The 65,979-nt window shown below is 31.5% G+C and overlaps 4 protein-coding genes and 3 long non-coding RNA genes across 17 annotated transcripts; 4 read left to right on the forward strand and 3 right to left on the reverse strand.

Annotated features, from left to right (window-relative positions):
* Positions 1-2,541: 2,541 nt before the first annotated feature.
* On the reverse strand, positions 2,542-8,916 carry LOC138183181 (claspin). The gene is made up of 9 exons (XM_069119803.1): positions 8,760-8,916; positions 7,792-7,965; positions 6,772-7,625; positions 6,522-6,704; positions 6,214-6,419; positions 3,562-6,125; positions 3,340-3,473; positions 3,052-3,264; positions 2,542-2,977 (listed from the first exon to the last, which is right to left on the reverse strand). Exons 3-9 carry the CDS (start codon positions 7,462-7,464, stop codon positions 2,816-2,818), a joined length of 4,155 nt encoding a protein of 1,384 aa, XP_068975904.1. The 5' UTR covers positions 7,465-7,625; positions 7,792-7,965; positions 8,760-8,916; the 3' UTR covers positions 2,542-2,815.
* veli (L27 and PDZ_signaling domain-containing protein veli) lies at positions 8,118-9,870 on the forward strand. Of its 3 annotated transcripts, none has more exons than XM_069119817.1 (6): positions 8,118-8,263; positions 8,340-8,396; positions 8,640-8,681; positions 8,919-9,031; positions 9,123-9,368; positions 9,460-9,870. In XM_069119817.1, exons 2-6 carry the CDS (start codon positions 8,360-8,362, stop codon positions 9,616-9,618), a joined length of 597 nt encoding a protein of 198 aa, XP_068975918.1. In that variant the 5' UTR covers positions 8,118-8,263; positions 8,340-8,359; the 3' UTR covers positions 9,619-9,870. The 3 variants fall into 3 exon arrangements, with proteins under 3 accessions (XP_068975918.1, XP_068975917.1, XP_068975915.1); XM_069119816.1 differs by having other exon boundaries at positions 8,119-8,263; positions 8,358-8,396; XM_069119814.1 differs by having other exon boundaries at positions 8,135-8,267; positions 8,358-8,396.
* A 686-nt stretch (positions 9,871-10,556) lies between these two features.
* Positions 10,557-10,850, reverse strand: LOC138183192 (uncharacterized). Its single transcript, XR_011174018.1, has 2 exons — positions 10,727-10,850; positions 10,557-10,657 (listed from the first exon to the last, which is right to left on the reverse strand). It is a non-coding gene; the product is annotated as an uncharacterized LOC138183192 (long non-coding RNA).
* On the forward strand, positions 10,727-15,136 carry Mfe2 (peroxisomal multifunctional enzyme type 2). The gene is made up of 16 exons (XM_069119810.1): positions 10,727-10,865; positions 10,940-11,077; positions 11,591-11,743; positions 11,820-12,092; positions 12,168-12,284; positions 12,569-12,699; positions 12,781-12,852; positions 12,924-12,984; positions 13,090-13,253; positions 13,317-13,440; positions 13,521-13,696; positions 13,765-13,941; positions 14,078-14,195; positions 14,298-14,495; positions 14,567-14,664; positions 14,771-15,136. The coding sequence occupies exons 1-16, from the start codon at positions 10,802-10,804 to the stop codon at positions 14,888-14,890; spliced, it is 2,184 nt and encodes a 727-aa protein (XP_068975911.1). The 5' UTR covers positions 10,727-10,801; the 3' UTR covers positions 14,891-15,136.
* On the reverse strand, positions 14,677-17,015 carry LOC138183186 (G/T mismatch-specific thymine DNA glycosylase). The gene has a single exon (XM_069119813.1). It carries the CDS (start codon positions 16,668-16,670, stop codon positions 15,453-15,455), a length of 1,218 nt encoding a protein of 405 aa, XP_068975914.1. The 5' UTR covers positions 16,671-17,015; the 3' UTR covers positions 14,677-15,452.
* A 19,304-nt stretch (positions 17,016-36,319) lies between these two features.
* LOC138183190 (uncharacterized) lies at positions 36,320-60,615 on the forward strand. Of its 9 annotated transcripts, none has more exons than XR_011174011.1 (5): positions 40,770-40,795; positions 43,109-43,323; positions 54,842-55,208; positions 55,342-56,148; positions 59,979-60,615. It is a non-coding gene; the product is annotated as an uncharacterized LOC138183190 (long non-coding RNA). The 9 variants fall into 9 exon arrangements; XR_011174013.1 differs by having other exon boundaries at positions 54,842-55,171; positions 59,979-60,614; XR_011174009.1 differs by lacking the exon at positions 54,842-55,208 and having other exon boundaries at positions 59,979-60,614.
* LOC138183193 (uncharacterized) lies at positions 57,460-59,191 on the forward strand. Its single transcript, XR_011174019.1, has 2 exons — positions 57,460-57,764; positions 57,826-59,191. It is a non-coding gene; the product is annotated as an uncharacterized LOC138183193 (long non-coding RNA).
* Positions 60,616-65,979: the final 5,364 nt, after the last annotated feature.

Below are 65,979 nucleotides of genomic sequence, written 5' to 3' on the forward strand. Positions count from 1 at the left end.
ACCTTTTTAATGAAGCGTTCATAAATTTCTGTTTATCTAATATTCTTTTCTTATTTTTACTTATACATGAGGGAAAAGAGCAAAATATCTTGTATAATCATATTTCCCCTTACGCTCGATCTTCTTTTAATGTACATTAACCCTATATAAATCTCTGACTCAACCAACTGTGTAATTAATCCAAGTCTATACAAAAAAACACTTTCATGTTCATATTCAATAAACCACTTTCCAAAGATCTTCATACTTCGTACTTTTAGAACGATTAGTATATAATATAAAATATTATGTTTTACGCGTTAGGAACCGATAGAATGCAATAAAATACAATACCAATTCCAGTTCGACGTATTACCATAAAGAATTAATATCACATTAACCAACCAATTCTTCCTACCTACAAAATCATCCAAATCTAATATGTAACCAGTTTCTACAGCCTCTTAAAACATTGACCTGCACTTCATAAAATATACATCCAATCCTCTTTATATTAACAAAAACTTCAAACCCCTCAAAAGAAAATTTTCGAAATCTTTTCTGAAGTATTTTCTTCCATAAATTCATATACTGTATTCCTAACCTAATATACGAGTGTCCTCAAAACACGTGTAGAGTAAAGTGTAGGAGGGACGAAGAAGGAGAAGAGGAGCCGAAGGAGGAAAGGAGAGGAAAGGAGAGTAATGCGACTTCTAGGACAGGCAACCTTTTTGCCTGCACGGATGTCGACGAGTGGCTCCCGCATCCGCCGGTATGGAAGGGGCGAGAGGACGGCTCTACATATTTGATGCGATTTTAATGTCTCTGCCCGGCATATCCGCGTTCTGTGCACCAATAGCAACATGAACAGCAGGCCGCCGCACGAGGCACCACTGACTGCCGTGATGCTGTAATCGGCTTACGCAACAAGCCACCCTTATCCCGAGTTCTCAGCGCAGCGCTCTTGCCTCGCCTCGAACTACGTCCTCCAGCCTCTTGCTTCGACGCTCAGTACCCGTTACTCTGCGGTTCGGCTCTATATGTGATCTTCTTCCCTGCTTACTTTATACCACGCTTAAAATATATATAAGTATCTTTGTTTCCCTTTTTGGAAAAAGTCCACCTGCCATTTCAGCGCAGTCACTCGTGCATTTTCCTTTTCATTCGTTTTTCATTTGCGTTTAGTTTTCTTCCACCGTTTATTTAGCTGTTTTTTACGGCCCCTTTTTAAAGAGAGAAGAGCGGAAATATTAAGTAGCTGCTCGGTAAGTACAGAAGTGGAGAATTTTCAGGATTACGAATGCGAGGATTTTTCGCGTTCAAGAAATTACTGGTTTTCTCAGATGCTAATGATTGCTCTGTAATATTTTGTTTGTAAGAAAAGTAGTAGTTGAAAAGGTAGTTTTGAGGATTACAAATGGTTTTCCATTTCAGCGGTTTAGTAGTTTTCTCTGATGATAATATAATTGTTCTATAATTTTTTATTTGTAAGAAAATATGTATTATATTGGAATGTTTTGTTATTTAAAATATTTGTAATGTTTATAATCTTGATAGAAAAGATTGATAAATAAAACTGTGAATTCGGACAATTAATATTAAGCTATTGTAATTTGTAAAGATCATACAGAAATGAATTCCTATGTTACCGATTTATAGATTTATGTTCATGATTATTATATTGCGAAGCAAATGATAATGGCGATATGAAATATTACGTGTTAATTATTCAATTAGGTATTTTAGTTTTGATAGAAAATTATGATAAATGATTCTGTGAATTTAATATTACCTACTAAGTTGTTTACGATTTGTATTTTATCATTTTATGCTGTGATCAATTATGCTTTCTATTTTCAATTTATTTCTACATAATTATTTACAGGATTGTATTACTGAACATTAGGATTTTATTTCGGATTTTTAGGACTTTTGATCGATTTATGTCTCTTTTACATCAAATACTTTTTATATTTAAACAAAATATTGGAACAAAAATACGGCAAAATGAAGAAATATACACATAGATCAAAATTCTTTGGTAAAAAATCAAATTAAATAGATGTCATCGATATATCGTCGATACAGAAATTGGGAAATAAAATAAATGTCAATGATATCAACTAAATATCCCTTTGAAACGAAACGATTTAGATGAACAGACTGTATGTTTCATACTGTATGAGAAAGTTGCCCTAGGCATGGACGCACATTATTGGCTTGAATTACATTAAACAAACATTTGATATATTGTTCTATCTCTTTTTAGCAATGTTTTTTTTAAATACATATATAGACATGTGCAATTTTAACGTCAAACTTTTTCACTTTTATATATTTCTTTTCCGACGTAGTAAGCAACTAAAATATCAAATTAAACAATTATGCTTTAATTAAACAAATTAAACAAATTCTCTTAACGAAAGTATTTGTCCTGTATCGAGAACTAGTTAATGGGTTTACTGTAAAAATTGTATATTTGTATAATATTTGTATATTAATTGTATATTGTATAATATAATTGTATATTTGCTCGTTTGTAATTGTTTATTTATCAAAAATATTATCGAAATTCCATCACATTTATCAGTCTTCAGTTAATCTTATTTCTATTACCCTGTCTGCTATTACGTAACATAATTAATACTTTAGTTTCGTAACAAGTATTTCTTTATTTCTAAAAATATGTCTATACATATAGAAAAAAAACAAATATATAATAAAATTATACAAATCTTTATAACAGTCTGCATATTACTTAGCTATTAGTTACATATATGTGTATATATAAAAATAAACATTAAGTTAATAAACTATTAATTCTATTTTTACGATTTCATTTGTTTGAGGCATTATCATTTATCGAATCAATATTCGTAAACACAAAATTTTTTGCCTTTATTGATGAGAGTGGTCCTTTATTTCGTTTAGCTAAAGTAGCTAAACGCGTTAACGCTTCTTCTCCCCTGGCAAGAAACGAACGTTTTTGCATGACATTCTAGAAAATTTATATAAATTATAATCAGCTCTATGTATTCCAGTTGTCAGTGAACATGTTTTTAAAAAACTTACATATATCGTACGCGATGTTCCATCCAATCTTGAAGTGTTTAACATTTCCGCAACAGTATGAGATACTTTTGGTTCCGTTTTGGAATCAAGTGCTTCTACCAACGTATTTTCTTTTTCTAATTCGTTAATTCGTCTTTTCTTTAAAATCTTCAAGCCAAATTTAAATATTTGACTGCTATTTAATTCATTTTCGATTTCGGTGTCTATATTTTTCTGCAAATTGACAATATATCAAATAAGAAGATACGATTCTAAATGATCACAAATTTTCTAATTTGATTATCTTACTGCGTTTGCTGCCAAAAATGCCTCTCTTTCGAATCTTAACTTACGCCACTTTTCTTGATCTTCGTCATCAGATACGTCTACCCAACCGTCTTTACCTTCTAATAGTTGAACGTCATTGTTATCATCTTGCTTGCCTGAAGGAAAGAATATAAGGCTAATAATTACTATCATTGATGTAAATTGATGCAAAGAAATAAAGATGGATTTAGATTTTTTAGATACCTATATTTCTCCATCTGAATTTCCTCTCGCGTGTGCTTTCACTGAACAGATCTCCATCCTCGAATAGCATCTCTTGAAGCATTCTTACTTCTTTTTTATCTTCATCTAACATCTGTTTCATATGAAGTTTTCCTAATTGATTCTTAACTTGTGTTTCATCAATTTCTTCATTGTCTCCATCTTCTAATTCCAATTTATCCAGATCTTGTTCATCTTCGTCCGCAGATACATCACAATCACTTTCACTAAGTTCGGCTTCTTCTTCCAAGAATTTAGCTGCATATTGTCTTATTTCTTTCTTTGGAACAACGACTTCGTTTTCCTCTGAGTCATAATCTACAAATTTTTCATCCTCATCATCTTCTTCTTCTTCTTCTTCATTATTACTGCTTACTGCAGAATTGTTTTCATCTTCGTCGTCAGATACATTTAACTTCCTAACTTTTCTCAATCGCATCTTCATTTCTTCTTCAACTGAATCATCTTCATCAGAAGATAAAATGCGTAACTTGTTCCAAGATGCTGTTTCCTTCCTTAAGTGTTGACTATTTTTTTCCTCTGTTTCAGTGGTTGATGAATCTTTCTCATTAGGTGCTTGTATACTCTGAAGTATTCTGTGTGTGATATCAATTGACTCTTTATCATTATTTGATTGAGAACTAAATGTTCCCGAACATAATTCTAATAATTGTGATTCGCTTACATTAGGTTCTTTTGCAAAATTCAATTGAATCTTATCTTCTGGAAATTTACCTGAAGAGATTTCCATGAGTTCTTCATCCAGTACATCACCTTGAACGGTAAATAACTTCTTTTGTGACACGCCTCGTTTTATTTGAGGCGATTCTGGAGTTTGTATAACTTCTGTCAAAGTAGGATCAATAAACAACAATTTCTCTTCTGTTGTTAACTCTTTATCTTCCTCCAAGTGTACATTTAACGCAGTTAATTGTGTTATAGGAGAAATGAAATCAAAGGAGTTGCTTTTAGATTGTGGTGTTTGGTTTATTTGATATTTTGGATCACTTCCTACATGTACTTGAGATACTGGAATACTTTCATTATTGCTTAACTCATTTTCTTTAATGCTTTTACCAAACATATCATCTAATTTAATTTGAGAAAAAGAAGTTGGCTGTCCTTTACTATTTTTATCATTTTCAATAAGCAAAGATTTTGAATCATCTTCTACTGGTTTTACAATCCTCTTAAATGTTTTACATTTTGCAGGTACATCATTGCTATCACAAGTACTATTCTCATTTTCATTTTCCGAATCAAGTCTTTCAGATTTTTCATCTTCCTCCGAACTTTCTTGTACTTCATGTTCATCTTCATCCTCATCCTCATCTTCGATTTCATCGCTATCGTTTATTTCATCCTCACTGACTTCAGCTTCATCTTCTATAAAGGCACTTTTTTTCTTTTTCTTTTTTTCTGTTTTTGTATACACATCATCTTCTTCTACGTCATCCTCTTCGCTTATATGAGGTTCTATATTTGGGGAACATGGTTCATTAAAAGTATCTTCTTCATTTATAGATTCATTCCACTCTATTTCTTGTTCTTTCATTTCTTGTTCTCTCTGTTTCCACTCTTCGTTGCGTTTTATTGCCATTCTACGTTTCAACTCTTCTTTTAAGCGTATTAATTTTGCACCAGGTTTCTCTAATTTAGGATCTTTATTTTCTATGTATGGTAATCTATATGGGAGCGTTTCTTTAATGATTGATAGTCCACCATTTGGAGTTTCTTTTATTTGTGTTGTTGTAATTTTAGATATGTTTTTAACAGGTCGATCGGGTTTAGAATGCTTTTTTACAAATCGATTTATCAAACCATGTATTCCTTTCTTAGATGATGTAATATCATCTGCCAAGTCGATAATCTGCCCCGGAATACCTCGTAATTTAGGTTTTAAACTTCTTATATTCTGTAAATGTTTTATTCTATTTGGTGAATCCAGGTCATCTAAGTCATCCAAGTTAAGCGGTGGAAAATCATATTCATCATATTCATCAGATTCATTCGTAGTTATTCCAAAAGGATCTTTTGCAATTTTCGCATTATCATTTAGAATTTCTAAACTATGTTCATCATTATCAATGCATATGCTTTTTCCCTTGTGCTCATTTTGACTTATATCTTTTTGTAATAAACCATCTATTTTTTCATTTGCAACTGTTTCTGAAATTTTTGCTTCAGTCTTATCTTCTATACTAGATTTACAATGTGTTTCTATTGTTTGTACTGAATTACTTGCATTATTTTCTGTTCCATTACTTGCTATTATCTTATTATATTCAATGTCTTCTGCTTCTGCTAAGTTTTCATTCTCTACTTCCATTGTGTTTCTATTATCTTCTTCTTCATTATTTTTTGTAGTAGATAAATCATCATCAAATAACTTCCGTGAAACATTATCTTTTTTAACATCTTCTGTACACTGTATGTTTATATCCCCTTTATCTGCATTTTCTTTATTATTTTCTGTACTCTCTTCTTCTGAATCAGAAGATTTATAAAATATTTCTGCTTCTTTCTCTTTTTCCTTCAAAATTTCACTGTTTGATAAAAATATTTTCATTATCTTCATTATTATGTTCAATGAAAACATAATAATATTCAACATTAAATTTTAGAAATGCTTACCTAACAATACCAGAAAACTCTTTCAATCTAGATGCCACTGTAGGTACTGGGAAAGATGAAATTACCTTCCTTCTTTCTAAAAATTCTTGTATTGTTCGTTGTTTTGGATTATGATATGGTAATGAAATTTCTGTTTCTCGTACTAAACGTTGAGTTTCACTTTGTATTTGTTTCATAGCTTCTTCTTTAGAAGCTCTTAATGAAACCTGCAATACAATATTATTTTTACTAAGTTTAACTATCTAACATGTGCAGAGTAAGATTTTATATATATACAATTTAATCGCTAAAACCTTTCAACAACTTACTTTCCTCAGTTTAAGTTTAGGATCTTTTTTTTTATGTTTTTCAGTTGTTTTACTTTGTCTTATAGGACTTGATGGTTCGTCTGATTCTTCTTTTTCTTTGCCTGATTCTTCTCGTTCTTCGTCTGATTCTTCTCTTTCTTTATCTGATTCTAAATCTACTAGATCTTGAAGCCTGCTTTTCATCTGTGGAACATGTGATTAAATAATTATTTAATAATTAAATTATATATTTGTTATAATTATTACTCACATTATTTACAACCTTTACCCCATTTGAAGCAGTTTTTTCAGTATCAATAACATGAATAGTATTAGATGTATCATCAGAGTCACTATCAATGAGTTTCATAGTACTGCTTTTATTTAAATTCTTTGTGGACATGTTGTCGTGCTTAGAATTAGAAATTTCATCTTCATCGTCTATAACATTTTTTTTCTTGGATTTAGAGGTAAATATACTTTCTTCTTCTGAGTCACTATCTATTATGCTGAATAATCTACTATGAATATTGTTGTTTTTAAGTTTATCATCTTTTTGGTCAGGTGTTTTATCTTTATCTTTTATGCTTCTATTAAGCATGTCAGTATTGATGTCAGAATTATTATTAACTTGACTTTTGGATTCATCATTTTTTTGCTCTGACTCACAATCTTTTTCTTTTACAAATTTATTTAATATAAAGTCACTATTGTCAACATTACTTTCAGAGTAATTAGTTTCATTTTCATGTTTATCATTTTTATGAGCACGTTCCTGATTTTCTTCTCTTAAAGTTTCATTAAATATATTTTCTTTTTCAATATCAGAACAGTTTTTGATTTCCAAACATTTGTTTTTCTGTTCTTCTGTGTACTGTTCTGATTGTTCGGTAATTTCAGATTCTCTAAATTCAAGTTGTACATGACATTCATTGTTGTTATCCAAATCCTCATTTTCACTCATTGTTCAAATTCCTAATTTCTTATTATATTCTTAAAACTTTTGTACTTTTCTTTACTAGCTTTTACTATAATGACAATTTTGTATTTAACATATGTATTACTATCTATAATAAAATTATTAAATCACAATGTAATAGCTGTCATCCTTTTTAAATTGTTCCCCTAAAAATATAATTGTTTGTTATTATTTAGTTAAGAGAGAGAGAGAGAGAGAGAGAGAAAGAGATTATTTTCCTCATCCTCAAATTTACAAGAACACAATATATTAAAATTATTTACAGCTTATCACAAAAAACAATTACTAACTAGTTCTATTGGTTCTACTTACTATGGTCAACAAATTTGGCGCGAAAGAGCTAAGCTAGATTCGATGTTTCATCTTAAATTACCAGTCCCAGATGGCAGCAATGTTGTTTGTCATTCAGGAATTTTGTTTTTCATACTAGCTCTTTTTATCCTTTTATTCGGATAATATTACACATTACATTGATGTATCTATCATCTTTCGAAATTTATTTAAATAAAATGAGTTATATTCAGTAAATATTTTAATAATAATTAAAATTTAAGGAAATCACAAGATTCATCTACATTCGCGAATTCGCTATTTCTTGGTAGGGAATTATTTTAATGTTGTCAAGTTACTAGATAATCACGAAAAAACATTTAAATACCTTTCAAGATACCGTAGATTCTTGGCTGACTATAGTTGGTCAATAGTCGATAGATCAAATTGTTGACGTATTTTTATGATAGTTTGTGACTACGTTACGATCAGAGTTGAAGCAAATACTGTATCTGTAGGTTGTCTAAATTATTTACAGTATATCTTTCAACAATAATGAAATATAACTATCGTATAAGGTATCTTTTAAGATTTTTATTTATTTTCAGACATGGTTACGATGGGCGAACCCCTCACTTTAGCAAATGGTAAATTTCTTCATGTACAGTTGTTTAAATAAATATATACATTTATTTAAATAATATGTGTAATTTTACAACAGATAGAAACTGGGCTTAGTATATGACGACTATTTCAAATTTAAATAATCTTGATGAAATATACTCGCTTTAGAATATAAAATATAAAATGAAAAATAATAAATATACAGATTAAGATGACAAAACTAGATTACTTTGAACTATAATCAAATATTTTATTTTTATTTACAGATGTTAAAAGATCTATTGAATTACTAGACAAATTACAAAAAGGTAATTGATTAAGTGTATTTTATTAACAAAAAGTAAAGGATAAGACCACTATATGTCAAATATTATTGCAAGAATTACCTTGTTGATGTAGGTCCTCATATTGGTTTCTTCATAATGTTCTTGGTTTAATTTACTTTCTTATATAGATCATGTACGTCATTTTACTTTGTAATAAATGTTCATTTAGTAATTATAATTTTAATATGTATATGTATGTTAATCACACAAATCTTTTAGGCGGCGAGGTACCTGCAACAAAATTAGCTGCCTTACAGAAAGTTTTGCAAAGTGATTTTCTTAGTGCTGTTCGTGAAGTATACGAACATGTATATGAAACAGTGGACATACAGGTACGATATATTTAGTTATTAGTGATTATATAATTAACAATAGATTTTCCTCTGGAAAATTTAAATTTAATGCTAGTATTAATAATTGTAGGGATCTCAAGATGTTCGTGCATCAGCTACAGCAAAAGCAACAGTTGCTGCTTTTGCAGCAAGCGAGGGTCATGCACATCCACGAGTGGTGGAATTACCAAAAACCGAGGAAGGTCTTGGTTTTAATGTAATGGGCGGCAAAGAACAAAATTCGCCAATTTATATTTCACGAATTATCCCTGGTGGTGTTGCTGATCGTCATGGTGGCTTAAAACGCGGTGATCAGCTTCTCTCAGTGAATGGAGTGGTTAGTATCGCTTTTATGATTTGTTTTGTACCATTATATAATTTAATACACAAATAGTTAATTTCCTACATTAAATGTACAACTTTTTCAGTGTGTGGAAGGAGAAAACCATGAAAAAGCAGTAGAATTGTTAAAACAAGCACAGAATTCTGTGAAACTAGTCGTGCGATATACTCCACGTGTTCTGGAGGAAATGGAATTACGATTTGACAAACAAAGGGCTGCACGTAGGCGCCAGCATATGCAATAAAAACAAAAGTTGTTATATTTCATTACTTTTTTTCAATGACCATATACATATTGATATCATTTAAATGTTTACTTCATTATTCGTATGTACACTATGAAGTTATTCAAGCAATGACTTTCATGACATTTATGAGATTTAATTTTAATAATATTTTACGATTACTGCAACTATCGCTGCTTCATATGTTTTAAAAAGATATTGTGTATGAATGTTATATAGTTTTAAGAAATAAACTTGAAAAATAAAGTGAAATCTGTTTTTTTTTTTCATTTATTTGCTATGTAAGTAAAACGACGAGATATAATTCTTTTATTCATAAAATACCCACTTTTTGTATTATAATCTTAAAGGTTCTGAAGAAGTTATATAACTACTACAGAACAAATAAAAAATAAACCTAATAACTTTACATAATATTAGATAATATTTTACATACTATATGCTATTATGAAATATATTAGAAATAATGAATGCTATTAAAAATATTGGAAATATAGGAGTACAATTTTATATTTCACCTTTCTCTTACATTATTGCGTGTTAGATAATATCAATACTAACCTAATCGGATAAATCTTATGCAATTTTTTGTTTTAGTAGTCATAGACATTTAATTAAAAAAATGTTACGTTTAAAAAATTAGATTATATGCATTAAGGCTGAATGCGCACGAACAACATTTTATCACGCGATTCCACGACCATATGTCTTTCTTTGTTTTCCTATTAAGAATAGGGCCCAGTACAGATGAATGACTTTTTGACGTTGCGTTATATATTTTTTGTTGTTTTACAAGTTAAAAGCATCAAAGGCAGACATTATATGACGCAGAACGCAGTGAGAGTGCAGTGTCAAAGTGTCACTCGTGTGTACCGAGTTTTATAAATATATATGTATACTTTCGTAACCATTCACACAACGATAATATGTAGTATGTGTTTTCATATATGTATGTTTTGATAATGCAGAGAAACGAGAGGTTTTAATTACTTGATAATATTGGACTTTATATCTCACGATCTGGAAAACGGTGTGTATACTGTAATGTATGTATATATTTTAAAAAGCACCGAACTTTGAACTACCTTTAATTCTGCTGTTTCATTACGAAGGAAGAAATTTATATATAAAGTCATCAGTTATTAGTTTACTTTAAGCAGTTAAATAATTTTGAGCTAGCATAATGAAAGGACCAGAAGAATTACGTTTTGTTGATCGCGTAGTTATTGTAACCGGAGCTGGAGCAGGTAATTATTCTTGTTTTCAATTTTTAGAGATTAGTTTGCTTATATACAATTTTATTTTGTGATATTGTCCTTAGGTTTGGGCCGTGCATACGCCTTACTTTTTGCTTCAAGGGGTGCGAGTGTCGTCGTAAATGATTTAGGAGGAAGTAGACACGGTGATGGAAAGAGTACAAAAAGTGCAGACTCAGTTGTCAATGAAATTAGAAAGAATGGTAACAATACATTCAGAATTTATTTGAGTACTTTTAATTTTCTATTCATAATTGTATGAGTAGATTGTGGATGAACTAAATGCAGTTTTATATTTCTATGAACGTAATTAAAAAATGGAACCTAAATTTGTTTCATCTACTAATATTATAAATTTTTATGTATTTTTATGTGTTGTATGCATTCTGTAGATTTTAGTATTCTTAAATTAAAATGTATATATTCACAATCTAGTCGCGTGAATATCTATTTCTTGATATAAATTTTTATTATAAATTTTTCAATACAATTTTGTAAATTATTAATATAAATCTGCATATCTTAAAATTGTAATTTTGAAATGAAAGTTTATCCTATTAGGTATTGCTGTGACAGGAAGTATTAATATCTTATAATCTTGTCATTATTCTCCTTATTGTATAATTTCTCTTTTTAATCGCAGTTGATAAAAGATTTCAATATATATTAGATAACTTTGAAGAAGGAACTATTATTTGTGTTTATATTGTAAATAGGTGGAAAAGCAGTGGCCAATTATGATTCTGTTCTTGATGGGGCAAAAATTGTAAAAACAGCTATTGATGCATTTGGACGAATAGATGTAGTTGTTAATAATGCTGGAATTTTAAGGGATAGATCTTTTGCTAAAATGTCAGAGGCTGATTGGGGTATGTGCGATATATATTGTTACTTTAATTTCTACTTCTCCAGATTGCAACTACAATTATTTATATCTAATTTCAGATTTGGTACAAAGTGTTCATCTAAAAGGGGCATTTAAAGTCACTCAAGCTGCTTGGCCTTATTTTGTTAAACAAAATTATGGCAGAGTCATCATGACAGCAAGCAACAGTGGTTTGTATGGAAACTTTGGTCAAGCTAATTATAGTGCAGCAAAAATGGGTCTTATTGGTTTGAGTAATACATTAGCCATTGAAGGCAGAAAGAGAAACATTCATACAAATGTAATAATACCAACAGCTGGTTCTCGTTTAACAGAAGATATTTTACCACCAGGTAAAAACAATACTTGACGTTACATATGTCACATTACATCTGAATGTATTAATATTACTTTTATTTATTTTCTAGAGTTCTTTGAACAATTGAAACCTGAATTAATAGCCCCTGTAGTTGTTTGGCTGTGTCATGAAAAATGTATGGAAAATGGCTCTATTATTGAATCTGCATTAGGTTGGGCAGGAAAATGTAAGTATAGATTTAACTAGTTTTTAATGTATTCACTATTATAGTGATGCCAATGTAGCCTTCGTACTTATTTTTGTGTTTTACGAAAGAAAACTGAAGATGTACAAACAACAGAGTGACTAGTGTGTTAAAATTGAGATATTTAATTTATATGAATATTTTTAATGAAAAAGATATAGAGATTGTGAAAAGAATAAATAATAAAAAATTTGGAGTTACTTTAGTACTCTATTTCAGAACTTTATTAATTATAAATAAGTTGATATATTAATATGTACTTTTAGGCCATGTAATTCGTTCATCAGGATCGACATTAAGGCAAGATTTATCTAGCAATGTCACTCCCGAAGATGTCGAAAAGAAATGGTCGGCTGTTACCGATATGTCAGCTGCTAAACATTTTGATTCTCTTGAAGTACATATTTTTTTCCATTTTATAAAAAGTTTATTTTTTAATGGTTGTTTTGTGATATTTTTACATTGCTACATTTTGCAGGAAGTAACAGGACAATTTATGGTTGCAGTTGATACAATGAAATCTGGAAATTCTGAAAATTCTGGATCAGAGGTAGTTAAAACAATTATCTTGTAACTGGAAGTTAAATATTATTATATTTTATTTTGAATTTTTCTTTTTAGGACAGTGGCGTCCTTAGACATACTTATAATTACCGGGACATTATATTATATGCATTAGGAGGTATAATTATTAATTTTAATTATAATTACATTAATTGTTAATTATCATTAATCATTACTCATTATTTTCTGGCAATTATAATCACAAAATTAAAATATGCTTTAGTTGGTGCCTCTGTTAAGATACCAGCTGACTTTCGTTATTTGTACGAAAATGACAGCAATTTTGCTGTATTTCCTACCTTTTATACTACGTTTGATGCAATGTCCGCCACGGATATCTCCATATTAGAAAAATCTTTACCAAATGTTGAACTAAATCCAATGAAGGTAATTTATTTTATATAATATTTTTGGTATATTAGTATCTTTATGTATTTACTATAATTTCAGTTATTGCATGGGGAGCAATATATCGAAATTCATAAAGAATTACCAACGGAAGCTACGGTCGAAACACGTCTCAAAGTTGTGGATGTATTGGATAAGGGAAAGGGTGCTGTATTTGTGCTGCAAAGTATGCTAATTCGTCATTTTCACAAATAATATTTTGTTCTATGTAAAATGAAATTAACTAAATTTGATTTATTTTTACAGATGAAACATTTGATACTAGCAATGGAGATAAATTATCTACAGGACAAATGATATTATTTATAGCAGGAGCTGGAGGCTTTCAAGGAAAACGATCATCTTCAAAAATTATACCAACTATCGATGCTCCTGATCGAAAACCAGATGCATCGGTTACTCAACAAACAAGTCATGATCAGGTAAAAGGTAATTATAATTTTGATGTATCTACTAATCTTTACTTAAAATATCATGTTCCAATTTACAGGCTGCATTATACAGATTAAGTGGTGACAAAAATTCCTTGCATATCGATTTAAATGTATCAATGATGGCTGGTTTCAAACAACCAATCTTACATGGATTATGTTCTCTTGGATTTTCTGTTCGTCATGTTCTTCAAACTTACGCTAACGGTGATCAAAACTTATTTAAGGCTGTAAAGGTTGGTTGATCAATAGTTATATAATTAATGCTATGATGCACTAAATGTGCAATAACTTACTGGCTCTTTTTGCTTCTTCTTATTGTTAAATAAATAAACATTTTATGTAAATTCATATCCTTGATACACATTGCAGACACGTTTCGTGAAACCAGTAGTTCCTGGACAAACATTGCAAACAAATATGTGGCAAGAAGGAAATAGAATACATTTCCAAACATCTACTGTAGAAGAGAATCTACCCGTTTTAACAGGTAAGTTATATATTTGTATATTTGGTGATATAATTTTTGGAATATAATTATTAAGTATGTATAATTACTATATGTATTAAGCTTTGAATTTTTCGATTGTAGGTGGATATGTTGATTTAAAACGCACGGTATCAATGCAACCAATAATGAATCATTTATCTGGCAGCGAATCTCTTGAAAGTGATGTATTATTTAAAATGATGGATGAATATGCAAAAGCAAATCCAGAACAGGTAAAGAAAATCAATGGAATATTTCTTTATCACATTTTGGTGAAAGGAAAGCCTCAAGCAACATGGAGTAAGTACATTTGTTTGTGTTAATTAATATTTTCTGCACTTTATTTTTAATTCTTCCTCATTGTTCCAAAGCTTTGGATATGAAAAAAGGTGAGGTATATAGAGGAAATCCAAAATCAGGCAAGCCTGATGCAACATTAACTCTTGAGGATGCGGACATGATGCAAATAGTAAATATATGATTCTTTATAATAATATAATATTAATATAATAAATATAATAAACAATTCATGATAATACACTTCAATTACTATGTATGAATTACTTTGTTTACAGGCTTTAGGTAAATTAACTCCACAAATGGCGTTCATGCGAAGGAAGATAAAAATCACTGGAAATATCATGCTCACTCAAAAATTAACATCGCTCATAACAGCTAGTAAATCAAAATTGTAATATTAATATAATTGGTTAATTAGTATTACGATATATTTGTTATTATATTGAGATATATATATATATATAATTGTATTTGTTATTAAGTATTTTTATACCAATTTTTATTCGTTTTAAAACTGAGTTATACATATGGTTTGGGATAAAATACAATATAAATATTAATAAACCTGCTTTATATTGCATATTCTAAAAGGTTATATATATTTGTACATTCAATTTTGAATAAATTAAAATTTCATATTATTCTGAATTTTGATTATTTTCAAGATTAATAATTGAAAAAGAAAAATATTCTGTAAATTTATATGAAGAATAATGTCTTCAATATCTTTATAATGATAAGTTTTATTACCTAAAATTTTATTATTGCCACAATTTCAGTTTTATACAAAACATAATTATAAAAATATAAAATATAAAGATGTCAATCTTCCATGCAAGAGATATTATACATTTGTATCCTATTTCTATTTTTATTGAATTATTCTAATATTAAATTATATTATAATTAAATTGTATGCTACTAATAACAAATGTTACAAGTTAAAACACGTTCAATCTATTCATCAAAATTGTTTAGTTTTCCTATCAGTCTTTGTTTTATCAAATTTATAAAATCATTAGTGTTATTTTCAAGATCTTTACTTCTAACTGGTTTGTTAGGAAATCTTTTAACAATCTTTTTCTCTTTTCTGTTTGTTTGGCGTTTAGATTTTTTTATATCACTGGACATAGCTTGATTGTTGGGTTGTTTGATTTTTACATTCTTTACAGCTAGTGATTGTTCTTTTTGTGAAGATCTATCATTTCCAAAAAATGTTTTTACAATATCTTGAGAAATACATGCCTCAAAATTTTGTGATGAATCAGATTCATCTGTATCAAGTATTTCATCAGTTTTATCACTTTTATCAGGTTCAAGTTTCTTTACAATGAACTCTGTACTATGTGCTATTGCTACATTTTCATCAGATGTATCTAGACATATGGTATCTTTATTAGCAATTCTTCCTCCATGCAGGAATGTAGACATATTTTTTCGCCGCCACATTTTTGATGTTTGTGGAATAAACTGTTTGCATTTTCCTTCAAATAAGAATTCTTTCATATCAATATCTTTGATTTCTCCTTTTAGGAACTGCAAATATTTTTTCAAGGAAGTAAAGAAATGTAATTTGTCTGTCATTCTTGGAAAATTTGCACAACGCGCACTACTTGATGGAGTGACCCAAATTGCAGTTTCATCAACTTTTTCTGGTTGCAATCCAAAATTGAAATTATCTGTTTTATTAGCAAATACTTCATAGATACATTTGCCATTGAAAACAGCAATCTTTGGCTTATAAAGTTTTAATTTTTCTTCTACAAGTTTAGAACCCTCTTTGATCTCTGTACGCTTTAAATCAGCAGAAGACTTTGTAGCTCGAGCTACTATGTTTGTTAAACCAATTCTAAATTGAAGAAGTTTATGATCTTCTTCGTAACTTAAACATCGAGATGTTAGTCTTGATTCATGCAAAAGTTTATAAAAATGGTTACCTGGACCAGCGTAATATCTACCACGATGGGCTGCCATTAAACTTGGGTTTATACCGACGAAAACTATATCTAAATTCATTTCCAAATAATCTGGCAAAGTATACTTTTGCACTTCTTCTTCCGTTAATCCATCAAACCGGTTAATTTTCTTTCGTTGTTTATCAATCTTTCCTATCGGTGCTTTTTTTAATTTACTCAAAGTAAGCGAAGACATCGCTCTGTACAAAATTATCACCATGGATTGAGAAAAAATATTACGTTATTTCCAAAATATCAATTATACACATTTTGCTTGTTGTGACAAAATGTTTTTAAATTAATTGAGAAGACATTTGAGGACATGTTTCTTTTCATTGTTTTGAATAGAGTTATATTAGATATCGTTAGTATTTATGTAGTGCCAACCTTCCCATTCTGCTACCAGAGGTCTATAATACGTCGAAACACATGCTAGTGGTTCAACTCCGAGTAATTCATACAAATACAACTTCTAATACGATTTCTACTATCCCGGCAGTGGCTAGTAGTCTAAAGTTCAAGGCAGGTTATGCTACATAGCAATAAATACTAGTATCTGATAATACATTATTTCGTTGCATGCAAAAGTGCTTACAGATACATATTTAATCAACAAAAGTAGGCAACAATTTGTTATATATGATGCATTATTATCAAATAGATAATATTAGACAATCTTGAATTGATAATGTTGACGTTTAAGCTTGAATAAAACAAGGAAAATATAATATTTATTTTTTAGTTTACCTAAAAATATTGAGGAAAAGAAAGTAGCTTGATTGAGGCACTGAATTTATTAAAATTATAGCTCACAAAAAGTAAGAGCTGTTTCTCCGAACATTTTAAGGAGGAAAATTACAATTTAGGACATTGCCTTTAAAAGTTGAGAAAAGATGCTTTCCATATATATGTATGAAGAATCATGAATTTACAATTAATGCGTTTAGTGCATGATATTCCAGTACCTAATAATTTTTACCTGCTGGAGATATTTGTTGCGTTATCCTTTTAAGTACAGTAGGGTACAGTAAGAATTGAGATTCTTAATTGATACATATTGGTTTCAGAATTATTACGTGATCATACTTTTCTAGCTTTAGCTTAAGACTTTCTTTTTAAGATCATATAACATTGAGGACAAGAAGTCGGTTGAAACGAAGAACGTAGGTACATATATTCACAAATATTATTAGGCACAAAGCAGAAACCGTAAACGTGTTAATTATTATTTGTGTTATTCGCATATAAATCTAGGTTTATTTATATTAACTAATCTTATTTTTTAGTTAGCTGAAGTTAATTTATGAAATGAGTTTGCGTGAAAACTGGAATCATTATATATGAAGAGTTTAATCTGTTCTACTTAAATTATAGAGGCGATTTTTCTAAATTGTAATTGTCAAATGTAAATTGTTATTAAAGTCAAAAAATGAATTGCTACATGTACTTTCTTACATATATTGGTAGGAAATTTACAAAATATATTTAGATATATACTAATATTCATGGTATAGAGAATTTACGAGCATATTCAATCAATGCATTGGTTTATCTAAACTCAGCAACCACTGCATATCCTATATCTGTACATATAATCGGATGTAAGGTATGTGCATAATGCGACATATCTGCAGAGGTACAGATAATATGTATGTAGGTACACACTGCACAGCGACATAATGTATTCTCACGTACAATTTCTTACCGAATCCTGTATACACATAACTAGACCAAGTTATAGCTTTGGAAAGATAGAAGCTAGAAAAAAGTTACTAGAAATTTTATGCCAGAGAAAAGAAGACAAAAGAAGATGGTTTTAAATGATCAGGTGGTGCATATATATATGTGTGTGTACAGAAGTAGAGGTGTTTTATAGAACTGAAGATTAGTTTTAATTTTTTAAATAGAATCATATTTTTTAAAAGATATTTCAAGCTTAAATTTGAAAAATTTTGCATGTTTTATATGTTCATTATCTTCTTTAACGCTGCCTACATTTAAATAAATTTCGATAAAAAGTTCTAATTTGGATATATTTTATGTCGTAGTAATTCTTTTATAGATAGATAGAACATATAAAATTGATTCGAATATATAATCCAATATATACATCCAATATCTCTTTTTAGACAATAATGTTATCAATAATTTCTTATATCCGATTTTTATGAAATTGGATTCACGAGTATTCATTCATTTTATATAGGTCAATATTTTAAAGCGATTAAGTTTATAGCTAAAATTTAAAAGTTTATAATCCGTTTTACAATACCCGTTGTACTATGAATTATGCATGTGTTATTTTGTAAGAAAAGACAATTACAATTTTTATCAGCCATACAAATATAATTGTAAATATCTTTATATTACAAATTAATATATGAATGAATTGAATTATTTTATACTACAAATTGGATTCGATATATATATATATATATCCGATTTTATTGTTAGTAAAATAAAAGAATTATCTGTACCTGTGACCTATAGAAGTATTACACTTTTACTCCACAGTTTAGCTCTCCCCAATTTTGTTCGTTTGTTTAAACCGTAAGCCATGTGCACGAAGAGCGAATGGACACATTTTGCAAGAGGGAAACGAGTACAGTATCGTACGATCATAGTGTAGCACATAATTAGGTGGATATTTGCACAGCATATCTGCTAATCTAGCTGCCAGAATTCGCGATCGTGTCCAAATCGTGTTAGTCTTTCGGTCTAGCGAACATAGTCGATATTTAAACACAACACACCTTATCATTACACCAGCCAAATGATCCGTGCTTTTCTTTCATCGATAAGTAATATTGTATAATTTACCATCATTTAATTTTGGATCATCTTTGTAGCTTAAATCATGTAGTATTTGAATTCTTATGCAAAATATATGCAACTATATAAATATACTATATAATACACTATTATATATATTATATTATTTATATTATATATATTATATATTATATATAATATATTATTATATATTATATAAATATATGCAGCATAAATCCAATAACAAATACAGTGGTATGCAAATATCTTTTTGTATATGTATATAAAGGTTTACATACACGGTGGGGCGGTAATCATAGTACAACCGAACAGGGAATAATTTTACGTGAAAAGATGTGTGGAAAATATGAAATAAAATTTTTCCATGTGACGCTCCGTTTCTGAAAAAATCGAGTTGTCAAGTATACTTTAACTTGACTAAGTACAGGTTATCTATAAATATGCAACAAGCAGTAGGTCATTACACAGAAATGTAAAATAAAATGTTTCCGTTGAAGGCCTCATTTTCAAGAAAATAACGTTTAAACATGTATAATTGAAAACGAATTAGCCTGATGTGTATGCGTGGCGCATTTTTTAAATTTTGTTTCTCGAAAATGAAGCATTACGAAAATATGTATTCTACATTATTATTTTTCAAATGTAGTTACATTTATTTTACATGTAATTATATTTACAATACAATACATTTATTTTCAAATATAGCTTAAACTTTGTCGATTATTCGCCCTTTCTCATTTCGGAATTAACGAAATTTTAGTATACTTATCAAATATTCAAAGTCGATTTACTCGAAAACAAAGCCTCAGATGAAAAAATGTTATAGCAAACCTTTTTCTTATTTTGTATATTTTCCTTATTTTCTAATCACCCTTGCTCGATTGTACTACGATTATCGCCCTACCCTGTGTACGCTTTCACACATCCATTGTTATATATGAAAGGCTTATATACACACACCACCAGTAAGTTTTATTCAGAAAAAGACGTTTACTGGTTTACTAAACTGATACAGGGTGGGACAGAAATTCTTAGATGATTTCTATTGTAATAACGAACTAAGAAGGGAGCGAATTAATAAATTTAAGAAAGAAATTGATTATAGATTAAAATAAATAACTATTATACTCACTATACACTATGTATAGTGACCAACTTTCATATTCTCCATCAGAGTGCGTCGCAGTCTTTTGGTTAAGTTATACACATCATACGCGTTATCATATCTCAAGGATACTTTGGTTAATTTTGAAATATCAATAAATAAGTAGACAAAATATCAAGCACAATCTAATTATTCTTCATTTTCGTCTGATTTTGGCTCATACGAGCTCTATTTAAATTGCCATCATCTATTACTAAACATTCTGTCTAAATCTCCCCACTCTCTTGACGCGTTAGTCAAAATGAAAATTCTGAAAAATTCCTTAATTAACCTACCAGTAATTGTTCACCATGCAGTGAACAACGAATTATGAAGCAACCATCGAAAGTAGCGCTCGATGTTTTCGTTTCTTCCCTTTACAATGATCGCGCAATTAGCACAGTTGGAGAAGTGTGTAACAGATCGCGACCGTTGTTCCACAGATCCGTGCGGAAACTCGAAACTCGATTTGCGAGCTGTTTAATTTTCACCGGTTATTCATTAGCCAGTTACTAACTCGTTATTACGGATCGGTGAATTATTGCACGCGTATACAGGCTCGCAGCGCATACGTGTTCGTCGTGAAACCACGGTTTCCGGTTCTCTTCACGCGCCACACCGCAAACGAGTAGATTCTGGCGCACACTCAACGCTATAAATGCCCGGCGAAGACATAACGACTATGGGAAAAATCGACGAATTTGAGGTTACCTTGGTGAACCCTGGGAAATCCTATTATCGTAACCACTGAATCTGCTCGTATATTACGATTTAAGGGCTCGTAACAAAAATGACCCTTGGTCATATTTTTGTCTTTTTCTAGAACGATGAAAGATTACTCTAGCATCTTTTATTTTTGTTCGATACATTTTCATTTTTTTAACAAAGTATTATTTATTATGTATAAGAATTATTTAATTAAATCACGTTAGTGAGTAAGTTTTGGATGCTCGATAAAGATTGTTTCCGAAAAATCATTACGTTTTTTCCTCAATTAATACTATACTCCGTTCTATTGTATATGTATTATAGCGTAATATGGTGTAATATTTGTCCAGGTTTGACTAATTAATTTTAAGGATACATAATTGTATTCTTGGTATGGTGTTAGTGAAATAAGGTTGTCGATAATAATTGATAATAATTTAATAAATTGTGTAACTGTATACACGTAACCGCGAACGCAGCCAATTAGCTTATATTATTTGTTATGCAATTGATAATTGTATCGTATAACGATGCAATTAATAATTATATATCATATAATACCGATAGCCCAGAATCTCGATGTACCACATGGAAGTTGCAGTAATTGGACATCCACCTTAATTATGTTTTATCTACTCTACTTTTACGCACAAGTTTGATCATTTTCAAATAAATTTTCATTCTAGACCGTGTTTTCAAAATAATCAACCTTTAATCATTGGTTTTATTAAAGAATTGGTAACATTAAAGGGCTTTCGGGAAATATTGATTTTAGGAAATACTGAAAGCTAAACCTGAAAATTAACGAATCGCTATTATTAAATATTATGTATATTTAATTATTTATATATATATATATATATATATATATATATATATATATATTAATAATTGATTAAACAATGAAAGAGGAGTCGATGTCAAAATATTGTTATTGATGCGTATTAATTAATAGATCATCTGACTTGAACAGAATGATTCTGTATTATTTATTGTAAGAAATAAAATTCATTACTTTTGTAACGTATATCTCTTGAACTAATTTCTGGTGATCAAAGTGTCTCTGAATAGCACAAAATTTAATAACGTATACAAGAGAAAATTTTCATTCTAATTCAAAGAAAATTCGCTATTTCTAACGAGCCAAATCCATCGCATTTGTACATTTCTTTCCTTCTTTTATCATCTTCCTTCTCTTTCCTTTTTCCTCTAAATCTACAATTTTTTTCGCGTACCTTTGTTTCTCCTATCCCATTCTTTACTTTTCTCTCTCTCTTTTCTCAAATGCAGTATTTCTATCGTCACATCTTTATTCCTCATTTCGTTCGTTTCTCGCTTTTAGTGTCGTCCTAGCGACACGGTATCAACGTACGTTCGAATGCACGTGACACTGGTAGCTAGCTTTTCGACTAATTAAATCCCCTTCGTTCGCAGGAATGAAGCAGGAACAACAGGAAATTCCCTCCTCGTTTCTCGAACATCGCCGTCAGCCCCGCAATTGCGGTGTCCCGTTCTCCGTCACGAATCTTTCCCGACTCAAATGGAATTATGATCCAAGAATTATCGTCATTGGCCTTCTTCGTCGCTTGGTGAATGTATTCTGCGAATTCTCCCCTGGAATTATCGGGATAAAGAGAAAGGAAGTCGTACTTACGTGGAATGTTTAATATGTATTCATTTAAGAAATAAAGAAATTCACGTTTAAATAGAATTTCCAAGTCGACTTTCTTAAAAAATTTCCAAGTTTTGTGTGTAAAAAATTAATTTCTAAATTTCGACTCGCAAGTAAATTCATTTCTTAAATGCGATAGAACAACGATTTTCAGTCGCGAGAATTTTTAAAATATCTGACTATATTTAGTCAGAGGCACTGATTTCTTTTTCTATAGATTGTCAAATAAAGAAACGGCATAAATCATATGACAGAATATTGTTAGTCTTCGTTAAACAAACGTATAATTATTTAACATTTGTACGTAATTATATTGGAAATTGCACTCTAACGTAAAGAGAGTGTTGTTTATATCTTGTTTCTTTCTACATCAGAATATTTGTATAAAAATAATTATTAGTATTACTTAATAAATAAGATGAATCGTAGAAGTAGAGTAATAGTATTATTTAATATGGGTGATGCAGTGGAAAATACACGGTAGATTGTAGATCTATATACATGGTTGACAGTATGTTAAAAAACATACGTGAAGGAGGCAGAACCGGTGAAACTGAAAGGCGGAATTTCTGGTTGAAGTAAATTTACGAACTGCCTCGCAGTGGTGATGGATGTTATGCACTGACCCTACTCTAGTTCAGTTTGGAGTTACGTCAATTCTGACAACACCAAGTGGAGCAGTAATAAACCCGTGAAAATTAATACAACATGTTAATTGCGATTTACAACATTTTCATAGAATGAAATTTTCCAGAACGATGTAAAAGAATTCACGAAAGAACGATGCAAAACACTCGTACAAAAGGCTAATGTAAAATATTTGAACATGAAAGCAAAGTGGAAAATTCATACGACACAATGGTCGATATTGAGAGAGATCTCCATTTTCGAAAAAATTGCAGTGATTCCCTCGTATATTGAAAGACATTGTTTGATTAATCTCTATTCATTTTTAGTCGGCGAATTTTGGACGAGATAAATGTGTATTACTCTCTTATTACAAAATATAGCGGAGATTTAGTCATGTAGGGAATAAAAATGAAAAGCAATGATTTGAGTATAGCTAAATATATATCGATAATACATATATATAGGTAGATATATTTTTGCTGGGATAAAAGGTTTCCTCCTCTTTGCAAATATAGTATTATTTAATAAAATTTTAAATCAAAATCAGACTTGTGTATGTATATTTCTGAGACTATGGAGTGGATATTTATTGACGTTACGAGAGATATATGGTAAATTGATATAGGTTAATATTATATTACGAAAATACAATCGCTTCATGGAAATGAATTGTGTGTTTGGGTTAATACCCTTTCTAGAAAGGATTAACTCATACCAAATGGCTGCATGCTTTGTGCATCAAGCATATTTGGGATCTGAAATGCTTTCGGGATCAGTCTTTACTCTGATAGAAATCTTAATTCCAATACTTAGTAAGCTTAAGTTTCATTTATACATATACAGTACAATAAATACATAAATGTATGAAAATCGCAAGGAAAAATATATTTTTCTTGACTTTCTTATTTTTATGTCACTTTATAACTGGGAAGGTATATATTTTAATATTGTTCGATCACTCGCGGAGAGACGCGATCGCGAGGAAACACGTCAACGGGAGTCGTAAATTCCCGTTACGATTAGATAATCGACGCCACGAAATGATCGATCCCCTATTTCGGTTAGGATAATAGGGGTGGTTTAATTGAGTAGTTACACTGATTCAACAGGTATAACTTTATATTTATTTCAACAACTTTGTAGAGAAATGATTACACTGATGCGAATGTACAAGTTAAGTAAGTAGTTGACTTGACCCTCCTAGTGTCGTAGGAGAAGTCGTTGACTTGACTTTCCTAATGTCGTAGGAGAAGTGAGTTAAAGTGACGATGCTGTATCGGAGGAAAGCTAGTCGTGGGTGTGTCTAACGCAAGGGATCATCGAATTTGTTGATGACAATTTTGGTTAGGAAGGTGAGGGCAGTAGACATTGCTTCTGATTGGGTAAAAGAAGGTTGGTGGACTAGGAAGGGCCTTAGCCGCCCTCGATAGAAAGTTGCTGGTGGGAAGCATCATACGTGAGAAAAAACTAACTTTCCCGTGTCAAACTGTAGTCGCCAATACTCTTTAGAAGGCGATTTAGAAAAGGGATATTTGTTTGGTCTGAAGGACCTTAGCTAGTAAATTATTGAGATTTATGATGGGTCCTTGAGACTATTGAGAGTAGGCAGTGAGGACGAGCGGACATCTGGTTACCATCTTGCCCGCGGTGTGTGGCTTGGTCTAGGTAGAGTGTCGCCCGACGTAACAAATATAAATTAATAAATTTTAATATAAATTAATAGATTTTCTAAATTAATAAGGAATAGGAAAACAGATATTTAGTTACAAAATCAAATGGAAAGAAATTAGTAACATAGGATCGACTGATAACTGTGAGTTTTCAGATTGCTCCCCTGTAAAAAACGAAAACTGTGGCTTATCGTGTTCTCCTTCTCTCATCAATTCGAGACTTTAATGTCTTGGTAGTTTAATTAGTGGATATTTTACATTGATATACCTATACTATTTAAGATGTGAAGATATCATCGGATTGCAGATTACTAGATCCACAATCCTTTATCCAAATAGCTTTCAATGATCATGTTGCACTAGTTTAGTTTATCCACAGCTTCCTCAGTGGTTGCAATGATGCTCGAGCACCAATTCATCTACGAAAGCTTAGCTTCTGACTCTCAATGATCGTGTGCCATTGATTCGTCTATGTTTGCCTATCTTCTGATTCTAGACGTTAGCGATATATCCGTTCATCTGATCCTTTCGTGAAAATTCGCTAGCTCGCGAAAATTCATTGATTTTTCATTTAAAAATCGACAATTTATTCCATAGAAACGATGCCAAATAACTGCACAAACGAAGGATTTTAATTGCCCCAATTCAAAGAAGTAATTACCAATTTAATTACATAAAAATATCCTCCGATGTTTTAAAATTTATTTTAATGGTTATTCATCTCGTTCCATTGAAAATTATTAAATCGAAAGCACAGCAGGTCATAATAAAGAACAACTGTTAATTTTCAATTGGTTCGATAATTGTACAGACCGATTCCCATTTAATCAAACAGAAAAAACATTTTCTTTTAGATTTCATTCAGTTATTGGGTTTGTCCCGTTTACTCTACCACGAAAATAATCGAAGCTCGTGTCTGTCGTGTAGTAAGGAACCGTGTAAATCACATTAGACGCCATTCTGAAGCTAATGAGCCGAGAAACGAAGCTGAATCGAGAGGCGCAACGGCTTGGATCCTCCTTCGTCGTCTTTTAACCTTTTTCTCTTGTCGTTTACTCCCCCCCCCCCCCCCCCTCAACCTCGACCTTTCATTCTCTTCTTCTTCTTCTCCTTCTGCCTCTTTTATTCGTCGATGGACGAACAAGCGACGAAGCATTCTTCGAGAAACAATAATGCATTCGCCGGTAGAGAGCACAGTAATTAGTCACTCGTCAGAGGCCAGTTGAACAATGGAGCGGACGCATCCTCGCCATTTCCTTGTATTATCTCTGTTATACAGCGCTATCTGAACCAACTGTGCTTGATTAGCACAGCTTACGACAAACGTAATTGATACACGTAATCAGATTACGTTTCAAACGTATCTTCTCCCCAAGGGTCTACGTTCTCATTTAGCCAAATTATCAGTAGCATCATCATTACCGGAACAAGGACTTTCTAAATGTGCGACAAACCCACGCAATATCAAAGAAGATTTCCAAATTTAAATCGTATACTCCTTGGAACTTTTTAAACGAATCTGAATTTTTTTCATTTTGAAATATTTATATAATTGTAAATTTTAATTTGAATATTTTGGAGGACAGTGGTGAGAGAAAGTTTAGTAAGAGAAAGGTGTTCTGTTTTTGTCGCTGCAATGCAAAGATATCTCAGTTCCTATGTGATTTGTTTATAATTTATATTACACTATAGCGATATGCAAACATTTTTGGTCAGATAGGTTGCACACTCTATGTGCCAAAAGCAATATCAAGAAGATTTTTAATTTAATATTAGATATGAGGGCATAATAAGTAAAAAGAAACACTATAAAACATAAACATTGTTATATAATTATGTAATATTAACTGAAATTCTTTGAAATATCGCTTCTGTGATATATAAAGTAAGAAGTTCATCTGGCCAGGAATTTTTTTGTTATTGCATATTTCATATATCGTGTTAATCTCAATTGTGCAATATCAATTAATCTAAAAAATGCATATAAACTCGTTGATGATTCTGTGGCAGTAAGGGATGTGCAAGGGGTCATTAATAAAAAATGCAATTAATTTTCTATGACATTATTATATCAGATGATAATCAATTTAAAAAGTTCGAATTCTTTCTTTCGTTATTATATTGTGACAGTTTCCTAATATTTGTAGATCTTTCGTAACATTTCGTGTGGTTTGTATCAATTCCGAGAAAGAACACGGGAATAGTTCACTTCGCTTATCTTTTCACGGCAGAGGCTTGACAGAGCTAGAAATATAGGTCAGGAAGATCTTTCTTGCTGATGGCGTGTTTCTTCAGTGGAAGCTGTATGCATATATTCAGACGCGACAGTAGTACAATCATACATATATGATACCATGTATCATAAAACGCATTTCCTAGTATAAATTACACAACCTACGATCAAAATTTATTTGCACGACAAGATGAATCGGTGATATAGTAACAAATTTAGTTAATTAAATTATAAATAATAAATTGTACATAAATATATCAAAAGTAAATAAAACTTTTAAAATAGCTTAATTACTTAATTCTCGTATTTTGTTATTCTTATCGATATCGTGCAAATCCCCCCAAATTTTTGTTCGTACAAAGAAAATCCTTTTACAAAGAAAAATTTCTATCTTTCTAATAATAAAAATTTCTCAATTTCTACAGATTTTTACACGGTAAATATCATACCTTTCTCTTTCGTATTGCGATTTCGGCTGCACCTTATACGTAACGGGCTAAAGCTATCGGGATTTGTTGGAGGATTTATATAATTCGTAGTCCGTGATATTCTAAGTCCTGACCACTAACGCTGATCCTCCTATATTTATCGCGTTCCTCAGAGAAATTTGGACAGGGAATTTAAAATAACGAGAAGAACACAGCGAATACGTTCAATGCGCCTTTTTTACCGCATCTTCCCTAATGATCTTATGTCCTGTTCAATTTTCTATATATATATATAGAAGATTAATAGTTAATTAATATTTAAAAGCTCCAATCACTTTAAATATCTTGTTACAAACATAGAAAATTTTATAACTTGAGAAACTTATTTAAGATTCAAAGACTTTCTAAAATTCTAACTTCCTAGTCGAGAAAATGACAAACACACTATTTTTTATTTTATATCTTTACGAACGTAATGTAATACAACGTGCAACAGATTAATTTTATTCTAATTAGAAAAACTTTCCTCCTACAATTATTATAAAGTTCACACCCCATCTAGAGAACTTTTTTTCGCGTGATAACTTTTTTCAAAAGTGTAGCTACTAGCTGGACGCGTACTAGGTGCTCTCTATTGATATCGTCAGGTACGTGGGAGTTTCTAGGAAATTACATGTCAAGCGTCACTCTGTCGATGTGTCTATAAGTTCACGCCCCACGAACGTTTACAACGTGTGTCACGCAATCCTCCTACCGTCATGCTTTTCAAGTGGACACACACGGAGAACAAAAGATACACGGAGGTGCACATTGACGTCAGAGGTGGCTTGAATGACAAGAACATTACCTGGGGAAAATTTCTCCTGCGATGCCAAAATAGATTTAACTATAACTATGTTTTCACTACGTAATTATCGGTAATGTGATTAGCACGACGAAAGTTGTTTATTGAATAGTTCTATCTATCTTTAATAATTAATTCTCTAGGAAATAAAGACTGCTTTGTACGTCTATTATCCTTGCTTAAATATGGCTTGAAATTAACCCAGATGTGTCTGTCATCTTTTCGAAAGAATGATTTTATTAAAATTTGTGATTCTTGCATCATTACTTGATATCCTTCAGAGCTGATGGTTATTTTTCGCTAAAATAAATTTAGTGAAAAATTAATTATCATGTTCGATTAAGAGTGAGCACGATTATATTTCCCTGAAAAATCCAAACGAATTCAATCTATCTACGTTAAAGCCTTGAAGCAAATCATTTCTGTCGATAATTCTTAGAATGACCGAAATGGCAATAGAATTGTCGAGTCTTCGGCTGAATTTGACGTTTATTCTGCGCTAATATGAATTTATTTTGAAATGTTCTGTTGGAACGTGGGGTCGATTTTTTAGCAATAACAGTTCGAAACTTTTTAAATAGACGCGGAAATATACTGTAAATTCGATCCCTTGAAAATAGGGTAGGAAGGCAATCTTGATAGCAATACCCTACGGTCAATCAGCTTAATACTCCCATCAAATCAGGCAAAATATCTTTCAACCTGAAACTCAATCGTCGTTTAATTTTAAATCATAATTTTGTCACATGTTCCTTTCAGTACAAAATAGGATAATTTTGAAGTAGGTTAACAAAATAATTTCATGGTATAAAATAATTTTATTATAAAATTCCTACTCTTCATTTTCCAAAGCTTTTTATACAATCTAAACTCTATAATATTCACAATTATCATGACAGAATTTTATTATACAATTAAAAATCTTTCTTTAAGAAGATCTTTCGTATAAAAATTTTGACGGTAGTGTTCCAAATATAAAATTACCAAAGATATCCAATATTTAGGAAATATGTATGATTGAACCGTGCAATGCATAATCTGTTAAAAATTCATGATCTGTTTTATACTTTCCTACGTTTTTAAATAACTTATCTGATGCGACGTGATTACAAATAATCACTACCTTAAGAAATAATTGCTGGAAAGAGGTTATCAGCTGGTCACTATATCGATTTCGGTGATTAATTTAAAGTCCCCCAATGCATTCAGTTATCGATTTGCTCCAGCCACTAACATGCAGTAATTTAATTAAAATTACATGTATGTATATAATTTTGTAATGGACAACAGGGCAGATGCGCTGCGATGACTTGTTAATTAAACAATATATGTACGTACTGTTGATGTTCTACATAGTTGTTGCTCCGAGGCTTTTGGCTCTTATGCCTGTCTCCGTAACCAGTTTAACAAGCTGCAACCTAGCTGAAGCTCGTGGATTTACATCTTTGCATAAGCGTGATATGATACATTAGCGGCATCGTATTTGTTACTGCTGCTTTAATTAATGCAGTGGATAAATCGCAATAACAAATGACTAAGTATTCGTTAATATTTTAATCGGATAATTTTTCCTTTATGATTCGAGTTTTATAAATTGGACAATTGAAGTGCTTTCTGGGAGAACGGTGCCGTGAACTGAATAAATTACGTTGGAAGGTTTAGTTCCAGTTTTTAAACATTTGTTATGTATAAAAATTCCACAATATTCCAATTATTTTACTAGAAAATACGCTATATACATTTACCAGATATCTATGGGTCCTTTTTCACAGAAAGCTGCTTAATTTGAAGAAAAATGGGAAACGAATGAAATGTAGAAGAAAATGTAAGGACGGGTTATATAACAATTGGTATTGTTAAATTGTTAAAATAACTAATTTTGTAAGTTTGCATCTATATGTCACATGTTAATATATTTATATGTTTTTACAGTAGGGACTGCTGGAAGCTCTTGAAGCTATTTGAAGTTATTCTTCCCATGAGAACGAATAATAACAATTCACAGAATATACTACAGGAATATTTACATATAGTTCGTAAGCAAACAGAGATTCTACCTTATAATAAAATATAGTAGCAACTCCAACTAAAAGATGATAACAAGTCTTTTTATTACTTTTGTAACTTCTATTTATATTCTTTATAAGTTACGTCGACAGAAACAATGGAAATTTTGTGATTAAGTATAATACATATTAGCCATATAATATTGTCTTATAAATATACTGATTTCGATATACAATCACTGATGCGATGTAATCTCCCCTATCCTAACAGTGGCAAATCATGTTTAATCCCGGCATATTAAGTTCATCGAGAATGCTAAAGCCGTACTGAACATCAGTTTCAGTAAATTTCGATAGCGATGTAGCAATTATATTACATAAATTTATTTCAAATAATTTTATAATCATATTGTATCATAAATTATAGGATTACTTGTAAAATGATTCGTCATGATTCTACATTGTCAAATCTCGTTTTAGTAACCAACTATTCATGTTGGAATTTCACGCAAGAAACTTCTGAACGATTAGTCCGAAGGGATTTCTGTTTCCATACTGTTCGATATTGCTCTCTTTGGCACCGTCTTTCGAATGATTAATGACATGGCAGAAACTGCTGCTATAGTTTATTGGAAACAGTCCATCGATGATGTATACCGCGTGTTATACGAGCAGGGGAGGCCTTGTTTGTTTCACGGGTTAATAGGAGGTGCAATAAGATAACGACTGCCATTGACACGTTATACGCGTTCATGTAACGGAACGATGCGCGCGAATCATGTATAGCCAAAATATTTGCAGTTACTGTATGTAACTTCATCTGATCGCGTCACTTTATGGCATATGCATGTATGTATATGGCACGATACATGTCAGGTGCGCGCCTTATTAAACGTGACGGAGTTTCATAATATGTGTGCCATGTTTCGACAGTGAATTGAGAAGACAAACGCGGTGAAAAAAGTTCATATATGGTTAATTAATAACAAAGATGGTCGAATTAAGCGTTGAAATAAATTAATGGAGAAATAATTAAATCCTTTTGAAATCACGTTGATCAATTGCGTAAATTGAAAAATAGAGCAAAATGATGATATATACATATATCGTAATATAATATAGTATCGTGGACGAGAGGCCTAAGAGATATCGGGCGAACTATAAACGATGTCGCGAGAAAGCCTAAGTGCCGATAGGCCCAACAATGTATCGTTGGTCCTTCAATCGAATAGTTACGCGGAAAAGGCCTGCGTGACCCTGGCTACGAGCGTTTGCGGAACACGTGCGTGGTGGGGCTAAGACAAAAGACAAAAGACAAAGGGATGCTAAGAGAGAAAGACGAATTAATAGTCAGTGTTAGTTGAGAAGTCAGAGAGTGTAAATGGAGAAGTCAGGGAGTGCGAATTGCGTTGTTGAGAGTGCGTTGCTAGCGTTGTCGAGAGAGTGTGGTCCGCGCGAGAAAGAGAGCGTTGGATCCGTGGTGACGAGAATTGCAAATTAACTATCTAGTTGTCTTAATTATAATACGTTATTGTGATTAGTTCACTTTAAACAACCATCGTTTCCTGTTTAATCAACATCTATTTAATCCATTTATTGTAAATAAACTAATTGTAGTAAAGATCCTATAATAAGGATTATGTTCTTTAAGTTTAGAATTTACTATTATGTATGTATACCATTTTGCAAGAAATAAACTTATCGATTTAGTTTTAATTATATGTTCGTACTCGATGCGATTCGGTATATGTTAGATTTTTTCCCAATTTCATCCATATATTGTCAAGCTTTGTATCTTCTTAAAAAGCTATTTTTGGAAATTTATGTTTATACGTACAGCGACACAAGTCTTCCAGTTCTATTTTTACTTGTTTTACACGTTTCCGAAATATAGTCATTTTTATATTACAGAAATACTTAATTCTTCAAATCTATAGCAAGTGCTTGAAATGATTATCTTTAATCTATAATAGATACAAGCCTATCTTTTCAGGTATTGATTTGAGAACATTGTCAAATTCGATTTAAAAGGAAGTTATAAAATTATTCCACCTCAGAAAAGGTTTTGTCTTAAGGGATTGCATTTACTTTAACCACATCAACTTACCATAACTTCAAGCACAGTCCTCTTGTACTAATCATACTTCGCTTCTCCTAACTTTTTTCCATTTTCGAGGGTCCATTAATTATAATACTCAGTTCAGTATGAAGGATTTATTGTTTCTCTCGCCACTCATGACTCAACCTCTTATCGAGCTACTTGCAGCTTGCTAGACTATAGAATTTCTTTCTTCATAACTTTCGTATTGTTTCCGGATGGTAATTATCGTTTTCGTTTCGCATACCTTGCAGGTATGTTTACTTCTTTTGCATTATAAACTCTAACATGATATGATTATTATTATTTCGTTAAGATAAAGTTAGTTGGTTTGCCTATATTTCACACTTTTAATTTAAGAACATCTATTTATAGATTTCGAATAATTATGTAATTATTATATAATATAATGTATTATGCAATTGTGTTGTAGCTTTCTAATACAATATTAGTTATTATGATTTTCATACTAATTAATGGATGTCTATATAATAATTCGTGATTCATCGAGAAGTGGTAAAAATGAAAGCGTAAAATGTTGTACATTCTACTGGCACAGTGTTAATTAATACGAGAAGGAATTGGTGCAAAATTGAATTGGGGTTAAAAAAAGTAATTAGTGCTTTTCGAAGATTAAAGAATATACTGATTTTTGAAATTTCTTTTTTTAGCTTGCCGTAAAAGTGAGTGCTTAAATATGAAACTTATGAGAGAAAAATAATGGAAAATAAAACCGAGATAAGTATTTTTCATACTGTACCATATGCAAATGAAAATGTTTTAGCATGTGACTAAAACAAGTAAAAGAACAACTGGCCTTTAAAGTAGATGAGACAGTCTCATCTCAAAGTACTAAGAGGAACTTTTTACTTATAATATTTTGTAATTCTGGTAAAACTATGCGAATCCACTGCCATTTGAATACACAGGTTGCGAGAAGTTTCAACTATTCGAGTATTCTGGCTAAAAAAAACTATTTAGCGTACTAAAAAATGTATTTTAGATTATTACAATCTCGAACATGGATTGAAATTTCCATCAAAATTATCTTCAATCCATAAAAGCAGAAAAGAACTATTCCAGATGATCAAGTGTTTATTATAACTTTTCATTTTCTATTGAGAAAATACAGGATAAAGTTGATGGATTTAATAAGAAAACAACTATATAAAATTGGAGAAAACACTGAAAGATTATCCGGAATTATTGTGAAATCATTTCTGAGGAAAGAAATTTCGTAAACTCGTTGATGTATAGATTGCTAGAACTGTGTTACCAAGAAACAAAGGAGCAAAGGAATTATTTTCGTTAAAAAAATACTGAAGTAGATTTTAATTAAAAAGTTTTAATTAAAAACTCACGCTAGATTTATTACTTTTCTTCAGTATTTGTACCGTCGAATGTAAAAACGTGTACAATACCATTGACCATGGAAAATCCACCTCCATTCATGTTAATAGAGAACTGGACCAAATTTGCATCTGCTATCTCTGGGAATTCGAATGTTTTACCGAATTTTGTTATTACCAGTTTCACTATATGTAGAGAAGCCATAGTAATTACATCATAGATCATGCCTTGTCTTTTGTACTATTCATGTACAAAATTATACCATCAGATTCTTAGCTATACGTACATAAATGATATTAATTTCTAAATAAATCAAATACTTTCTTCTTCCTTTAATTACGATGCTAGTATTTCTTTTAAGAATTAATGCTTTATGTAGAAACCGCGTTATTACCGCATATAGAAACAATTTCCAAAGCACGAAACCCGTATTTTACGTGCCATACTTTAATTCATATTCAGATTTCCAGGAATCGTCGATAAATTACACGACGTAAAAAGGGGGTAATAAATTTGCAGAGATTGCACGGGAAAGACGAAAATTACGAGGCCGAGGAGATGAAGGAAATCAGTAGCTCACGGATGGGATTCGATTGAACAAACATTAGAAAGCGCATACCGGGTCAGGGAGCACTTCCTTTCAAGTACGCCACCGCCGACAGGTTCGAGGGTATGCACGAAGGCAGTGTTTGCACCTGCCTGTGGCAAGCTCTCCCGTAGCTTCTGCAGCCCGAGACATAAGTGCAACTCGATTTGCATATTTAACTCGACGAGCGTGCTGAACCCTCGCCGTTCCTTTAACATACTCTCCACCCATCCGTGTCCTTTCCTGGGATCCTTCGCCACTCTCTGCCACGCTGTCCGGATTCGATTTACTTGCAATCATGCTGCGGATTAATTAGTTCGTCCCAACATAAGCGCATACGAAGCAGATAGGCAAGACGAACGAGCTGTTTTCCTAACTGATTGCGTTTGATGGTGAGGTGCCGTTGTTTGCGGACGAATCAGGGGAAAGAAAATCGCTCGAAACTGTATGGAGAGAAAGACCGGAGCAGTGAGAGACGATGGTTATACCGTGACTAGGGAAGGATTATTCTTGTTTTGTGTTTCTCTCGATGGATTTTTTACTTGACCTAAATCCGCGATTTTCAATCAGCGTGCAGCGGCGTACTGGTGTGCCGCAAGGATTCTTAAAACATGCAATGCCTGACTACCTAGTCAGGGGTGTTGCCCCTTTTCTCCTTAGACCGTCAAGTAAAAATAATACCCACCCGACGTGAATACGTTATATCGAAGCAAATACAGTCTACTTTGTGTATGTACCACAGAATTTTAGTAATTAGTCTATGCGCGCCACTAGATGAAACAGACTGACTATCGCTGATCTAAATAATTGTAAACTTAGGTTTGTCAGAATAACAACAGAACCCTTATACTATTTGGTAGATCCACTAGTTCGTTTGACTTTTACGTCACAATCAGAATTTATCAACCGATCCTTTTTTTTCTATGTAGTTTCCAATTTCATTTTCTGTGCATATAATAATTATTTAACATCTGAATAAGCAAAAGACTTACTTTCATAAACTTATTTCTTACAAATAGGCAATATTAATATCGTAAATTCTAAAGTAAATTCTTAAAATTTCTGGGGTTACGTGTTAAATGATTGCGAAAATCTCGAACAATTGATAAACGTATATTGTTTCATCGAACTGTTTGTTTCCAAATGAAAGATATTACATAAATTTGAGTATGGAATGTTATTATACAATTTTGTTGCGATTTTTTGATAAGTCAGCTATGGGTGTGGAGCGATTGTTTCGAAAACTTTGCACCATGTGCAATAATAAAAAAATTAAACTGTTGTAATGACAGGTACAAATGCGCATATAACGATAAATGTTATCAGAGAAATATTCCAATATTTGCTGGATTTATATTTATTTTAACATGTCGCCATGCACTACTGAATGTCAATAACGCCTCGATACTGATACATACATGTACGTATTGAATCGTTATAAGCATCGAATGCAAAGGATTAATAACATTCGAACTCTTATTAAATTTTCATTATTATTATATCGTAAGATATGTATTAAAATATTAAAAATAATCTAATAAATTTACTATTTCAAAGTGTTAGTAGATGTATTTGAAAAGGATCATACATTTATGGAATTATCAAGTTATTCAAATGACGGGTTTCAGATTAATTGTTTTTGTAATTATCAAAGGCATACAGATATTTTTGACAAGATTAACGTAAATTTTTATTATGACAGGAACACGTTTTTATCTATAATTTATTTCCGTCATATTACTTTAATCAGAATCATATACATTACATGAATATGTATATTAGTTATGCACATATATACGGTGTTTGATTATGGTATTAAGTATCTGGTTATTTAGTTAGTTAGATTAGTAGTTTCAGTGTTAAGAGTTAAATTTAATTCAAAAACTTTAATCACATACATATTACATTACTTTTCCAAATTCTCTTATAAATGTTTTCTACGAAACATCGAGAAAATGTTTTTTATTTTTCTCACAGAATAAAGAAACTGAGTTTCCATGAAGCTTCTCACGATTCCTCTGGCTGAATAAAAATTCAGAGTGGGTTAGTCTGGACCAGAGTCGAATGCTTAACGCCGCCGCTAGACAGCGGAGAGAAGTTCGAATCTCCGCGGGTTGGTACGGATCGTTACAAAGCAAATAGAGAAGGCACTTTAGAGGGAAGTTACATGTCTGAGCACAAAACGTGCGACAGTCATAATTTTCTTTGACTACGCTCCCTTGCTCGTTGCCACTTCGCTAATGAAATAGAGCGGCGGCTAATGAGCCTAATGAGGGAGCTCTGTTGAAGGATGTACTTATCACCTTACTTAGACCCTTATGGGACCTAGCTGCGAGTAAAATAGTCATACTTCGAATACAAAGAAAGTCTCTTGTTTTGACATCACGAGCTGGAATATTAATCACATTACGTAATTTCATGTATGAAATTGGCTGTGGTAATTAAAATGCCAGTTGATCAACTAACCAAGTGGTTTGTCGCCTATTTTATATTATTATCTATTATATATTTATATATTTAATATAATAATAATATATTTATAAAATAAATAATATATTTTATATTATTATATATCATAGGATTTAATTATAACAAGTATTTCACTTCAAATATTATATATATATATTTTTCCTCTTATTTATTTCATATTATACTGTAAATTTGTGCACCTTTAAATTTAATATTTTTATAATAATTATATAAATATGTAGTCTAGTTAACATATGACGTTTGTACTTTAGACGAAGTAGTAACAAAGTATGTCTTACACAGAAATAGTCATGAAATTTGATTTATGTTTTGGAAATGGGGTTAAGATTTGGTAATTTACTATGGTAAGTAACAACTAAGTCTCTTTATTAGGCGTACTCAATTAATTGATGTTGTAACCGAGAAATCTCACTAGATTAACAATTATACTGATAGTAAATCTGTTTACATAAAAAATTATTTAAATTCATAGGATGTACAGAAAGAATGATTGAATAGAAATATATCAAAAATAAGCCACACAGATATTCATTTAATGTATGAAAAAGGATTTTTATTTATTTTATTTGAGTAAACGATACATATTTCATATGCATCTAATATAAACATTTTCTCTGCATCCTCTTTGCTACTTTAGCGATTAATGAAAATTCATTAACATCCAAAATAACTTTTCTGCCATATAGAATCTTCCTTTGATGCGTTTATCGATATTTGTTAATTAAAATTCAATTTCATTAAAACATTTCATAAAGTCTAATGATAGCCGACATATTAAAGTTTGCACGATTTCGAAATGATAAACAAATTATTGAAGAGAGTCACATCGTGTATTACATGATTGAAGGTATTCACTGTCAGTCAGTTTTAAATAATTCGTTGGAAGAATTTGACTACGGGGGATTTTCTTAGAGTAAGTAGCCAAGTATATCTGGAAGATGGATTTTCTCAGCATGTACCGGGAAAGCAGGTGAATTAAGATCGAAAGCTGAGGAGATTAGAAAGATGTCAGAAGCAAGCTTGGACCATTTGTCAAAGCTCGCAAATTCGATTCGAAGGACGCAAACACGATCTGAAGTGAGATCGAAGGTTCACGATCTGGAGAATGTAGGAAACAAGTGGTGTAACTCGTTTTGAAAAATTATTCTTGTTAAAAGGAATACATATAATATAACGAAATTGTGAACTGTTTAATCTTTGAAGCGAATCGATTGACATCGTTAGATTTATCGTCGAAGCTATAGTCATTCGTGATAGTCATGGTACATCTTATAAAAGTGCAATTTTATTGAATCATTCTTTATCCTTTTCAAATACTCTTTATTCTACTCTTTATTCTTTAATAATAAGTTTTATAATAAAACGTATTATTCTATAGAAACATGTAATAAATGAAGCAGGAAACGAATACTTTGTACACTCATGTTATTATTTCAAACTACAAGTAATATTAATATTTTGTTGAGATCCATTTTTCGATAAAACAGTTCAATTAGCCTCCAATTAGAATGAAACACTTTAATTTTCTATGATGAAATTTGGAAATGTTTTATTCAGACTAGATTGTGTTATTTTTTTGTAAAAGGTAGGGAAATATCCATAAGTGATTGCACATTGTGGATGAAAAGTTTAAAAGTTCTAATGATATATGCCACGTGCCTCGCAACCGTGCAATCATAAAGTTATAACTATAACACGGTTGTGATACGATCTTTCTCTATAAAAACGGAAAAGGGACGTGCAATAAAATTCTTGATTTAAAGATTAAGTGATGTTTGCGGCTTACGTAAGATCTCGTCCCCTTTAATGGACGCATTAGGCTTATAGACCTTAGAGTGCTGCTATCAAGTTATTTTTCACGGGATCAAAAATTCTGTTTCCTATTGATACCATTTATTTTCTGAACGACATTCTGCAAGAGGTTATCGTGCATTTTAAAGGAAGAATTATTTAAATTCTAGAGAATTTCTTTACAAGTTCTGTATCAGATAATATCACGGAAAAAAATTTTTTAAATTAATTTAAGGAAGAATATATGGTAATAGAGCGTTTAAAATAAATAAGTGGTAAACATATCAATTCAAACACTGGCTGTATTTATAAAAATTGGTTATTTCATCAAAAATATGTTCCTTTAACGTCAACAGAAGATGAAGAATAATCAACCCAATAAATGAATTGATTTCTGAAGATAGATAGAAATATCCTCGCCGCACGTACCTGAACCGTTGTAGTACCTTCGTTACGAATGTCAAACTTTGAGTCTTGAAAATAGAAAATTATTACCGAATTGCTTTTTATCCAGAAATTCACACATATATACGTATACAATTACTCTACATATGAATAGAATAAGAATCTAGAATATATATTTGAACTTTAACATATATAAATTCTATTATTCGTATCGCTATCGGATATCAACTATCTATAAAAAGATCGTGTTCTATAAAATATGGACGAGTCATGGATATGAAGACATTGGATTTCTAAAATATTGGTAATCTGAGCCACACAAACATTCAATGTTTCCGGAGACCGGGAGTTTACATTCCGGAAGCATTTCCTTTCGACGCCTTGTCGTCTGAAGCTACGTTCGATATGCCAGGACACATTGCATGGCCATGCACTTCCCTGCCGGAACTCATATCAGTCTCATACATGCGTGCGTTCCACGTGCATGAGGCACAGGTTTGAGTAAACACCATAGGCTAGAAAGGTTGCGCGAATCCAACCAAGGATCCCCGGAAAATGTCGGGAATTCAGAGATGCGCGATGCAATGTTGCTATTTCTTCTGCTTGAGAAAGGACAGATATGAAACATGACATTCAATTACGTTTAGTTTCTATTGCGTTTCGCGGTTCCCTAAACTTCCTTCGTATTCGATGTTGGAACCGTGCTTTTCCAACAGTGATGTAAAATTCAACTCGCTTCGAATATAATCTCATACCGATGACTGTTTTGTAGGAAAATGCTACGTACTGTTTAACTCTACCGCGATCCTCGATTTCTTCTTTTATATGTCTCGATCTCGCGAAACAAGGCACACTACCGATCTTTTCATATTTTTCTTAGATTTAAGAGATTTTTTGGCCGAATAGCTGAATTGTTATGAAATTCTGACTGATTTTGTGAATACGAGAAGAACGAAGTTCTTTAACCGTTACAATTATCAAAACCAACGTAGCTAATATTTAGGAAACTAGAACTAAAATAGAACCGGAGTTTATTTTATCTTACGAACCCTTTCCCTGGAAAGCTCTGAGGTGGTATTAAACGTGTTAGTTATTAACGAGACGAGTGGAAATTTGTAATAGTCAAATATATTAAAGTTACTTCAAGTACAAGTACAGAGATAGTGTAGGTCGGTTATAACTGTCGTTCGTATGACTCGCTATGATAATTCGCTATATTCTTCGCTATACTGGCTCGTTTTCTCTATACTGTCCTCCTAGAGAGGATGCTCGTCTATTTATATTGGCTGGCGGACTTACAGAAGGTCGTATTTGGTTCACATTGACGATTGCTCATAAGGGCGATACTGTTTCTGTCTGGAGTTCGTTTATTCTAGAACTTCGCAAATCCAAAACAGCGTTAATACTCCAAGGCACAACAACATGAGTCACTCCCGATTCGAATCGTCCTACGTTTATATGTTTATATGTTAATATGTTTCTTCACAGGCCAGAAAAGTGAGCAGAATAAAATAAATACATTGAATTATTACGATAGAAATTTATATTAATGTATGTGTTATGATTTTTTGGATTTTTTAATCAGTTTTTATTTTTGGTTTTTGGCTATATTCTTGCAACTTATGATTTAATCATTTAATATCATTTAATACAAAAATAAAAGCAAGGAAATAAAATAATAAACAAAAAAGAGAATAATAATAATAATAATAATAAAATCATATTCAACGCTTTTCGTCTCTGTTGCACTCAAGAAGCAAGCGAACCGAAGAGATAACAGTCGGCATTCCCAGAACACCCACCTCCCTTGATAATAGTCTCGAGTCTGCGTCTATTAAGCAACGAACATTCTACTGTTCCTCATTATATACAATCACGAGACATATGAAAAATAAAGCATTCGTATAAAAAGTATTATATATCGTATAAAAACATAATATCATTTCTTAAAATAATTATTAAAAAAATGTAAAATACTCTTACTTTCAAAGTATCTTCTACGCGATATTGTTTTTCATCCAATATACTATATAGAGTGGTAAACATAAATAGATGGAAAAGTACATGGCAATTGAATTTTTTTATATGTACATTTTATTATCAGAATTCTTTGAATATTCACTACAATTATGCGAATATTTCATTTTACTTAATTTAAAAATAAATTTAGGTCGTTTATATTCTTGCCTGGAATATCTATTATAATTTTGCGAATATTTTATTTCACAGCGTAATGATAATCATTTCGAAATAAATAGTACATATACATATTTCACGTGAGTTATGTAAACAAAATATTCCACTTAAATGTTCACTGCTGTATAATATATACAGTACAAAAATTAATAACGCATATAAACGGAAAAAATCCTTCTTCAAAATGGAAATATAAAAGACACGAAATTCCGTAGAAACCGAATTTATTATTAAGAAAGGCATAAATTATAATGAATGTCTATCATCATATTAATTGTTGACATTCGTTAATAATACATGGTATTCCATTGCAATAAAATCGCATTTGCTCGGTGGAATTAAATCGATTTATGAGAGAAAATCCGTTTCAAATGTCTCTGATACATACTACCAGCCTCCTTATTATTTATGATATTACATTACACTGTATCACTGTCTCAATAATTAATAGTCGTATTCCCGTTTTCAACTTTCCTCTCGATAAATGCAAAATACTAATGCATGGATACGCTCGATGTTAAAGTAGTTCTACCAATTCACTTTGACGTCTACGTCTTCACAACTTATTTGTATAGTACTGTGCAAATATGTACCTAATCAGGTTTCCGATCTCTGTTTCAAGAGTATATACCCAAGGGAATACACATTAAGCTTCTGTAGCTTGTGTTATGGTAATATAATTAATCAGCAAAAAGATTTGACAAGAATACTAAAATGATTTAATGGAAAGATATAATGTTTACTTTTGTTCAAATACAGGTTCAAATACTCAGTAGTATAGCATAGTTAAACGCGAGTAAACAGTTTGCAGACGCGTGAGGATCAGATTATATATTGGATATTGCAAGATTAATCCACAGGTTGTCTTGGCATCTGTGCCATTGAAATATCGTAAAAACTCTCAATTCTATGAAGTAGGAATTATCTTGTTTTAGCTAAAGCAAATTTATCTTCTCTTGGTGTAAAGAATTAGAAATCGTTTAAAAATATTCTTAAATATCATAATAATAGGTTATTGCGTATTTTGGTAATATTGTCACGTGAATCACGTGGATCAAACAAATTAAATAATAATTTTAGATATCTTCTTTTTTAATCCAAAATAATGAAATTCTATTTTACCATTGTCGGAAAAATAATCTTTTTGGCGAAAATAAGAATGGAATAAGAAAGCAGCAAGTAGAAAATGAAATGAGAGAGTAATTTAGAAAAGATAGATGCTGAAGTAAAGTTTTGTTTACGTTGTGTAAAGATCCAGATTAATGGAACCACATCGTACTAAAATTTGCTTTAGAGTATATGTAACCAGGCGTCCCATAAGCGCAGGTACTGAAACCAAATTAATGTAACGAAATATCTAATATACATACGTTCCATGGTTGGCTAACTGGCTACCCTGAAATTGCGTTTTAGATATTTGGTCAGAAGCCAAGAATCTTTGCTACACCATGATATGTACTATATAATTGCTATTTAACACTGAATCTACATAATATCTTCTATATATACATAAAAGAATTTTAAAAATAATTATATATAACTAGGTTGTAATTATTTAGAATGTTGTTTAGCACATGTTTATTAAACTCTAATGTATTTTTCTACGGCTTGTAGGGCATTTTGTATTGGAAAATGGCAGAGTTGAATCGCTAAATTACCCTAAACGTAAATTTAATTGTAAAACGGGAATGCTCAACTTCATTTGGAAATTGAGTAAATTAATTTATTTACTCATTTCAATCTCATTTTATCCATATCATTCGATCAATGAAGATAACTGATAATGGGAGAATTACAATGGTTATTTTTTCTAGTAAACTACGAATCAGGTAACAAATACATATATTTCCACGTAATACAACCTAAAAGAAAAATGGGGCTATATAAAAAATTAAGTTGAAAATATAGACTACATTTTTTCATAAAGAATTTTATTTCTAAATAAATCGATATGAAGATTCATCGAGTACACTTATTCATCATTTATTTTCTACCAGCTCGAAATCAAATAATTAATCGAAGAAGCACAAATACTTCCACCAATTCTCTACGTTTATATAGAAGCGTACTTCGTGAATTCGTTTTATTTACTTTGTAGATAGCCGACACTTCGCGGATTGACTTCAATCGTACTTCTCTTTCCTTTATTATCTACAAAATCGCTATTTGCTCTTAGTAACTTTCAAGACGAAATCCTTCAATCAGTTAGCTCTCCTACTAATAAAAACTGTCCTTCCATCTTACTCTTGAATTCTCGCTAAGCAACGAAAAATACGTATTGTTAGTTCTTTTGTAGTTCGTCGGTTGCGGTGCTCTTCTATTCCCTCGCATTCTATTCGACTCGTTAGCTTCTTTGTTCTAGCTTTGTGTTTTCATCTCACCTCTTCTCTCCCTCTCTCGTGTCTTTTTTTTTGTTATTTCAACCGTACTCTCGATTCTTCCTTTTTTTCTAGATACTGGTAGATAGAACTAGCGGATACGCGTTTTTAATTAAATAACGTGATCCCGCAACGTAAAATACCAGCGATTTGTTCCATTCTTCTCATTGTTGCTCTATTCCTTGTATTCGTGCTAACTCTTTTTTTTTAAGGTGTTGTTTGAAGGAAATCGCTCCGCAATTAGTTCGTATTAAATTTTGGTATGCTAAGTGTCATTGCAAGAATGTTGAAACTGGACATAGGGTGATTTTTACTATACTAAGAATTTTTATAGTATAGTACATACAATTGCCTAAAAGTCAGAATCTTTCAAAATCTTGTGAAATAAATTTCAGAATTTATTAAAATCCCGTAAAAACGCACCGTTGTAAAACCATAAAATTTCTGTGAAAAATTGCAAGTGTTATTTTGACTATTCGTGTTAAAAATATCCCAAAATGAGATATTTGAAAAGTACTGAGAAAAAATGAGAATCCGTGGTGGAAGGAGAAGAGAAATGGTGAGATGTGACAAAATTTCATATTCTAATCCATCCTATTTATTTCTTTCAAGTGGCTGTATCCATTCGTCATGATTTTTGCATGCCGCTTAAATCACGTGAAACCCATTTGTTCATTTTCTTTATCCCTCTTACTCGAGCGAAATGACGAATGATAATATTAGAAAGAATGGCTTATTTTCATTTGAAACGCTATTTTCCTTTGCTGTCCTTAATAAATTACTGAAAACAAAACAAATTACAGTTTCTGCAGTAACTAGAATTTTCTGTAAATTCATACTTTCATAGATACAATTAAAAAACTAGGGCCTAAGCAAAAATATGATTTACTTAATAAATATTTTATGTGTTTTTGTATATCTCGTGTGCATACTTCTGTATCTTTAAAATTCTCCTAGAATTGCATAAAAGTCCGCAATCTAGTAATAACATTTCTCTAACTATCGTGCAAAGTAACCGCGTGAAAATTGCCAGCGTGAAAATGCTCTAATCTGCCAATGCATACGTATTTACATATATATTTCAACGAAGCTTTTGACATTAGATGTGCTTCCTTAACCGAGAAATCGTGTTCAAAGTGGAGCAAGCTACAGCCGACACTAACGGGAAAATCTCGATGCTACAAATTCCTACTTTCGCGTTTGCGACTACTGTAAATTTTACTTTCACGCGAGAACTTCACAAACGATATTTTACCGTGTGATATCGCTGCAATCATATGTCTATCTTTGTTGTTCTTAATACGAAAACAAAAAAAGACATATGATGACAGTAGAATCGCATGGAAAATGTCGTTCGCATGCGTTCAACCTTACATCGAGTATAAACTAGATACAACAGTTTCAGTGCGGCATGCAGTGGGCAAAAATCGAAATATAGTCACTGTTCGATTTTGATCTTATTATTCGATGATATCATCAGTTTGTAAATAAGTAACATAAACGTGAACAATAATTCCTTGAAAAATCGGTAGAGAATTAATAAAAATTGTCTGTACATGAAAATCTAATCATTTGAGAATTAGCTCACCCATTTATTATACATTCTTGCTTGTTAATTCTTGTTAAATAGTGTTTGTTACAGCTTAGATATGGAGAATTTCAACGAAGATAAGTATAAGTTTAATTTCTAATTTAATAAAGATATATACTAGTTTTTTACTAAATATATGGTTGTAATAAATATCCTGTAACAAGTATCATCTTCAGATTGGTTTCAAACTTGACCAATATGATCACAACAGCGTTAATGAAATTTTTAAATGATTTATATAATATTATGAATACAATATGGGTATAAAAGCTTTCCATTCTAAGCCGATATAAAATATTTCAACAATAAAAATTTTTGTAAATAACTAATAATAATAATTTCAATCGTCCAGAATCCAAACGCTTGTCTCCAAACTTGAAGTTCTAACAGAACCAAAGCTTAACCTTGACAACCGTACAATCGTAATTATTAGACCGCGCGTGTATCCCAACTTGTCAGCGTAGTCAAGTAATTTTGGTAGTCATTAACATTTCTGTATGAGCTACATATAAATGTATATGTATATATGTATATTCTCCTGGAAACTTTATTCCAAGTTCCGCCATGATTATGACAATGTTTTGAACGGGGAACTTACGCGAATGCAAGCACTTCCGTCTTGGCCCGTGGCAACAATTAACGCCGTTAGGAGTCCATTCGCGCTCATTAGCGATCTTCCAGTCATGTACAAGTCCCAGACGAAACTTCGAAGTTCTCACGCTAGGCTTTTGATGTTTTGTTGTTTGCGAAAATTTAATACCACCAACAAATAATAACTTTATTGTGGCGGCCACGAACTTTCAAACTTTTACCATTTATCGTTCGTTTCGAATGTTTATGACGACTGTTTCCAAAACTTGGTTAAACGTTAGGGATGTTATTCTAAGAAACCGAAACGTTCCAACTCGCTATTAATCATTGATTATTATCAACTTCAACGTTTAATTCAAAGCTAATGATCTTTTTTTGTTGGCTTTTGTTGCGACCTCTCAACTAAGTGGCAATCAGTTAAATTGCAATTGTTCTATTGGTGTTGTGAACCTTGAACGATATTAATGCTCAAGGTACAGGGAGATTAAAGATTTCTAATATGCTTGTGATTTTTATGTTTAGTATGAAACGTAAGTTTAGTTTAAACGGAAGTGAGAGTCTTCAAACGTAAGCGTGAGCGTGTTGAACATAACTTTAAGCACCTGGTGTTTATATTGTAGGTGTCGATCTAGGAGGTGGGTTTTCGTCAACGTTTCCTGTGAGTTGCGAATCTGTGTCTGTCCAATCTGCGATTGTCGAACTGTCGCGGGCGTCTCACAACTCTGCCTCTTGTGCGTACCTGGTCGAGGGTGCGTAGCGTAACTCCCGTTAGCGATATTGTCCGATGGTCTGTTGTCGAGTTCTCATCTGATGTCGAAGTTTATGACACGTTTGCTATTGAGCGGGGCCGTCGAGCGCTTAATTATGTTGTCGACGTCGTCCGAGTTGTAGGCTTTATAATGTGGGAAATTCCAACTTCTCAAAAATAACAGATGTGCTGTCTGCGTCGTAAACTGAGGATAATTTTATATCCTCGACAGTTTTCGATTTAGCTAGCTAATAATCTTCACTAGAGTTTGCTTATTTTTATATTTCAAATCGAACTTCTTTCATTTCATTAAACTCCAAGCTTACCGTCCATGTTTCTTTTATATTGTTTTGGTATTCTAGAAGACCTGATCACGGAGAAACTCTGTGAGAAACAACGTGGCAATTATCTCAGACCTTCAACCAGATTAGTGTTTAGTAAAATTTAATAAACTAAGAACGTTGAACGTTAGTCTTCCTTGACAACTCTACAAAGAATGTTCGTTCTCTATGTCGTGGTTACAAAACAATCGATTCTCTTAGCCCACAATGTAGTACCTGGGGGAACCTAATTTACGACACCCTGGAGTTTTCAAGCCAAGCTTTCTCTTCCTAAATTCCATGGTACGAAAAACCGAATGCTTGAAGTTTCACGTTTTCTTATACGGCGTAATCGAATTATCGGCTACATAGTAGATTCAGTCATGTAGTGATTTGAAGATACAGCTATTCTGCTCTACACAGTAGATTCTGTCACCCATTGATCCGACCACACAATGGTTTAGTCGTTTAGTAGATTCGGACGCAAAGTAAATTCGGTCACGCATTAATTCGACCACACAATGATTCGAATGCGCTTTGATTCAACCTTACAGTGATTCGGCCGCGCAGTAGATTCGGTCACGCATTGATTCGGTTTCACAATGATTCGATCACGTAGTGATTCGGGCGTGTAATAGATTTGTTAACATAGTGACTCTATCGCGCAGTAGATTCGGCAACGCGGTGATCCGACCATGCGGAGGATTTAGTCACGCGGTACATTTGACCGCGCAGTAGATCCGGCCACGCACTGATTCGGCCACGCAGTGATTCGATAGCGCAGTAGATTCGGTAACGCCATGATCCGACCATGTAGGAGATCTAGGCACACAATACATTTGATCGCGCAGTAGATTCAGTCACGCATTGATTTGGTATTTGGTGGTGTTCTAGATTCGATAACGCAGTGATCCGACCGTGCACGGAATCCGTTCGCGCAGCGATTTATTTGACTACGCGATGATCCGTGCGTCTATGGAAAGTTTCTAAAAGGTGATTTCTCAAAAATTGTCACATCGCTTTTACTAACTTCTTGTACCGGATTTCAAATTTAAGTTGATTATGTAAAATGTCGTAAAGAAGAATATGACATCTATTCCAAAATTGTCACGATCGAATGAAGTATTTCAGCGATTCAGCTACGCAATAATCCGTTTTTAACATATAATTTTTTAGAATTCTCTCACACTTCCACTAAGCTTTCGTATCGAATTTCGAGTTCGAGCCTAAATCTATATACCACACTCTAGTAACAAGAGGGGTGGAAAGGAAGGTAGAAGCGTCGGTGGAGAGGGTGGTTGAGCGAGGTCGAGGGGAGGCCGTAACCCATAAAGAGTCGCTACTAGTCGCTGCCGCGGCAGTAAGAATCGCGTCGTCCATCGAGGATGCGGTATGCGGTGTCTCTCTGCGTCAAGATTGACACGTGGTTGCTCGAAATACGAACACGTAAATTCCATGTTCTTGCTTTTAGTATTTATTTCCTCGTTTTTACGCGAATGTCTAATATAATGATGACAACGATTGCAAATTGAAAGATAGAAAAAAACTCGAAGTATATGAGTGTTGTGTCATTTTTTTATTGGAATATCATCACGTTCGTTCTCGTGACTGTGTGATGTGAATTATTTCGTATACAGAACTGATTACTATACGTACGGAGATGATCACAAAAGTTCATCATGAGTAAGTTTTTCTTTACTGTACAGCGTTGTACATAATTGCTTATGCTGGTACATATTGCGAGTTTGCTGGAAGAGCGACTAAAGTAAGAAAAATGAATTCAGGAAATTGTTTCGAAATAGGTAATTGGTAATTATTCAAGCGTTTAATAATCACAAAATTATTTCTTTTACGATTTGGTTAATACATAAATAGATTTTTAGAGTCTTTAGTAAAATATCGTTTATGTGTATTGTTAAGTTATTAAAAAAAGGATCAAATAGTTTTCACGTCGTGACATGCTTTTTGTTAAACAGAGTAATTTTACTGGACAGAGCAGACAATTTTTTAGATTTGTTAGATATGTCATTTCCCTAGTAAACCGACGATACGTCGATTAAAACGAGATTAAAACTGTGAAAATTATTATAAGTAAAATAAAATCTCATTAAATCGAATGATAATTTGAGCAAATTTGAGTTAGTAGATAAAATATATTGATAATTAGATAAAACATCTTTACGTAAGGTACTAAATTCTTTAAAAGAAAGGTTATTGTATTTTACAATTTAGTCCAATCTTCCACTAACTTTGTGATATCCAGTCACGCATGAGCAACGTTGTCTGAATAAAATATTCAGTAGGTAAAAAACGATGATATAAACTGAGCAAAAGCTCATAACTTTATCCTGGTATTAACGATTCTTAACTTCATTTCATCCCATTAACTTCCTTTCATTTTTCTATATCATTTAGTTAAAATTAATTAATTTAAAGGATTAGATATATATATATATTGCCTACTTTATACTTAATATGATAAAATATACGATAAAATGTTTTCTCAGTGAAGAGAAATCAGATAGCTATTTAAATCAGACATGGAGTTACTAAAGCAGCTGCGGCATAACTTCACGCTGCCATGATTTATGTACTTCACTCAGTCTAGTGGGATCAGTTCGAATAAAGACCTGAAATTTTGATGAATGTTAAGGCAGAACTTTCGCGATGTAACTTAGTAACTGCTTGCAAAGTTGGTACTTGTGACATTAAAACTGTTTTATAGAAATCTTCTTGTAGCAGAAGCTCAAATATAAAGTTTATTTAATTTAATAATTTTTCCTGATGTTTCATGCTTTTTCCTTTCTCCAGTTTAATTAATACTTCGTTGCACTTCGAACGTTATCTAAAAAGACACCTTAATTAAATTCAATATTTTTTGTTTTTCGAAACATCCGCACTACCTCGAGATACTGAGAACCAATAACGTGGAAAACCTCTATACGTACGAGACCTATTACGACTTATCAAAGGCTAAAAACGAAAAATATTTGAGTGCGTCATTCTTTTGTTGCGTAACCAATTTTTCCAATTTTTCTATTTATTTTGGCTTTTGTTTTTATTTTAAAGCGATACTCGATCTTGAAACGTATTTTTTTTTCGATCCAGATATCTAAACGACTCAACTCTATACAATAGGCAAATACTAAAAAAAGTTTCACGGTTTTACATTTTACACTTGTAAAAATCACGCTGCGTGCTGTTTCATCGTGAGCTGTACGTAGGTACAATATTTCTATATTTTTAAGTGTTGTTCACTTCCACCGATTCGACAGTGGGATGAAACATTTGACGTGCTGTGGAATCTCTTCGTCAAATGGAACGTTAAATTGAAGTTAGCCCCTTTATAGTTCTTTATAGCTAAACTTGTTCCATTTCTTAGATTATTCTATGCTTAAAATTATTCCATTTTTAATTCCTAACTACAAGCCATTTGTGTCTGAGTAAGAGGAATGTAAAATTTTATTTCATTATTCCTCGATATGTCAAGGAATAAAAAAATAAAGAAAATAAACACTTTAAATGAAAACAAAATAATCTGACAAATAAAAGTGCATTATTAGATAGCATAGTCATATTTTATTGTTATAATATAAAACAACCTCGAACAATATTGGCAAATAGATTGAAGGTAACATGCCCGGGGTTATGATAAAAATTCTGAGAAAGAGACGTCTGTAACTCGGAGTTAAGGCTATTCTATAACGTATCGTTCGACGTATCCAAAGATTTTGATCGGAAAAGATATCTATCCCGACTGATCGATGTAGCAAGAAGTACAGATGTAATTTTAGAGATATTAATATTTTTTTGTTATTAATATTTTATCTGCTGAATAATCTATGAAGAGTTACTTTTAACTAGAATCGAGTCAAACCTTGCGGAATGTCAAAGTTTCGAATAACTTCTAGATATCTAAATTTGATCGGCTTACATACCATTGGAAACCAGTATAGTTAATAATGGTATATATTAAATATTTCATATGGAAGGAATGCAGTCATTGAATGTGACTTAAATCTACCTAGAGGTTCACTAGCATAAAGAGCGCGTGTTTCATCTCCGTGGAGAATTCGTACGCAACAGTCTCTATTACATAAGATTACCGGTACGGTAGAATATAATGAGAAAATACATAACAGAATTAGAGCTAAGATACAAAGGCGAGATCTCACGAATGCTATTTTTGAACATAATCTCGAGTAATATTTAAGAACGAAAAAAAGGTAAAGTAGGGGATAAAATAAGAGAATAAAGATCAGAGGGATTGAGAAATAGCGTAGAGGAAAATAATATACTGGCGCAAAAAGCAGGATGTTTCCGAAATAGATAAAAATGAAGAGAGAAATAAAAAATATTTAATCCACGTAAATGATGGAATGAATATTTTCACTGTAATTTTATAAAATATAATAACGGACTACTATTTTGGTGAAAAATTTCATATCAATCATGTTTTGACTTATTTCGAATCAATTTATTGACCTCGTCATAATTGTATTCTGAGAAAAAGCGCACGGAACCTCTTCCTCGCTACAATATTTATTAATATATTCACTGTTAAAAATCCTAAGAGATGTGTTTTGTATGGAAGTAGCGCCTTTGCGTTTATCGCAGAATTGGCTGTAGTAGACCATTCATTTCTACTTAACGAATAATTATACTGCGCGAAACAATTAAACAATCGCCATTATGAACGGTTGTAACACAAATTCACGTATTACTCGTATGATATCGAAATAAAGCAAACAAGCAACAAAATCAAGATCAAAGTCAATAAAATAAAATATTTTCTATATTAATGATTCTTTTATATAAATTATATAATAAAATTAAATAATGGGTTGGTGCTCCTTTATAAACAATGGCGAACTGCATCGCGTAATGTACTTAAAAATGCATGATTTCGTTTAAGATAGTAAACTCGATATCTTCTAATGTCAAATATATCCTGTTTGTAACTATGCAATTTTGATCTGCAGCGTTTCTCGGTGGAGGCAATAACTGAAGAGGATGTGAATTAAAACGATACAATCGGGTGTCTCACCACGTGTAGTATATCTTTGATAAGAATTCATTTAATCATGCTTAGATAGAAGTTTCGCAGAAGTAATTGTTGTCAGGTTCGATGAAACGAATTTGTATTAAGAATGCGCGATAAATTCTATCGAGTAATTTGTACAATAGCGTGGCCAAGCGGCAGTAACGAATCTCCCCGGTGTAATTACGAAGGGTGCCGTAACTCAGAAAAGGTGGAGTGTACGTAAAAGGGGTTCCGTGTAAGCGTGGGGCGTAATCATCCGAAGAATGAGTTAGGTAACTCGAGAAATCCGCACGTAAGCCTCGCGAGTAAAAAGCGCGATGAATTGCAAGAACTTGGGAGCTCGTTCTCGTGACTTTTTCCTTTGAATTATAGCGATCATGGGTAGAGGGTGTAGTCGTGTCGCGCGAACCGCCGCTTTTTATCTTCACATTCTTTATTATTTTCAAATTTCTTGCGATTTTTCGAGTCTGCAACAATCCCGGATCTACATAAAACGATACTTTTTGCCGAAATAATTTATAATACGGGGACTGGATATTGGATTAACACGTTCATCGTGGAACTTGCACATGGGAGAATTTTATGTACATTCGTATGTGCATTAAATAAGTTATCGTGGAAAGATTGATCCGTAAGTGGGTTATTGAAGCTACTTAAAAAAGTATAAACACAGTTATTTGTACACAAGTACACAAATTAAGATTGGGTACAAATTATTTATTACTAAAGAAAATAGTAGAGCTTTTTTTGAATAAATTATTCTATTAACTTTCAATTTACCTACAAGAATTGCAGTTACTATTTTTTAATTAAGGAATTAATGAAAAATCCAGTATATGCAAATTAAAAATAATGTCATAAATGTCAATCGAAAATTTGTTTCCAACCAATAAATTAATTAATACTTACGATATATTTTATGTATCATTTTATGTATTATGATTATGTAAATAATTGATAATGAGTCTACTTCAAATATATGGAATGCTAGTTTTTTTTTCGATTTCTAAGGCTGAAACGCTTAACTATTGTTTATTGGAGCTGTCATAACTTCCTACTAATTGAATAATAATATTATGTTATTTATTCAACTAAGAATTTTGTTAAATTCGTTTTCAAATCTACCACTCTAATACCTTGAAGAAATGATTTCGTGAAAAAAATTTCACGTGGCTGATTTTTCTAAAAGCAGAGGATATCAGAAATCTTTGCCATTGTGTTACACAATAAATACAAAGAAATTTTCGATTTCTATGATATGTTATTTACACATAAAGATAAATAATTATATAGGAATAAAATATATAATATAATATATTATAGAAAGAGAATTTGATTAAGTTGAACATTTTAATCATTTAATTTTATGCGTTTTTACAGATCGATACATTTAAAGAATACATAAAATGCATTATAACACAATTAGTCTTTTAACTAAAAGTTTTACGAGAAGAATACAGCATCAGGCACATCCATAGACATTTCCTTTTTATTCATAATAAATTTCAATAATTTTAGAATGACGAAGCAGGAAGTTCGAAGTTCAGGAAAAGAATTAACGCATTTCATGCTTAATGCATCGATGTCCTTTATTCTCGGACAAAATACGTATCGATGGGATTATAATTCCCTTTTTATCTTCCCTAATTTTCTCTTTCTTGATTCTCCTTTGAAATTCGCTTACACTGCTGACTACTTTTCAAAGGGTGTGGACGCGTCAGACTGCTGCAAAAACTCTCTATAATTAAGTGACGTAATTAGCCTACGGGTAAAGAGACTGAGAAACGAGAATTGAGATCGGACTGAGGACACTTGGCACGGATTAAACGTAAATGCTCGAAATCAATGTATTGTCGTGTTCAACTATTTCATACTGATAAAGAAAGTAGCTGCATTGAATGCTTTTAACGTAACTTTCGACCTTTCAATTTTCAGTTCAATCTACAACTGCACGAATTATATTTGAGCAATTTTCTTAATTTCTATCTCGATTAATATAAAATCTATAGATTCCTGAAGTTTTATTCTGAAATACGTATGAAATATTTCTTTTTCTATTTTTATTGCGACTCTCCTTTTTTTTATCGCGTTTCAGTATCGTAGTGAATAACAAAGAGGTATAGCTAGAAAATCAAACGGTACAGAACGCATTTTCTCCGGAAGATATTTCAAAAAATCGTTGAAAAACAAACGAAACCAATGTGCAAAACTGCATTTCAACGTATAAACTGTCAAATTTGTTAATGATTAGAACAATTGGAGAGATAAACAATTTTATTCATTTTAAACTGAAATGAAATATTTGGATATTTCTATGCAGAACGTTATTTAATTCACGAGGAATTACTTAATATAAAAATATGAGATAAAAATGTGGAACAATATTCGTTGTTCAAGCTTCAGATTCGAATAAATCTATGTCAAATATTTATCGAGCATACTAAAAATAATATGTATATAAAAATTGATAGAAAAACACAAAATCGTAACTGGCAGATATTTCTGATGACAAGTTGTACATTTTTCCGATATTTATAGTTTATACCACGACGGGAATACTTTCTATTATAATCCTTGTTATTAATTATTCAAGTTGTGACGTTCTCGAATCAATGGATTTTTCGTAAATTTTAGCAAAACTTTTGTAACAAATTTTGTTCTAAATTCATCCTTAGAGATCTCACTCTCTGTGACTGCTTATTCCTCGCAATTTCTAAAACTAATCTGGAACATCGTTATTCTCGAATTGCGAGCGGAAACGTTCAAAAGACCATGATCGGTCAAATGAACTCTCTAAAGCATCCAACGTTATTTCGAGGAATAGGAAAAATGTGTCTAGCAGTGTGACGCTACCTGAGGGAACTATACATTATATCAGATAACCAAGAAAGTTCTGTCGTTTCTCTTATGTCAGAAACAAAAGATGCGAGAAATGTAGAAAAACACCAATCCGTCCATCAAAATACCTTCACACGCAATTATATATTTCCATAAAAAACAAGCTCGTAAATATCGATTTTATAAAGTTCGCAATTTTGCCAGGTGACAGTTTTTTATTCATTTCAAATTTATATTCAATCCTTTTTTGTACTTTAACCGAGTAGTATTTGTCCGTTAATCATTCAATTCTTCGTGATGGAAATTACTAAAAAATTCCATTTTGTTCTGTTCGCAGCGTTTTACAAAGGATTAAGGAGGTTCGCAATGCCATCCATTTTCCATGTAGCCAGGGATTGATATATCATTGTCAGGTGGTAAACTATACTTTGGATTAATCGTGGAAAATATAATAAATGTTGCTCTGGAACGTCTCTGTTAGAAAGAGTCCATAAATAAAACTGTGCCAGTTACCATCCTCGAATCATCTTAAGAAAATCCAATGTTCTATATTGTCACACTGAATACAGATTAATTGAAATAAAGCTACACGATGCAAGAGGACATCATCGCTATATCATCTCTGAAGAAACGAGCCACTGAAATTCTCATGTAATAATTCTCTCTCTGGGAACATTCATTGTGGAATATTTTAAAAAATACAATTCATATCAACAAAGAAAAATTTATTTTTCATGGAAAGAGAAAAAGTAGCAAATAACACGAAAACATAAAGAATGGCAAAAAATATCGTGTGACTTGAATATAATGATAAATATCGAAGGAACATAATTTGAGAAAGTTTGGAAAGTACAGTAGAATAGGACGTTCAGGATGTCCTGTGAGAAGGCATCGCGGCGTCTCAAGTTCTTGCTCAGCAAGACTAAGAGATTAGGTTTGAGTACCGACGAGGTTGTCGGCTTGCCAGCGGCCAAAAGACTATTATCTGCCCGTGTGACTGCAGCCTCTACCGTATGGACGATCTTGGCCATGATCGCTTTAATCCTTGGCGGTGGTACGATATTAATCTTCTTCTGTGCGCCTTGTGTTACTAGGAGCAGAACGTGAGGCACGTTGTATCGATAATCGTCCCAAAATTCATCAGGTAATTGTTCATCACATAATTGTTTACGTAATTGATTTATACGTGAGGAAGAGTTAGTGCAATTTCGTTAACTTCGCATTTATAATCAATGAATGAAATACACGTAAATAATATTCGATTGAAAATTAAATCAGGATTTTAAAAATTGTTGAACCACCGCTTTATGATAACATATTACTTCCATATACTCTAATATATTACAACAAATTTCCGATAATTTCAGTTTTTCACTTATTCTTGTATAATTTATTGTGATGTGGTTAGTGAAGAATATAACGGAAGATTCGTTGTATATTGTTATGCATTGAAAAGTTTTGTTCTCCAAGAGGAAACAAATCTATCGTTGCGAAATTTTTCAACGCGAATACTTATTTTATAAGGAATAAATATCTTTAACGAACAAATAAAACATTTGATGTTTTCATAAATTATTCCATAAAAGTAATATTTTATTACAGCACACGAGCATAAAGTTTCATCGAATAAAATCAATGCACGAACTGTACTCAAATTGATATACCGATTATGACTGTCGTTATTCGCGTGAATTACTAATTTAGAATTGCGAAATTTATTTATGGTCGATTGGTATCTTGCGTCGGCCAGCCCCGTAACAAGCTGCGCAACGAAGCGCCTCAATTATTTTACGGTTGATTAAATTTACATAACACAATAATAATCACTGAGACCAGGAAGTTATTGTAATTAGTTGCTGATATATTGATTAAACAGGGGTAGACATTTTGATGTACGTCAGGCAAAGTGCCACGTAACTTAAAAGTACATTGGCGGTAACGGAAATTATTTCACACAATTCAACAAAGAAAAACATCGATAATTAAAAATAGAAGGAGAAGAAAAACACCGTTGAAATATTAACTTGGAATTGTTTAAATTTTAACCATTTATGTATCCCCACGTTCGATATTGTTATTCAAAATATCTAAAAAAAAAAAAGACAAAACAAAATGGTTTACATACGATAGTGTTGAAATTTCAATATTAAAAGTTACTTTTAATAAAACCATTTCACTAAGTGTTCTTGATATTTTACGTTTTATTTATACTCACTCGAATATAAACCTTCACTTGTATTATTTTGCATAAATTATATGGTAGTTATTATTGAGGACATAGACAACATAGAACACAAATTGATATTTTCCAAACTATCCTTTAAAGCCAAATAAATAAATTTCTATTTCTTATTTCCAGTTTCTCTCCGGAAATTCCAAACAGCGATAAAAATATTTATTACAGAAGTTCTATTCCTCTGGATCTTACAATTTTATAAGAATAATTATTTTATCGTATTAGAATGAAATAAATTCTTTTCTTAAAATATCGTGACTCGTGTTATGTTATTACTAATTTTATTTGTTTAGACAAATAGTCAAATGGATTTGATAAAAATGTTCCATATAAATAAAAAATTTTGCTGTGTAACATATAAAAGATAACAAGGAACATATTTAGTACGTTGTCTTTCATTTCACATGCAATTATTCATAATATGAATCGAAATAAAAGACAGATAGAAGAGCAACGTGATAAAAGCAAAGGTTTCCAAGGGAAAGCGTCTTTTACGAAGTTTTCTATGGCTGAAAGCTAGGATAGTATATTTCAATAGTAACAGAACCGAGAAAGGGAAATTTCGCGCATTCGCGTTTCAGTCAGTCGAATCAGACGGAACATACATGAACGGATTTAAAAAAATTTACATAGCGAAAAGCGGTAGCTTGATCAAAGCGATTACCTGGTTTCCGGTCGAGTTGGAAGGAACGAAAGCAAAAACATAGTGGAAGGAAGCTACTCTCGCGATGATGATGATTCAAAGGTACTACTAAACAACGGAGTCAGTTTTTTGTGTTTTTACATCACATTTTACTGTACTGACTAAAAGCATTCGTACGAATTAATTTTACGATCTAGTGTCGTACAATCTTTTGTCGTTAAATTGAACTTTAAGAGATATTACATTATTCTATACGAACTTGTAAAAATTACAACATTTGTGTTCTTTCATTATATCTTATTAGGATAAAGAATAATTTCCAGCTATTCTATATATAGAAGACGTATTTGATATTATATTAAAAGATTCTGCATGCACAAAATACAAATTTTTCAAAAGATTGATCCGCCATATAGATATATTTTCTCACAATACAATTACCAAATTACGGATTTAATTAATATTGGAATTTAACTCTATGTTTAAAAAAGATTCTGACTGAAAAACTTACTAGAAAATATTTTAATTTAATATGATCTCTAAATTGTCTATTAACTCATATTTTATAAATCTTGAGTAACTTAACGAAATTATACATCTTAACTAAATCATATTTGTTACAATAAAAACCATAACTGGATATTCTTTCACATTCTTTCGGATAAGGCTGTTCTTTAAAATTTTCAAGTACAAACATTAAAGACGTTTTTGACATTACTAATACAAAAAAATAATTAAAAATGTTAATTTTAGTTCTTTTTCTATTCTACGTTTTATATTTTTATCAATTGAAAGAAGTAGATTTACTGTCTTCTGTTAGGAATAATTCTATTTACGACACTTACACAGTTTTTATGGCACAATATAAGAAACTGTGAAATAGAAGTGGTAGAAAAATTGCATTAATGTTACTGAAAGAGTTAATCCACTGGAACGGAGAAATCTTTCAGTTCAGTGGAAACTTTCTATCAATGCGGTACATTTCATTAAATTTATTGCTCTAATACAGTGAGAACTAATTACGTACTTCTTGGGGCTAACAGATTTACGAGACGAACGCGAGCGTACAATGTCGAAACTCGTGTATTTTACGAACTAGCTACACCATGTTAGACTAGAAATTACATCACTCCAGCACATGCTCTGTATAGAGAACAGAGAACAGCTTTCCCTCCCTTGACGAATATCTCTGTAACTGCCTCTGTATTTGATAAAAGTGCAATACAAATGTTGTTACCCGTGACCATTATTTTTTGTTCACGGTGCGTCAGATAATAAACTTTCACGACTGATTTAATACAAAAAAAATAGTAACGTAGTAAAACAGAAAATTATTTGAAAAAGTTTCTCTTAAAATAACTGAAATCTCAAACAGTTGGTATATCTGCATGTAAATTTCAGCGATATTTTTGAAAAATAACAATCACTGGTCATTGATAAGAAAAAGGGTGATGAGACGTCATATACGGCACAAAGAAAAGCTGTCACGTCTCGTCCAACTACATATTGATTGAAAAAAGTCTTTTCTAATCTGGCCAAGAGATTCTCGTACACGTTCGAACAGCGTATTTGCAAGAGAATGAGGTTTGGTCTCTGCGAAGGAGATTGGTAGTTCGCCATAGTTTTGTTTGAATTTCAAACGAACTATCGCGATCGTTTCGATGAGACGACTGTAGTTACATTTATGTACACTTGTGCATATACGTACTAAAATAATCATTTTCACTTTATGATGAGATCCGAAGTTTAATTGCTTAAGGCTAGTATTCATCATAATGTTTGAGTTGTGAATGAAATTGTTTTTAGTAATACATATGTACTCATTATATATACATATATATTATCCAATTACAAAATGTAAATAGAAATACAATTAAAAAAGATAAATACAATAAAATGTTTATATTCAATCCTTCTCTAATGATTATGCAAATAAGTTTGAGAATTATAATTTCATGCAATATAATATGCAGAATGTCTCGTTTAAACGATACACCTAGGTCTCATCTGATTAAATTATTTTTACGCTGTTCCAATTTAGACACATTTTTTATGAACACGTAATATTCTAACTACTTTTTAATGTCTGTTTCAGATGAAATATGTCTGTCCTTTGGCTCGTGGACTTGAGCTAGAAAGTATTTTAAGATTTCATTTACATAATTAATCTAAGCGCGATATTCGTGGTCGACTTGTAACCTTTCATACTTATAAGCGAAATTACAGAAAAAAAAGAATAAATCTTTTAACAAGGAGGGTGGTGAAATTAAAGAAAATTCGTAGTGTCCGTGTAAAGATACCAGAATAAGTTGTAAAGTCGCAGCGCGACCTTAGATCTTCCATAATTTTACGTAACTATTTGAATCAATCTTACCCGACGATATATGAAAGTTGTGTAAAAGAAAAATTAGATATAAGAATGGTTTAAAATTGTCTGGACAAACCTCTGGTAAAAATTATTTTTTCTAAAGAAATGGAGGATAAATTTGACAATTTTGTTAGGAGCAACCATTCGACAATACGACGTACAGATATAATCTTGCGTAGTTTCTTAACCACGATGACGAAAACATTTCATGGAAACGAATTGGTTTACTCTTGGGGAAATCGAATTTAATTGTCACTCAATTAGAACTTTGCTCAAATGTACGAATGAGTTTCTGAACGTTATATCGAAGCCATGTAAAGGATTACTTTTATATGTGACGAAATAAATTTTTAGTAAATTAGAAGTATTTGTTATTAATCATCCTTTGAACATCGAACATAAGAAAATTATTCAAATTTAGGTATCTCTGTCTAACTTTGTACAGGCAAGAATAACTTTTCCGGCAGATTGGATTAAGTGTTAGTTATTACATATTAATCATTCACATAAGTCTTCGCATAGCTTATAAAAAGCCATTTCTATTTAAGCAAACAATTAAAAACAGTTAAGCAGAAAAGATAATAAAATAATTCAAACTTTGCACTGAAATTTCGTAGCATTTTATTTTCATGAGAATAATCTTTTTATATGATGTACGAAGATTTTTGCGAATATCTATTATTCTTCTCCTCTTTTCCATTCTTTGCAACCTTACATTTTCCTTTAAATTCCCACTCTTCTTTTCTTCCCTTTTTTCTTTCCTTGCTCTATATCTTAGTGTTTGGTCATGTTTTACATAACTATACTCTCTGTTTGTCCGTTGTCTTGTTAATCCCTCGATCTCTCTCTCTTCTTGCCTAACGAGAGTTTGGGAGTAACTTTGACCTGACCGTTGTACGTCACGGATGCTTTAGCAACAATTGCACATGTGTGCGACCACACGATGTACGCATATACAAAATGTAATTCACGGACGATCGACCGCACACGGCCAGACAATCGTAAATTACCGGTATGTTCTGTACTTAAGTAATGACCGAAACTTCGACTTGCTGCCACGCTTTGAACTTGAGCACTTGAGTAAATTGTAGATACAACAATACATATTACGTACATATGTAAAAAAGCAATCGGGGAAAATACTCATTAAGGATGGAAAATAAAGAAGATTTTTTTACATAGAGGGACTTAGGATTGAAGCAACTTTTTTTAAAATTTAACGTAATTTTTTGACAAATGAACGTTAGTTTTAGAATTTTTGGAGATTAAGAGTTTTGTTATAGTTTTCCAAGATGTATTTCTTGCATAAAGTTTTAAAAGAAATAAATTTTTATATTTTTTTAATTGAAAAATAAGTTTAGCTTAACGATAATCAAACTTTAAAATAAACGAATTTTTATATTCTTTTATCAAAAATTTTTGTACATTAATATTGTATATTTTACTAATATTTTATTTATTTTAAAGATTATCAAATAATTAAGTTGCCACAATCATAAATGGCGCAGGTAACTATTATAATAACCCCCAACATTTCGTTCGAATATGCTATAAAAAATTCTATTTGAAATGTGCTAACAGCATGTTTGTGTAATTAGCTTTGCTCTTCATTAACAATTATAATTAATTAAATTATTTATGTCACGTTCTTGCGCAAGATTTTAACGATTCATTGTTCCAATATAATAATGTGAATACATATTTATGAGGTAAACATCGAAAATGCTAATTGCATTTAATATATTTGCGTTACACCTTTGTGCGATTCGATATTGAATTACTCTATCGATATAATAAAATGAAATTGTGAAATAAAGTTTAAATTTTAATCGTTTGCTTCTAAAAAAATTTACATATATCCATTATTACATTTAGCGGAAATTTGAGAACATCACATACTTCAAACATTGTTATATTTTCCATTTGATACTAATTTGTATAATAATTTTCTGCATTACCTGCTCCATGTTATTAAATTATCTATTCTGTATTATTCGATTGTAATATTAAGATGTTAACCTTTTAATTGCGGAGTATAATCTCAAAAATCCGTTACGGGGTACGCAGGTAAAATCAAGCAATGACGAGTATATTCGTCGGTCACAGGGTAAATGCTCCTATTAAAAATTTTAGGAAGAAAATAAAGCGAAACAAGGAAGTATTACATTTTCACTCGGTAAAAAATTAACAATTCATTGTTGAAAAAAGATATTGTTATTAAAAACATTAAAATTGCCAAAAAATAACAAAGTACACAAAACAATTCGGGGAATAGCCGATATACGGACTAAAATGCAGAAAACAAATCCGAGAATAGCCGATGCATTGAGGAAAATAATCAACTCAATTTGTAAAAAGCAATATATTATATGAAGTATAACCGATATACCAAAAAGAATAATCAAATAATCAAACCTTTTCTTTTTTTTCAAATTCTTTTCTTTTTTTTAAGTACATCATAGTTTTATTGGGATAATAGTTCCACTAAAATTTTGAGTTTTTATAGTAAATGGTAATTTTCTATTTTACACGTCAACGGCCCCGAAATAAAGTTTTGGATTGACGTGTATACACGTCGAACGCAGTCAACTGGTTAAAATAGAACACAAAATGAATTTGTAGATACCATTTATGCGTTATCAAAATCACACCATTTGTCATAAAAAGAATAATATAAGCTGTGCTTCATCTTAGGTAGAAATGGAATATTTTTATAACACGAATAGGTCACGAGACTCAATCGTGTTACGCGAGAGGACAGGTACAGAGGTAAAAGGATGGGCCTATACAACCAGTAGAAAACATAAAAACTTTTCTAATATAAACTTCGTCTATCAACGACGAAGCTCTGGATAGATTCTATTCGCGAATGCGATACGAGACACGTAATCTCGTTGTTAGTTTCAATCGAAACTATAAAGAACAGGGGATATCAGATTCATTGTAATATCCAATTAAATGTGCACTAAATATGCATCTCTACTTATTGTTAATAAAATTTAATTTTTCAGGAAAGTATTTACGTAAAGAATGTTTTGTTAGGATTCCAGCAAATTTCAGTTTCAGGAACTTTGTGTGATTCTAGTAAACTTTCATTCAAAGGATATTGTACGATTCTAAACGAAGTTCGATGGAAAAATCGTCACGTGTATAGATAAGTATGAATATAAGAAGATAGATTTGATATTGTACTAAAAAATTATATAGAACATATATTATATTTATTATATTATATTATATTATATTATATTATATTATATTATATTACATATATTACATTTTTCAATAAATTTGGAACCTACCTCAGTGTTGTATTAGATACATTTTCTGATTATTAGCGTAATTTCTAGCGTAGTTTATCATCTCGTTAATATCAGGATTACGAATTTTGGTTCTTTCATAAACAAATAAAGAAAATATTTCTAACGATATAGTTGAAATAGAAAACGTTGAACGAGCAAATGAAATAGCTATCGCAGAATCCGAATTCCCAGTTTCTTTCAGATATAATATAGTCGATAATACTCTGAATGGAGGTGAGGTAATTACGTTTGATGTAATAATCGATTGAAAAGTTCGAAGTCCAATAAATTTAATTAAGAGGAAAAAGGATACCGGGATTGCGGTTGCAGCTTACCGAGGAGCCGAGAAAAGTTTTCCAGAGACGTTCTTCGATTCGTGTAATAGCGTGTCATTATAAAGAGCGGAAGAAACGATTCTCGAATACACTTTTTCGTTAATTGAGCTAGAGTGTTAATTAACAGAGCATTGAAGACATTAATTCCCAAATCGTGCTTTGAAATAATTCCATAAATATGAACCACCGAGAAACCAACTTTTATGATAAGGAAGTTAGTTCGGTAAGAAAGTAAATGTAATAAACGGAACTAATTAAGCTTCCCTTTCGACGTAATTTTCTATCTACGTACATACACCGTCGAATATAAATAAGAGTGATTATATTTATTCGAAAACTTTATAATTCTTTGTATTTGTAAAAACACTGTCCATTATAGCATGGCTTTTTCCTGTAAGTACGATAACGTACTACAATTATTTTACGTTATAAAGCATACATGGTGTGAGTGAAATAATACTCTTTCATTTTGTTGTTTAACGTTTGAAATTATAAAGCACATATAATGTTAAAAGGCTTCAATTTCTATTACCTGCCAGCAAATATCTTAATATTTGCGCATAACTGTGTATATGCATAATTGGTATACATGCACCGCGAATGTACCATGAATATAAATATTAAATACTCACTGTGATTTATTTTAATCAACTTTTATCAATTCACGATGTCCCATGCAACGTAGACTATTAATCTATTAACGGATTGGCTGCTATTGACGCGTGCAATCCTTCTACTATTACTGCTATTGTGTTCTTGAATTTGTGCGTTTCGATAAAAAAGATTTAAAAAGAGAAACTAATCAATAATTACTGTGCTAAAATAAATATTACTATTGAAAATAAAAATTTTCTTGACGGAAGAAAATAGTAAAAAAATTGGATAGTCTTATTTTAGACTTTATAAATTAGTATTTGGAAACATTACTGGATTACTATTTTATTGGCGCCATTGATTTCAATCATGATTAACGTCGTTGTTAAAAGAAACATCCGTCTTGGAAGGAATACCAGTGCATATACTAAAATAGTATACAATTACATTATTCAAATCTCTCACAAAAGAGCACCTATAAAAGAATAAATGATTGTACAAAGCAAGGGACTATTACTTTATTCTCGTACAAATCCAATAAATATTCCATCGTTTTCACTCTATGAACAGCTTTTAACGTAACTCAATATTTCATTGCCTGTTCGGTACCTCTTCAAAAACCCAATACGGAAACAAAATGGGGTTTGTTTTATAAAAACTGATTGTCGCATTTTCCGGACGAAAGAGATGCAAATTCACGAGGAACCGAAAGAATGGTCTTATATAGTAATTCATAATATTAGTCATGGTAGTTTAGCAGATCAGTGAAGAAAGAAGAGATCGACATAGCCCAACTACATGCATAGGCCGTTTAATTATCGTTGAGGCTCGAGTGTGAAATTGCGTCACTGCAGAACCTCACTTTGCCTGGATGATCCAATTAACTTAAAACGACCATTTTCTTCCTCTAATCAGGCGAATTTGAAACACTAACGACGGCAGGAGGAAAATTGAAGCTAAAAGAGGGGTAGAAAAATGATTCTAGAATAACTTAAATCTTTCGGAGAAAGAAGGGAACAGGAAAGTGTCTGACATTTGTGTTCTGTAAGTATATTTGTCAATAGTATTTATACCAAATTAACGAAATGATATGAAATACGTAATAACCAACGAAAATAGTTACCCACTTCTAAATTCCAAGAAAAGGTAAGAAATAGAAAAGTAGCTCCTCCGAGATTAAAATTTTTAGTCCGCTATATATAATCAATTCTTTTTTCAAATTTATTGTTTTATAATTAAATTGAGGTTCCATTAAGTTAATTATCGCTCGTAATTACATTCTGATTTATCGTAACAGTAAATGAATATTATTAACATATGAAAATTAATTGCAAACTAATGACTGAATATCAATAAACTACAATCTTCTTGCGGAGTTATCAAATTGTTCATGATTTTCAATTGTTCATTATGAAAATTATCAACAAGATATTATAATTAAATACGTGATTCGTTAATATTGAAGTCAAGTTTAAATCGACTTATATTTATCATGTA

The sequence above is a fragment of the Bombus flavifrons genome, chromosome 9 (genome assembly GCF_040668555.2).
Source record: "Bombus flavifrons isolate JBK064 chromosome 9, iyBomFlav1_principal, whole genome shotgun sequence".
Classification (NCBI taxonomy): Eukaryota; Metazoa; Arthropoda; class Insecta; order Hymenoptera; family Apidae; genus Bombus; species Bombus flavifrons.

Excerpts from the sequence above, each read along its gene's own strand:
- LOC138183186 (XM_069119813.1), bottom strand. The coding sequence starts at position 16,670 with ATGGTGATAATTTTGTACAGAGCGATGTCTTCGCTTACTTTGAGTAAA.
- Mfe2 (XM_069119810.1), top strand. The coding sequence starts at position 10,802 with ATGAAAGGACCAGAAGAATTACGTTTTGTTGATCGCGTAGTTATTGTA. Across the intron at positions 11,744-11,819 it reads AATGTCAGAGGCTGATTGGG|ATTTGGTACAAAGTGTTCAT; the intron begins GTATGTGCGATA and ends ATCTAATTTCAG. Across the intron at positions 12,093-12,167 it reads AGAAGATATTTTACCACCAG|AGTTCTTTGAACAATTGAAA; the intron begins GTAAAAACAATA and ends TTTATTTTCTAG.
- veli (XM_069119814.1), top strand. The coding sequence starts at position 8,213 with ATGATAGTTTGTGACTACGTTACGATCAGAGTTGAAGCAAATACTGTA. Across the intron at positions 8,268-8,357 it reads AGCAAATACTGTATCTGTAG|ACATGGTTACGATGGGCGAA; the intron begins GTTGTCTAAATT and ends ATTTATTTTCAG. Across the intron at positions 9,032-9,122 it reads ATGAAACAGTGGACATACAG|GGATCTCAAGATGTTCGTGC; the intron begins GTACGATATATT and ends TAATAATTGTAG.
- LOC138183181 (XM_069119803.1), bottom strand. The coding sequence starts at position 7,464 with ATGAGTGAAAATGAGGATTTGGATAACAACAATGAATGTCATGTACAA. Across the intron at positions 6,705-6,771 it reads GGGTAAAGGTTGTAAATAAT|ATGAAAAGCAGGCTTCAAGA; the intron begins GTGAGTAATAAT and ends CATGTTCCACAG. Across the intron at positions 3,474-3,561 it reads ATTCAGATGGAGAAATATAG|GCAAGCAAGATGATAACAAT; the intron begins GTATCTAAAAAA and ends TCTTTCCTTCAG.